This window comes from Leptodactylus fuscus, chromosome 7 (genome assembly GCF_031893055.1).
Source record: "Leptodactylus fuscus isolate aLepFus1 chromosome 7, aLepFus1.hap2, whole genome shotgun sequence".
In the NCBI taxonomy this organism is placed as follows: domain Eukaryota; kingdom Metazoa; phylum Chordata; class Amphibia; order Anura; family Leptodactylidae; genus Leptodactylus; species Leptodactylus fuscus.
The window spans coordinates 152,159,415-152,231,503 of record NC_134271.1 but is presented as its reverse complement, the minus strand read 5'-3'; the positions used below and the strand labels follow the sequence as shown (position 1 = coordinate 152,231,503).

At 44.6% G+C, this 72,089-nt stretch overlaps 3 protein-coding genes across 3 annotated transcripts; 2 read left to right on the top strand and 1 right to left on the bottom strand.

Moving 5' to 3' along the window:
• The first annotated feature begins 24,162 nt into the window (after positions 1–24,162).
• On the top strand, positions 24,163–47,548 carry LOC142214643 (uncharacterized). Its single transcript, XM_075283582.1, has 10 exons — positions 24,163–24,863; positions 25,228–25,260; positions 35,163–35,248; positions 38,161–38,181; positions 41,944–42,204; positions 42,307–42,567; positions 43,850–44,002; positions 45,279–45,353; positions 46,911–46,936; positions 47,462–47,548. The coding sequence occupies exons 1-10, from the start codon at positions 24,163–24,165 to the stop codon at positions 47,546–47,548; spliced, it is 1,704 nt and encodes a 567-aa protein (XP_075139683.1).
• Positions 47,549–50,744: 3,196 nt separating this feature from the next.
• LOC142214642 (SLAM family member 8-like) lies at positions 50,745–57,059 on the bottom strand. Its single transcript, XM_075283580.1, has 6 exons — positions 57,048–57,059; positions 56,289–56,442; positions 53,307–53,633; positions 52,897–53,202; positions 51,625–51,792; positions 50,745–50,884 (listed from the first exon to the last, which is right to left on the bottom strand). The coding sequence occupies exons 1-6, from the start codon at positions 57,057–57,059 to the stop codon at positions 50,745–50,747; spliced, it is 1,107 nt and encodes a 368-aa protein (XP_075139681.1).
• Positions 57,060–60,263: 3,204 nt separating this feature from the next.
• On the top strand, positions 60,264–68,287 carry LOC142214347 (NACHT, LRR and PYD domains-containing protein 12-like). The gene is made up of 9 exons (XM_075283279.1): positions 60,264–60,354; positions 60,786–60,946; positions 62,513–62,690; positions 63,288–63,350; positions 64,652–66,356; positions 67,221–67,307; positions 67,429–67,599; positions 67,750–67,914; positions 68,121–68,287. Exons 1-9 carry the CDS (start codon positions 60,321–60,323, stop codon positions 68,206–68,208), a joined length of 2,652 nt encoding a protein of 883 aa, XP_075139380.1. The 5' UTR covers positions 60,264–60,320; the 3' UTR covers positions 68,209–68,287.
• The last annotated feature ends 3,802 nt before the right edge of the window (positions 68,288–72,089 follow it).

Below are 72,089 nucleotides of genomic sequence, written 5' to 3'. Positions count from 1 at the left end.
AGGACAACCCCGCAGCGCCAGGATGCCACCCCAGACACTGTGCAGCCAAAAACTCCCCAGGTAAGAAAAATAGAAAGTAATGAACCTAAATACTCCTAACAGGATCCTCCCCTCAAGGAGAAGACTCCGGATTCTCTAGGAGCATCCTTCTTCGGGAACTCCTTGTGGAATTTCTCCACGAGTCTGGGGGCTGACATATCTGACTCCAGGACCCAAGAATTATCCTCAGGACCGTATCCCTTCCACGCCACCAGATACCGTAGCTTCCCCGAACATATTTGCTATCCAGAACTCGGGATATCTCATACTCCCCGGACTCAGAAACTGGTGGAACCTTAACTGGAGACGTTCCCTTCTTGGCCTTCTTTAACAAGGAGACATGGAACACCCGGTTTATCTTCCACCTTTTAGGTAGTTGCAGCTGCGCCGCCACTTCATTTACCATCTTGATGATCTTAAAAGGACCCACAAACCTGGGACCCAGCTTCTTGCTAGGAACCTTCAACCTGATATTCTTGGTGGACAACCAAACCATCTCACCAGGGAAGAACTGCAACTCTCCTCTCTTCCGATCCGCCTGGACCTTAGCCTGGTGCGACGCCCGCACCAGATTCTCTCGGATACGGGACCATACCCCTTGCAGCTTTTTAGAAAATAGCTCCTCCTCCGGAACTGGGGAAGAAATGGAAGAAAATACTCCGAAAACAGGATGTCTACCACCGGAGCAAAAAAAAGGTGTGGTACCTGTGGCATTGGAATCATGGTTGTTTAGGGAAAATTCTGCCAGGGGGAGAAAGGCAGCCCAATTATTCTGGTTCTCTCAAACAAAACACCTCAAAAACTGTTCCACATCCTGATTCTTCCTCTCTGTTTGTCCGTTAGACTCTGGGTGAAACCCGGAGGAAAACGACAGTGTAACTCCCAACCTGCTGCAAAAAGCCCGCCAGAATTTAGCCACAAATTGTGGTCCCCTGTCCGAAACGATCTCCTCAGGAAGACCATGCAACCTTACAATTTCTTTAATAAACGCCTCTGATAGTGTCTTGGCACATGGCAGCCTGGAAAACAGGATCAAATGGCACATTTTCGTGAAGCGGTCAACGACTACCCAAATGACCGTGAAACCCTTAGACACCGGAAGGCCCGTGATGAAATCCATAGACAGATGAGTCCAAGGTGCCTTAGGAGGTTCCAATGGATGTAGAAGACCGTGGGGACGGGTATGCGACGCCTTGGCTCTTGCACAGACCGAACAATTTTGAACAAACTGCAAGACATCCTTACTCCACCCTGGCCACCAAAAATTCCTAGACACCAATCTCATGGTCTCTGAAACCCCCGGGTGACCAGCAAGAACCGACTCGTGACACTCCCTCAGGAGACTTTGTCGGAGAGTAGTTGGGACAAAAAGCTTGTTTCTAGGTATCTTGGAAGGTGCAGCGTGTTGCGCTTCGATCAAGGCCTACTCCAATTTCGCGCCCAATACTGCTACCACCACTCCATCCCCAAGAATAGTGGCAGGCGCCTCTCGTTCCTCCTCAGTCGACATATACCGGGATAAAGCATCAGCCTTAACATTCTTTGAACCCGGCACATAAGTCACGGTAAAATGGAACCGCGCAAAAAATAGAGCCCATCTGGCCTGCCGTGCATTTAATCTCTTCGCCGACCCAAGATAAACCAAATTCTTGTGGTCAGTAAATACCTGGACTGGCCTTCTGGCCCCCTCCAGGAAATGACGCCAATGTTCGAACGCTAGTTTTATTGCTAGTAGTTCCCTATCTCCGATGTCATAATTCCGTTCAGAGGCAGAGAATTTCTTAGAAAAGAAGGCACAGGGATGCGTACCCTCCTCGAACTCCTGAGAAAGTACTGCTCCCACCCCCACCGAGGAGGCATCCACCTCCACTCGGAAGGCCAACCTCTCATCCGGCTGTCTCAAAATGGGAGCGGACGAGAATCGCTTCTTCAGTTCTTCAAACGCAGCTAGCGCCTCTGGCGACCACTTAGCACAGTCAGCCCCCTTCTTCGTCAAGTCCGAGATAGGTTTCACAACCTCAGAAAATCCCTTGATAAACTGGCGATAATAGTTGGAGAACCCCAAGAACCGTTGGACCGCCTTTAGGTTCTCGGGTCGCGGCCACTCCAAGACTGCCCTGACCTTCTCAGGGTCCATCTCAAACCCCTTGTCCGATAGGATATAGCCAAGGAAACATAATTTATTGACCGCGAACACACATTTCTCCAGCTTAGCACTTAATTGGTTAACCCTCAGGAGATCTAAAACCTCTCTCACTCTCTCCCAATGAGTCTCCAAATCCGGGGTGTAAATGAGTATATCGTCCAGATAGACCACAACCCCCCTCCCTATGATGGCACTTAGTACATCATTAATAAAATTCTGAAAAAACGCAGGCGCATTGGTTAGACCGAAAGGCATCACAAGATTCTCAAAGTGTCCTAGGGGTGTGTTAAACGCGGTTTTCCACTCATCCCCCTTCTTGATTCTCAGCAAGTTATACGCCCCACGTAAATCTATTTTACTAAACCAGCGGGCTCCCGTAATCTGGCTGAATAGATCCGAGATCAACGGAATGGGATAGGGATTCCGCACCGTGATTTTGTTAATCTCCCTAAAATCCAAACAAGGGCGCAACCCTCCATCTTTCTTCTTTACAAAGAAAAACCCCACTGCTACTGGGGACTTAGATGGGCGAATATGCCCCACCTCTAGACTCCCCTCAATATACTCTTTGAGCGCCTCCCTCTCCGGAATAGTGAGATTGTACAACCTTGTCTTGGGTAGCACAGCATTTGGTATAAATTTAATCGAGCAATCATAGGTGCGATGTGGTGGTAATGTCTTGGCTGCCCTTTCCTCAAAGACCTCCCTGAACTCACATATTTCTTGAGGCAAATTGTCTATAGACAAAGACATAATGGATATGGGCAGACATCGACCATTACACCCCTGCCCCCAAGAAACTACTGACTCGGTCTCCCAGTTGATAATAGGGTTATGCTGCTTCAGCCAGGGCCACCCCAAAACTACTTGTGCTGGTAACTTAGACAACAAGAACAAGTCAATCTCTTCCCTGTGGCCACCCACAATAAACTCCAAACCCTCCACCTGTTTGGAGATGACAGCTTGCTGTAGAGGGGTCTTATCAATAGCCCACACCGGTATCTGAGACTCCAAGACCAAAGGACTCACCCTTAATTGCTCACAAAACTCTGAGTCAATAAGGTTGACTGCCGAACCACAATCAACCAAAATCCGGCACTTCTGCCCATTTACCCATCCTTCAAGGGTCAACCCGGCAGTCTGAGTACAGGAAATATGCACACCTCCCTCCTTAGTAGGTTTTCTCCCTTTACCCTCAATAGACCTGGGGTTATTACTCTCCTTGGCGAACCATTCTCTGGAGGGGCATACCCTTGCTACATGTCCCATCCCTCCACACACAAAACAGCATACTGTGCGGGACCCTTCACTCTTGGGTCTTGCACTTCGCACAGTGGCCCCAATCTGCATAGGTTGGTCCCCCGGGTCCTCTCTAAAAACAGAGAATTGAGGAGGGCTAACCCCCCCAGGACTCTTGTCTCCACGCTCCCGGAGGCGCCGTCCAACTCTAATTGCCAGCTGCATGGCCTCATCTAGATCTCCCGGAACAGGGTGAGAAACTAGATGGTCTTTAACCTGGTCTGAGAGTCCTGTCTCAAACTGACTAAGTAGAGCGGGGTCATTCCAGTGTACTTCTGCTGCCCACCTACGAAACTCTGTGCAATATTTCTCTATAGCGTGATCCCCTTGCACCACACGTCGTAGGTTATACTCAGCCGTGCGTACCCTGTCTGGGTCGTCATACAGTAACCCCATTGTGGAGAAAAACGCCTCTACAGTTAGTAAGCAAGCTGAGTCGGCTGGTAACGAATGTGCCCAGATGAGGGGATCATCTCTCAATAAAGTAATAATAATCCCAACTCTCTGTACCTCAGAACCGGAGGAAAACGGCCGTAGCCGGAAATACAAAAGACAGTCCTTTTGAAATCGGAAAAAATCTGACCTCTTACCTCGGAAGGGTTCAGGTAAGCTGACTTTTGGCTCCAGAGGCCGACCCACAGGGGCGCTACTCACCTGCCTCTGTATGCCCTCCACCTGAGAGGCTGTGTGTTGAGCCAACTGCTGTACTTGAGATACGCCAGAAGCTTGGATGGCATCCATTCGTAGCTTGATCCCCTCCATCTCAGTGGAGATCTGCTGCACCGCCTGGTACAACTGTTTCAGGTCCGTCATAATGCAAACGAACCTTTTTTTTTTTACCGGCTGAGTGTACTGTTATGTCAGTCCAGGTAGCCGCAACGGGGCTAAGGGATAGCAGTAGGGAATCTCGCCCTGCACTACTCCCACTAGCTATCCCGGTCCCTGCCTCACGGGTGTGGGTCGGCTGTACTCAGGCTAAGCCTGACCCCGACAGCTCCTCTCTCACTGATACCGTAGGCCTAGAGGGAATTGGGAGAAGGAGTGCCCTATAAGATCTCTAGGGACTGGAGACTAAAGGGGGTCACCCCTAACGAACAAGTGAAGCTGCTACTGACAGGGACTGACAAGGGTGTGCGCTGACTAACAACACAAGCAGCACACAGGAAACATGTGGGAAAGGATTCCCCCAAACCAATATGGGAAGGAACCTTACACTAGGAAACAAACACAGGGAAGCTGAGTAGAAATCAAAGGATAAGGCAATTCACTCACACAGTCAATTATACACAGAGGGAGGATTGGTGAACACAGAAGGGAAAACACACAAACCAACTAGTTCACCCAAACCTCCCAAAAACCAACCACAGAACTTCCTCTATCCCAGATCACCACCTACTCCTCCTGCTAAGGCCTAGCTCTGTAAAAGCGACACTCAGCACAGAACCATGGGAGGCATGGGTTTAAATACAGAGTAGAGACCACTCCTCCCAGGTGCAAATGGGAGGACAGACTAATCAACCAGGAGATAAAGCTGCCTACCAGCAGTGCGCGCGTGCAAGTCAGAAGGTGTGCACCAATACTCACGACAGGACAACCCCGCAGCGCCAGGATGCCACCCCAGACACTGCGCAGCCAAAAACTCCCCAGGTAAGAAAAATAGAAAGTAATGAACCTAAATACTCCTAACATTCAGTGCCCAATATGTTGTGCCCAACTTATGTCAGCAGAGACACTCCAAAAACTGGTAAGCGGGTATCCCGGGCACAACAGCTTTTAGAGCGTTCATCTCTGATACAAGTCGGGCACAACATATTATGCACAGAAATGACGGGTTCCTGGAAAAATTATCATTTTCGCCTCTCACAATCATCTGCGTATTCATTTATGGACAATAAGTTATAGCAACACTTGGGGGCAAAAAAATGCTCTCTGTACCCCTAGATAAATCCTTCAGGGGTGTAGTTTCCAAAATAAGGTCTCATATCAGGGGATTCCACTTTACTGGCAATTCAGAAGCTCTGGAAAAGTGTCATGGCATCCAAAAACCAAACCGTCTAAATCTGTGGTTCAAAGACCAAAAAATAGCTCCTTCCCTTCTGTGTCCGGCTGTGCCCTAATATCAGTATATACCACATATGACATTACATACGTTATCCTGGGTACACCAGTGTCATACATGTGCCCTAATATCAGTATATACCACATATGACAATACGTACGTTATCCGGGGTACACCAGTGTCATACATGTGCCCTAATATCAGTATATACCACATATGACATTACGTACGTTATTCTGGATACACCAGTGTCATACATGTGCCCTAATATCAGTATATACCACATATGACATTACGTACGTTATCCCAGGTACACCAGTGTCATACATGTGCCCTAATATCAGTATATACCACATATGACATTACGTACGTTATCCCAGGTACACCAGTGTCATACATGTGCCCTAATATCAGTATATACCACATATGACATTACGTACATTATCCTGGGTACACCAGTGTCATACATGTGGCCTAATATCAGTATATACCACATATGACATTATATACGTTATCCCGGTTACACCAGTGTCATACATGTGCCCTAATATCAGTATATACCACATATGACATTACGTACGTTATCCTGGATACACCAGTGTCATACATGTGCCCTGATATCAGTATATACCACATATGACATTACGTATGTTATCCCGGGTACACCAGTGTCATACATGTGCCCTAATATCAGTATATACCACATATGACATTACGTACATTATCCTGGGTACACCAGTGTCATACATGTGCCCTAATATCAGTATATACCACATATGACATTATATACGTTATCCCGGTTACACCAGTGTCATACATGTGCCCTAATATCAGTATATACCACATATGACATTATATACGTTATCCCGGTTACACCAGTGTCATACATGTGCCCTAATATCAGTATATACCACATATGAAATTACGTACGTTATCCTGGGTACACCAGTGTCATACATGTGCTCTAATATCAGTATATACCACATATGACATTACGTACGTTATCCGGGGTACACCAGTGTCATACATGTGCCCTAATATCAGTATATACCACATACGACATTACGTACGTTATCCGGGGTACACCAGTGTCATACATGTGCCCTAATATCAGTATATACCACATATGACATTGCGTACATTATCCTGGGTACACCAGTGTCATACATGTGCCCTAATATCAGTATATACCACATATGACATTATATACGTTATCCCGGTTACACCAGTGTCATACATGTGCCCTAATATCAGTATATACCACATATGAAATTATGTACGTTATCCCGGGTACATCAGTGTCATACATGTGTCCTAATATCAGTATATATCACAAATTACATTACGTACGTTATCCTGGGTACACCAGTGTCATACATGTGCCCTAATATCAGTATATACCACATATGACATTACGTACGTTATCCTGGGTACACCAGTGTCATACATGTGCCCTAATATCAGTATATACCACATATGACATTACGTACGTTATTCTGGATACACCAGTGTCATACATGTGTCCTAATATCAGTATATACCACATATGACATTACGTACGTTATCCTGGGTACACCAGTGTCATACATGTGCCCTAATATCAGTATATACCACATATGACATTACATACGTTATCCTGGGTACACCAGTGTCATACATGTGCCCTAATATCAGTATATACCACATATGACATTACGTACGTTATCCGGGGTACACCAGTGTCATACATGTGCCCTGATATCAGTATATACCACATATGACATTACGTATGTTATCCTGGGTACACCAGTGTCATACATGTGCCCTAATATCAGTATATACCACATATGACATTGCGTACATTATCCTGGGTACACCAGTGTCATACATGTGCCCTAATATCAGTATATACCACATATGACATTATATACGTTATCCCGGTTACACCAGTGTCATACATGTGCCCTAATATCAGTATATACCACATATGAAATTATGTACGTTATCCCGGGTACATCAGTGTCATACATGTGTCCTAATATCAGTATATATCACAAATTACATTACGTACGTTATCCTGGGTACACCAGTGTCATACATGTGCCCTAATATCAGTATATACCACATATGACATTACGTACGTTATCCTGGGTACACCAGTGTCATACATGTGTCCTAATATCAGTATATACCACATATGACATTACGTACGTTATCCTGGGTACACCAGTGTCATACATGTGCCCTAATATCAGTATATACCACATATGACATTACGTACGTTATCCTGGATACACCAGTGTCATACATGTGCCCTGATATCAGTATATACCACATATGACATTACGTATGTTATCCTGGGTACACCAGTGTCATACATGTGCCCTAATATCAGTATATACCAAATATGAAATTATGTACGTTATCCCGGGTACATCAGTGTCATACATGTGTCCTAATATCAGTATATATCACAAATTACATTACGTACGTTATCCTGGGTACACCAGTGTCATACATGTGCCCTAATATCAGTATATACCACATATGACATTACATACGTTATCCCGGGTACACCAGTGTCATACATGTGTCCTAATATCAGTATATACCACATATGGCATTACATACGTTATCCCGGGTACACCAGTGACATACATGTGCCCTGATATCAGTATATACTACATATGACATTACGTCCGTCATCCCGGTTACACCAGTGTCATACATGTGCCCTAATATCAGTATATACCACATATGACATTACTTATGTTATCCTGGGTACACCAGTGTCATACATGTGCCCTAATATCAGTATATACCACATATGACATTACGTACGTTATCCTGGGTACACCAGTGTCATACATGTGCCCTAATATCAGTATATACCACATATGACATTACATACGTTATCCTGGGTACACCAGTGTCATACATGTGCCCTAATATCAGTATATACCACATATGACATTATATACGTTATCTCGGGTACACCAGTGGCATAAACTGCAGTTTGGGCGCACAGCAGGGCGCAGGAGGGAAGGAGCGCTATGTGACTTTTGTAGTGCAGAGTTAGATGTTTGGTATCCGGACGCCATGTCATGTTTGCAGAGTTTTAAGATGACAGAAAAGTGGATTCCCCAAAGGAGTGACCCCATTTTAAAAACTGCACCCCTCAAAGAACTTATCAAGGTGTGAAGTGAACATTTGTATTCAAGACGTGACTGCACAGCGGATGGTGAAGAGGGAACATATAAGCTGTGCGGAGGACATTGCAAACACCAAATTCCCTACTATGTCCCAGTACCTCCTATTATTGGGGTGGGGGTGGGGGTGGGTCACTGCTGGTATATTTCTCCTTGTAAGCTGTAAAACTGGTCTGTACCCTGATATGCACTCTCACCGCTTATATATTCCCCTCCAGCCACAGCCAAATTTGCTCTAATTATTTGGCGATTTTTTTTTTTTTTTTGTCTTCATATTATTCAAGCTATTTTTTTTTATTTTTTTTTTCTGGTGACGTGGCCATATAAGGGCTTGTTGTTTGCGGAATATGATGCATTTTGTAATGACACCATTTTGGGGTGCCTATAGCTTATTGGCTATTTTTTATTAACTCTTTCTTGATGGATGAAAAAAAAAAGTTAAAAATAAAAAATCAATTCTGCCATTGCATTTTACTTTATAAACGTTTTTCCGCACGGCGTACAGTATAAGTAACGTGACCTTTATTCTGCAGGTCGGTACGGTTATGGCGATACCGCATTTAAAATATTTTTTGAGAACAAAAATCCATTTGGGGACATAAGTCAATGATTTTTGCATCGCCATCTTCTGAGAGGCGTAACATTTTTATTTTTCAGTTGACAGTGTTGGTTGAAGGCTTATTTTTTGCAGTACAACCTGTGTTTTTTATTGGTACTGTTTTGGGGTACATGAGACTTTTTGATCACTTTTTATAGCACATTTTATAAGGTGAGATGGCAAAAAAAAATATTACTTCTGGTGTTTTTTTCCCCCAACGTTTACCGTATAGGTGAAATAATGTTTTAGGTGTAATCAAGTTTTTTTTATTGAAAGTTATATAACAGTATAATTAATACAATCAGGAAAAAAATTACACTCACAAGGAGCAGAGAATAAAATACAAAGACAGTACAAATGGACAAATGAGGACCTGCCATATCGCTTCCCACCCAGTTCCCAACACACCCACTATAGTAATTGTACAATAATAGCACAACATACCGGTACAAGGGGGCCATGGACCTTCCCAGCAGATGCTGCGCCTCAGGATGCAAAAGCGTCCAGCGTCGAACATAATGAGGGAGCAGAGTATTGGGTTGCGGGGGAATCACACCACGCTCCCCACACTTTATAACATTTCTGGGGACAACCCCTCCCCTTGTATATAATTTGGTTAAATGGAAGAACTGAATTAATAAACTTCCGCCACTGGGATATCAACGGGGATTTTGGGGCCATCCACCGCAGGGCGATGGCTTTCCTGGCATAAAATAAACCTTCCCAGAGAAAGATCTGAGTACGCTGCTGCCACAATTCCTCCTCCAGCACGCCAAAAAGGCAGACTTTGGGAGAAAACGGGATAGGCTGGGCTAAGACATCTGCTAAGAGGTCCACAACCCAATCCAAAAGTTTTGCACAATTGGACAACTCCACACCATGTGCCAAAAATCTGCATGAAAACAGGGACACCTAAGGCAGTTTGGACCTGGCAAATGACCTATCTTATGCAGACGGGCCGGGGTCAGATAGCAATGATGTAGGTGTAATCAAGTTTTATTAACACTAAAAATTTTACAACAAAAAAGAACAAGACAGACATAATGAGAAAAGGGCTTTATGCCCAAGCTTCCAACAACAGGGCCATGAGACATAGCAAACTCCAGGGGAATCCCCCGGACAAGGAGAACAAATTCAGAAAACCAAATAAAGAAAAGCAGGAGCAGAGCCCCAAACAAGTACAGGAGGAAGCGGACAAAACATAGAACAAACACAAGAAACAGTAGGGGAAAGGGAAACGAAACAAAGCACCAAGGAAAGAGGGATGGGGTCACAGGCGAGTTAGAGAAGAAGAGATCGGACCCTGGGAAATGATGGATGTGCAACCAGCGTAAAAAGGTCACTTGACCAGGGAGGAGAACTCCGATGACTCCTGAAACACAACCCACGGCTGCCACAGGGCTTCAAACTTGACCGGGAGAGTCAATCAGGCCCTCCATCCTTTTAATAAGAAGAAACTCCTGGAGCCATTCCAATAGGGAAGCGGTCGTGGAGCTACGTCAATGACAAGGAATAACCGTCCTGGTGGCCGTGAGGAAGTGATGAAGGAGATCACCCTTTACCCTCCAGAGTTTGCCTGGAATGAGAGTAAGGGAGCATTCACAATAAATGAATAAATGCACGGCCGCAAACTAGTGCGGCGCATACGCTCCCCGCTCCCATTGAAATGAATGGGAGCGTGTACGGCACGCAAAGGGTCACGCGGCGTACACGTGCCAAATCTCGCGGGACGTTACGCCGTGTGAATGCTCCCTAAGAAGGGCCATATGAGAAGACGGGGTCAGAGAGCGGCCACAAACCTTCCCGTACAAGGAGAACACAGGAGATCCAGAAGGACTGGTTCCCCCACAATCCCACCAAACGTGAAAGAAAGTACCCTCCGCAGTACCACAGCGCCAACAAAGGTCAGAAACTGTAGGGTAGAATTTATGTAGGAGGGTTGGACTGAAATAATGGCTTAGTTTTATTGTACAGGTTGTTACGGACGCAGCAATAACAAATATGCATTGTTTTTATTAATTTTAGGTGTTTTTTTTATATAACTCATTTGATATAGGAAAAGGGTATTTTTGGGCTTTAGTCATTTATTTATTTCACACACTTTTTTTCATTTTTTCTTTGTCCCATTAGGACATCTGGACCAGCAATACTCTGATTGTTGGTCCAGTACTATAGCCTGCAATACACATGAATTGCAGTCTATAGGAGGAATCTGGTCTATGCGACTGCATAGACTTTCTGCATCACGGCAGGATCAAGCAGGTCCTAGCAGCCCAAGGTCACTGGCCAGACCCCGGGCTGCATAAAATGCATCAGGGTCCCCCGCTGATCTCGCCGCAGGGGTGCCCAGGGAGTCACCATTATTGCACAAGCCCTTAGATGCTGCGGACATGTTTTTCCGCCGCATTACAAGGGGTTAAAACCAATGATGAGAGCTGAGCTCTGACCAGAGGTTAATGGGGCAGCTTGTCCAGGGTCTCGGCTATGTAACACAGTCTGTGCCCGCGACATTCCAGGTCAGTAATAGTACTGAGCTGAGCGTGAACGATGTTCACGCAGCGACGTATTAATACTGACCAGAGCGTCAAGGGGTCAACATCACGGAGGAGGAGAATTGGGTGGAGGTGGACCTAGTGGAGTAGAGTAACATCATGGAGGAGGAGAATTGGGCGGAGGAAGAGGAGACATTGGAGAAGATTAAAGGGCCCATTTCCACTATGGTACATGCTAGGCCCCATCCTAGGCTTTATCACTTATCCCCATGGTTACCTCTACTGGTTGTATCATCCCTTCTATGGAATATTCCTGTCATGGGACCCTATTGGATAGATTTGTCCATGTAGAGAAGTCATGGTGTACATGGTGACCTATACTGTCTTATTTACTCATAGGATTGAGCAGAGCGAGGAGATTTATAGAGAACATCATGGAGGAGGAAATATGGAAGGAGGTGGACAGGATACTGGAGGAGTGTAATAATATGGAGGAGGAAGACTGGACAGAGGTGGAGGAGATATTGGAAGAGATTAACATCACGGAGGAGGAGATATGGAAGTAGGTGGACAGGATACTGGAGGAGTGTAATAATATGGAGGAGGAAGACTGGACAGAGGTGGAGGAGATATTGGAAGAGATTAACATCACGGAGGAGGAGATATGGAAGTAGGTGGACAGGATACTGGAGGATTTTAACAACATGGAGGAGGAAAATTGGAGAGAGGTAGAAGAAATATTGGAGGAGATTAATATCATGGAGGAGGAGATTTGGATGGAGGTGGACAGGATACTGGAGGACAGTACCATCATGGAGGAGGACAATTATCTACACCTGACGTAGGTATCAATTTAAATTTTATGCAAGACACTGATGTATTTCTCAGGAACCCTGTATACTGTATATGTCATGTTTCTCATTGTGCTCCCCCTACAGGTGGTGGTTAATGTGTTCAGCTCAGACCCAGCAGAACAGTAATTATACTATATACTACCCAGATACAAGGGGTTACATTATAGATATGGATTATTACTGTGGGATAATTATTGGGGGCACCAGCCATGTATAATTTTAGGGGGTATCTGGGGTACATGCTGGGCACGTCCAGTAACTAACGCTGTGTTTTCTGTTATAGGATAACAATACTGACGTTGAGGTTTCCTTTTATAATGGAAACCACGTAAATATATACAGAGCTCAGGAGGTCACAAATTTTATTGGGTCCCAAAAACATTGAAACCAGAACATTATAAAAGGGATTATTGCATGTTTTTCCTATTCTGTTACACAACATAGAAATACTGCCCCACAATCCACCCCAACCAATCTAATCTGTGACCCCAACAGTGGTGAGAATAAAATACAGATTATTAATAAGAGATTTATGTTCTAGGTCAAAAAGCGAGGAGGAGGACCTGGAGAAAAGGAGAATAAGGAAGTAGAGGAACATCTGGAAGAAGAGGAGGAGGAACTGGTGGAACATCTGGAAGAAGAACCTGGAAGAAGAGGAGGAGGAACTGGTGGAACATCTGGAAGAAGAACCTGGAAGAAGAGGAGGAGGAAATAGAGGAACATCTAGAGCAGGGGTCTCAAACTCATGCGGCCCGGCAAACAATTTTGTGCAGCCCGCAGACTAATCCACGCCAAGCCTAGTATGTTCCATTTAGTGGTGACCGCCGCTACGCTACATAAAAATGGCCGGCTGTAGCGCAGCAGCGGGAGAATGTCCCGGACCTTGGGCCCACCCCCTGTAGCCTAGTAACGGATTGGCCAATCCAGCCGCAGCTCTTTTCCTCATGCGTCATTGATGTCCTGACGCTGAGCGCAGCGGCTGGATTTTAGCAGCGGAGGCCAGACCTGCAGTGACAAGGTAAGTTCCAATTTTACAAACCCCAAAAAACTGCTTTTATTGTCCCCTATTTTGCCCCCAAATCTTTCAATTACTACAACTCCCAGCAGCTCCAGATGCCCTGGAGCTGCTGGGAGTTGTAGTGCTCCCACTCTATATAGATAATGTCCCACACTATTGTTATGCTGGTGCCCTTTTCTAGAGCTCCAGCAAGTGTTTGTAGACCTAGTGCGGCCCGCCGACTGGCTGGGATCTTGCTCTGCGGCCCACATGCTGAGTTGAGTTTGAGACCCCTGATCTAGAGGAACTGGATGAAGAGTTGGAGGAGGAAACATTCCTGACAGCACAAGCCGGTGAGTACAAAGTTCAGATGTGATGAGCTGATTATATACAGACATTGTACATAGATGTAGTGATGTCATCACAGTCCATACATTGGTCTCACCCCTAGGACAAGAAGAAGGTGGTGCCTACCAAAATGCCTGAGAAGTCCGAAAGAGAGGAACATGTGAGTGACAGTTTATCTTCATTCTACCTGCAGCCACCACTAGAGGGAGCTCTCTGCATAGGGGTTTGTACAGAGCCTGTTGTAGAGTATAGATCGGTCTAGTCCCCTCTAGTGGTGGTTTAATGAACTACTTCAGGGCTGGGGGTGTTCTGGGTATTAGGTGCACCCTATTCTTGGCCATGCAGTGGATTTATAATGGTTTCTTATCTTTCCACAGTAGAAGTAACAGAGCGCCCGGACAACTGAGCAGGTAAATACAAGACTTTGGATGAGCCCCTTACTCCTGGCCATATAGAGGTAATGGTAGAGGGGCCCCCCATCAGTATGAGGACATCTATTACCTATAGCACACAGACATTTCCAGCATCTGCTCTCACCTTACAGGACATTCTCACCCCTACAGTCAGCACTTCATGTTCCCCAATATTTCCTCAGGTAATACCGGCAGATTCTGGGGGGACCCAGCAGCAGGACACCCCATTACCATCTCATGTCTCTAGGATCTATCCTCCTCCCACCACCAGTCTAGACCCTCCTCACCAGTCACCGGTGTCACCACAAGACCCCTCTCACCTTGGTCTTCTCTCCTGCAGGTTCCTCGGAGTCTTCAGCGGCTGCATCAACACTGAGGAATAAGAATATTGTAAGGTCTGTGATACCATCCTTATGGTGGATTATAGAAGGAAAGTATCACCACCACCATCATGTGGGATGTGGTCTTTTGGCGGACAAGGATAGATGGATATTGGTGAGATCCACATGGTCGACCTTGCCATAAGCCCATCAGCAGAATCCATTCTACATGGACCCATCATGAGCCCTACAATAATGGAACAGAAGTCCCGGAGCACCTGACAAGCTACTACTTTTCCCTTGGCGTACATCAGTAGGAGGACGCCTCTAACTCCCACCATGTCTGTGAGTGCACCACAAGAAGATGTGACTGTGGTCCCCAATGTCTCAAGACGTGGCCGATGAATCTTCTCTGCTCCCCGTTACCTCCAGTCGTGGCTCCTCAGAGGTTACACAGAAGATGTCGCATCAATTTGCTGGACAAGATCAGATAAATATTAATAAAAGTTATTAAATCGTAATATTGTGCTCGTCATCCTGCCTCATAATACCCCCAGTCATAAAGGGTTAATGAAGTATAAGAGACGGCGGGACAGTAAATATGTCATGGGGGGTAATAAGCGTGCAAGAGAAGAAGCGGCTTGTGAATAGTTGTCAACAGTACAGTCCTATATATAACCATATATACAGTCCTATATACAGATGTATACAGAGTCCTATATACATAATTACATAGTAGATGAGGTTGAATAAAGACATCAGTCCATCAAGTCCAACCTATAACCCTACAATGTCGATCCAGGGGAAGGCAAAAAACCCCATGAGGCTCGTGCCAATTGCCCTATTTCAGGGGAAAAAAATTCCTTCCCGACTCCAAATCTGGCAGTCAGTATAAAAACCCTGGATCAACGTGTCCTTAAAATCTAGAGTCCATTGTTATTGTTCTCTTCAAGAAAGACACCCAGGCCCTCTTTGAACTTGTTCAGTGAATCCGCCATCACCACTTCCCGGGGCAGAGACTTCCAGAGCCTCGCTGTTCTGTGAAGAATCCCCTTCTATGTTTCTGGTGACACTTTCTCTCCTCCAGACGTAGAGGATGTCTCTTGTCACTGGCCTAGGAGTAAAAAGATTGTTAGAAAGTTCTTTGTATTGTCCCTTCATGTATTTGTACATTGTTATTAGTTCTCCCCGTAGACATCTTTTCTCTAAATGGAATAACCCCAAATTTGTTAACCTCTCGTTGTCCTCCAGTCCACCCATTCCCCTAATCATTTTGGTTGCCCGTCTTTGCACTTTTTCAAGTTCATTTATGTCTTTCTTGTATATCGGGGCCCAAAATTGTGCACAATATTCTAAGTGTGGCCGTACCAGTGATTTTTTTTGATTTTATGTAGATTGTGAACCCCACATAGAGCTCACAATGTACATTTTCCCCCATCAGTATGTCTTTAGAATATGGGATGGAAAGCCATGCAAACACGGGGAGAACATACAAACTGCTTGCAGATGGTTTTATGCCCTTGGCAGGATTTGAACACCAGGACTCCAGCACTGCAAGCTAACCACTGAGCCACTGTGTGGCCTGTGGTACCAGTGATTTGTATAGAGGAATAACTATGTCCTTATCATGAGACTCTAGACCTCTTTTGATGCATCCCATAATTTTATTTGCCTTGGCAGCAGCTGCCTGACACTGGTCACTAAAGGTAAGCTTACTGTCCACCAAAATCCCTAAGTCTTTCATAGGCAGTCTTATCCAGTAATTTACTATTCAGTCCATAGTCAGACATTTTATTACGTCGCCCAAAGTGCATTACTTTACATTTGTCTACATTAAACTTCATTTGCCAAGTCTCCGCCCCCCATGCTTCCAGTTTCCTTAGATCCCCCTGTAATATTCTACTATCCTCCTCATTATTGATTACCCTACAAAGTTTAGTATCATCTGCAAATATGGACACCCTGCTGTGTAATATGGACGCCTGCTCTGTAATATGGACGCCTGCTCTGTAATATGGACGCCTGCTCTGTAATATGGACACCCTACTCTGTAATATGGACACCCTGCTCTGTAATATGGACGCCTGCTCTGTAATATGGACACCCTACTCTGTAATATGGACACCCTGCTCTGTAATATGGACGCCTGCTCTGTAATATGGACGCCTGCTCTGTAATATGGACGCCTGCTCTGTAATATGGACGCCTGCTCTGTAATATGGACACCCTACTCTGTAATATGGACGCCTGCTTTGTAATATGGATGCCTGCTCTGTAATATGGACGCCCTGCTCTGTAATATGGACGCCTGCTCTGTAATATGGACACCCTGCTCTGTAATATGGACGCCTGCTCTGTAATATGGACGCCTGCTCTGTAATATGGACGCCTGCTCTGTAATATGGACACCCTACTCTGTAATATGGACGCCTGCTCTGTAATATGGACGCCTGCTCTGTAATATGGACGCCTGCTCTGTAATATGGACGCCTGCTCTGTAATATGGACACCCTGCTCTGTAATATGGACGCCCTACTCTGTAATATGGACGCCCTGCTCTGTAATATGGACGCCTGCTCTGTAATATGGACACCCTGCTCTGTAATATGGACGCCTGCTCTGTAATATGGACGCCTGCTCTGTAATATGGACACCCTGCTCTGTAATATGGACGCCTGCTCTGTAATATGGACGCCTGCTCTGTAATATGGACGCCTGCTCTGTAATATGGACACCCTACTCTGTAATATGGACGCCTGCTCTGTAATATGGACGCCTGCTCTGTAATATGGACGCCTGCTCTGTAATATGGACGCCCTGCTCTGTAATATGGACGCCTGCTCTGTAATATGGACGCCTGCTCTGTAATATGGACGCCTGCTGTGTAATATGGACGCCTTCTGTGTAATATGGACGCCTGCTCTGTAATATGGACGCCTGCTGTGTAATATGGACGCCTGCTCTGTAATATGGACACCCTGCTCTGTAATATGGACGCCTGCTCTGTAATATGGACGCCTGCTCTGTAATATGGACGCCTGCTCTGTAATATGGACGCCTGCTCTGTAATATGGACGCCTTCTGTGTAATATGGACGCCTGCTCTGTAATATGGACGCCTGCTGTGTAATATGGACGCCTTCTGTGTAATATGGACGCCTGCTCTGTAATATGGACGCCCTGCTCTGTAATATGGACACCCTGCTCTGTAATATGGACGCCTGCTCTGTAATATGGACGCCCTGCTCTGTAATATGGACGCCTGCTCTGTAATATGGACGCCTGCTGTGTAATATGGACGCCTGCTCTGTAATATGGACGCCTTCTGTGTAATATGGACGCCTGCTCTGTAATATGGACGCCTGCTGTGTAATATGGACGCCTGCTGTGTAATATGGACGCCTGCTCTGTAATATGGACACCCTGCTCTGTAATATGGACGCCTGCTGTGTAATATGGACGCCTGCTCTGTAATATGGACGCCTGCTCTGTAATATGGACGCCTGCTCTGTAATATGGACGCCTGCTCTGTAATATGGACGCCTGCTCTGTAATATGGACGCCTGCTCTGTAATATGGACGCCTGCTCTGTAATATGGACGCCTGCTCTGTAATATGGACGCCTGCTCTGTAATATGGACACCTGCTCTGTAATATGGACCCTGCTCTGTAATACACACAGTATTATGTCCCTTACTGGCCCCTGCACACAGTATTATGTCCCTTAGTGGCCCCTGCACACAGTATTATGTGCCTTGGAGGCCCCTGCACATAGTATTATGCTCCAGTGTGGACACCCATAAACAATTATTATACTCTGGGGTCTGAAAAGACCCCAGGGTATTATAATCGGAGACCCAGAGGGATAAAAACATAAAAAAACACTGTTACTTACCAATCTACCGGTTCCGCTGCAGTCCTCTGCTGAAGTCCATCACCAATGACGTCGGACGTCACATGACCTGGGACGTCAGACAAGTAGGCCTGAAGCCTGCCCGGATCGTGGAGAGGTAAGTAACAGTGTTTTTTATGCTTCTTACATCTCCTGGCCCACCGATCATTATACTCAGGGGTCTGCAAAGACCCCCGAGTATAATAATAGTGCTTGTGGGGCCCGCGGTGTCACTTATCGATACCAGCCCTGCCAGGATCGGTAAGTATATACTGTAGGGCCTGTTACCAGCTGGAGTTACTCCATCCGGTAATGGCCTATTAAGAAAAAAGAAAAAAACGCAGCAGCAGCTGCAGTCACCGGGCCCCCTAATGTCCCGGGCCATGTGGCAGCTGCTACCATGGTAGTTACGCCACTGATTACATTACTTATCCTGTACTGATCCTGAGTTACATCCTGTGTTATACTCCAGAGCTGCCATGAACCTCTCTTCTAATGTTCCCCTTTCCCCCATGGGGTTTCTGGCCAGTCGGGTGCCCTCTCTCTGTTTGCACGTGCCCATTACTGCTCTACAATCTCCCCCATATGGTCCCACACACATAATGGTTAGATAGAACTTCACATCACTCCATAATGGTCCAGTGTGGACATGTGAGGTCTGGGACAATCACAGACTGAATGGGGACCCCTTTATTTTAGTAGGTGCAGGCAGACCCTCATTCCATGGAGAATGCTCTAGTGTGGTCCCTATTGTGGACCATGGAGCCCACGTGTGTGCTGGCCACTCTTCTGGAGCCACAGACATGGAAAAATGTATAAAGTTATTAGAAGAAAGAAAGGTTTATCAAATCCTGACCGCTCCCTGCCCTGATATCAGCAGAATGGGGCAGTGAATATCATGGACCTCACACGTCTGCAGACTGCCGATGTGTGAATGAGGCTCAAGTGTTGCAATCGTTCCAATCACTGGTCATGTGAGCCAAAATCCCTAAATCTCCGGAGAGTAAGTTGCATTTTATTGCCCCCCATTTAGTATTCTGTGCAATGTACTGGGAAGCTGGAGAAACTTACAATGGAGTGGAACTGAAGAAAAATGCAATTGTTCCATTGTATTGGACCCCGGCATCTGAGGGGTCAAGTGCCCACAAGCAGAGACCTGACACCTATGGTGGCCACTCAGCTCCTGGGTGACACTGTGGTAGATGGTATCCGTCCAAACACTTCTGCAAGACAAACGTTTTTGTCTGGTGATTTGTTCAAAAGATGGACGACTGACGGATCCCATTCCTGACCACGTCCATCATTTCAGGGATCTATGGCTGTCTGTTTTTCCTGTGCAGGACTAGAAGAACGGACAGGACGGTGCAGTTGTGAATGTAGAGGGGAGGGGTGATCACTGTGGGTGCGACTGCTGGGACCCCAGTGGTAAGAAGAAGGTGAAACCGAGAAGCTATGATACAAATGAACTTCACATTCTTCACAAAGTCCCCCTTCTCCTGATCACTGGGGTCCCAGCAGTCAGACCCCCTGTATTCTGATGGTTATCATGTGGATACTGGGATAAGCACAATCCCTTTAAGACCTTCTCTGCACCGTACATGTAATCCACAGGCAACAGTGAAGGCTCAGTTTTGGGACCTGAGCTATGTGATACTGATGAGCTATCCTAATAGACTATTACTGACCACTGGTGATCCAGCAGCCGGGCCTAGAAGGACCTGATGTGAGGGACAGCTGCAGAAGGACCTGTTACTGCTCCTTGCAGAATCAGCTGCCACATGGAGGCAGGGACCAGGGGCAGAGCTTTAGTCTGCAGTGAGTCATGTGACACGCTCTGCTCTAATCAGCTACCACATGGTGCAGAAGGAGGGGCCAGGGGCGGAGCTGTAGTCTGCAGTGAGTCATGTGACACGCTCTGCTCTAATCAGCTACCACATGGTGCAGAAGGAGGGGCCAGGGGCGGAGCTGTAGTCTGCAGTGAGTCATGTGACACGCTCTGCTCTAATCAGCTACCACATGGAGCAGAAGGAGGGGCCAGGGGCGGAGCTGTAGTCTGCAGTGAGTCATGTGACACGCTCTGCTCTAATCAGCTACCACATGGAGCAGAAGGAGGGACCAGGGGCGGAGCTGTAGTCTGCAGTGAGTCATGTGACACGCTCTGCTCTAATCAGCTACCACATGGAGCAGAAGGAGGGGCCAGGGGCGGAGCTGTAGTCTGCAGTGAGTCATGTGACACGCTCTGCTCCTATCAGCTGCTGGTACCTTTCCCTGCTCAGCCTCAGTCAGCCATCAATAAGCGAGGCTTAGCAGGGCCAGTGCTGTGACAGTCTGCGATGTGCTGCTGCTCAGGGCTCCATATCCTGGGCTGGTTCCTCACTGGCCTGCTCAGCTAGTAGCAACCAAGTGAGGAACCAGCTCAACATCAGAACGCCGAGCAGCGCATAGTGACGTAACTGATAGGTAGTGAGCTCCACCTTCTCAGTGGGCCCGGGGCCGCCATCCCTCTTGCCCCCCTTCCCCCGCTAGCTCCGCTCCTCCGCTCTGCCCCTCGCCATGCAGTCACGTTTTACGACACAATGGCGGAGACACCTCTGTAATAAGTCACTGAGTGTTCTTATTAGGAAGCGCAGAAATGTACTACACAAAGTGCACAAGCTGTTTATGACAGAATCTGTGACATGGTGTGAACACAGCTTAAAGGGTCTCCATCACTGGGAAAAGTCATTTTTAACTAATCACATCCTTGCATTGGCTTTAGAAAGGCGATTCCACACCTACCTTTAGTATGTAGATTGCCTCAGTGGTTTCTGAATAAGTCCGTTTATTCATATGCTAATTAGACTGGTGCACAATAGATCGTGCAACCCTTTGCTATTGTTTCCTATGAGAGGCTGCTGCTGACTCAGCTTCCTGTTTACTGACACACATAGGAGATAATAGCAGAGACGAGTGCTGCTGGGAACTTCCTGTGCTGGCTGGCAGCTCATTAGCATATGAATAAAAACGGACTTATTTACAAACCACTGAGGGAATCCTATTAATGTTATAAAGTGAGTTTGTGGGTTTGGATGTTTGTTCCTCAATCACGCAAAACCCACTCCACCGATTTGGCTGAAATTTTCCACAAACATAGTTACTACACAAGATTGCGCAATAGGCTACTTTTCGTCACAATAGCACACATATGTTTGTGCCAGGACCCCCACATAACCCAAACTCACATTACCATCTCTGCAATCTCACACACTTTGGACCATAGCAAGCCCCAAAATTCACATTGCCCTCTACAGCCTCGGCCCTAACCCCACACAATCACTTATACATATACTTTACCACTTTGCCCCTCACCTTAACGATACTCCAGGAGGCTCTCTTTAACGCTCCGGAGCAGCCATGTTTGCAGATTCCCACCGCTCTGACAATCCGCGACACCGCCCACCCATGTCAACACCCCTAGGTGGTCTAATAAATGCAAAAACAAAAAAAGGACAAAAATGAAAAATAAAAAGTATTACAAATTTAAATCACCCCCCTTTCCCTAGAACACATATAAAAGTAGTTTGTGAAACACACATACATGTTAGGTATCCCTGTGTCCGAAATCGCCCGCTCTACAAAGCTATTAACCCCGATTAACCCCGTTTCGGCAAACATACTGAAAAGTCCAAAACCCCTGTTTTTTCACTATTTTCATTATCATACAAATATCAATCAAAAGTGATCAAACCAATAGCATTTCCCGAAAATGCAACAACTAAAAACTACACCCGGCCCCGCAAAAAAAGACATCGCCCGACACAGACAAATAACAAAGTGACTGCTGTCAGAATATGGCAACACACTAGTGGCAGAAAATAACAAATCATACAATGTCGTATATCGAGGTATATTCACTTGTAATACTTCTGTCCCAAAGTCACTATGTACAGTTTATACCAACACCATATATATAGCAGCTCAAATACAAATTACATTCATCACAAAAGTCTCACGTATTCTCAGAATTACAGCAACAACAAGATACACAGTTACATGTCACATCCCATACCTTATACACAGTACGAAAACCTTACCCGCGCCTGTATATACCCTCTTCTACAATCACCGCAGATGAAGTCGCAGGTACCAGCTAGTTTACATACTAAAGGTAGGTGTAGAATAGCCTTTCTAAAGCCTATGCAAGGAGGTGATTAGTTAAAAATAACTTTTCCCAATGATAGAGCCCCCCTTTAAGCCATAGGACGATTTCTATCCTCTATATGCAAACAATGGCGATGGATCTCGATGTAGGTGGGCGGTGAAACATCTTACATGGACTCATATTTCACCTGGAATCACATAGGTCGCCATTATTTTATCAGTATGGCAGTTTATGGAAATTTATTAGGTTTTCGGAATACAGTTAATATTTTATTTTTAGGCTTTTGTTTAGTCTCGGAGACTTGTGGGAACTGGAGTCTATGGTGTGACATATTCTCTGGGGTTCAATGTTAGGCGCTGTGGCCTTACCCTGCTCTCGATGCTGGCAGCCGGGGCCCCAAGAGACGCCCATGGGTGGCCCTGGCAGCTGGGGCACCTATGTCCCCCATGACTAGATGCCTATTAGGCCCCCGGACAAAATAATAGAAATTTTATCAAAAATGGTAAAAGACTGAAAATAAAAATAACAAGATACATAAAGTTTATTTAAGAAAAAAAAAAAAGGAATATTCTATATGGAATGTGATTGGCTGCTCGGAATCACCTGATCTCTTACAATGTCATGGAATGCTGAGACTATTGGCTCCTCCCCTCACCTTATGACGTCATCCATGTTATATACGGAGCTGCAGAGCTGACATTCCGTTGAGGGTTTGTAGTTGCGGTTGCGGTAAGTCGTCTGTGTCTTCAGCTCCTGTTCTTCTCTTCTATCTTGTCTCCTCCTCTTCAGTAATGGCCGCCTCTTTACTTTTCTTCTTCTGCAGGTTGGAGAGAGAGAGAGTTAGCGAGTGATATTGAGGTAAATCCAATAAAAAGTGCAAAAAATAAAATAAAAAAATTAAAGTAATATTCGCCTTATTTCCCCTGCAATAATTGTCTGTATTGATTATCCTGTTACATCATTTTCTGAAGCAATTTCTTGTAAAACTGGGCGTGGCCTACATGACGCTGACAAACTTGTCATTGTCTACTCCTACTAAGGAAATGTAAATAGTTAGAGCTCCCCCTAGTGGGAGCCATATCTGAAATCATCCTAAATCCTGCACTACAATGCAAACATTATAGGGCCGATTTCCACTATGGTACATGCTAGGCCCCATCCTAGGCTTTCCTGTCATGGCACACTATTGTATATATGTTTCCATGTAGAGATGTCTATTGTATATATGTTTCCATGTAGAGATGTCTATTGTATATATGTTTCCGTGTAGAGATGTCATGGTGTACATGGTGACCTACACTGTGTTATTTACTCATAGGACTGAGCAGAAAGAGGCGATTGATAGAGTCGGAGGTGGAGGAAATAACTGAGAACATCATGGAGGAGATTTGGATGGCGGTGGAAAAGATTTTGGAGGAAACAAACATCATTGTGGAGGAGGAGGAAGAAGAGGAGGAGAAGATTTGGAATGAGGTGGAAAAGATTTTGGAGGAAACAAACATCATTAAGGAGGAGGAGGAAGAAGAGGAGGAGAAGATTTGGAATAAGGTGGAAAAGATTTTGGCGGAAACAAACATCATTAAGGAGGAGGAGGAAGAAGAGGAGAAGAAGATTTGGATTGAGGTGGAAAAGATTTTGGCGGAAACAAACATCATTAAGGAGGAAGAAGAGGAGGAGAAGATTTGGATTGAGGTGGAAAAGATTTTGGCGGAAACAAACATCATTAAGGAGGAGGAGGAAGAAGAGGAGGAGATTTGGATGGCGGTGGAAAAGATTTTGGAGGAAACAAACATCATTGTGGAGGAGGAGGAAGAAGAGGAGAAGAAGATTTGGATTGAGGTGGAAAAGATTTTGGAGGAAACAAACATCATTGTGGAGGAGGAGGAAGAAGAGGAGGAGATTATGAGGGACGTGGACAATATCTTAGAGTTGAGTACCATCATGGAGGAGGAGGAGGAAGAGGAAGCAGAAAAACATCTGGAGGAAGAGGAGGAAACAGAGAAACATCTGGATGAAGAGAAGGAGGAGGAAGTGTCTGAACAGCTGGAGAAGGCAAACACATCGGAGAGCACAAGCCGGTGAGTACAGAGTCCAGATATCTGATTATATACAGACATTGTACATAGATATAGTGATGTCATCACAGTCCATACATTGGTCTCACCCCTAGGACAAGAAAAAAGTGGTGGCTTCCAAAATTCTTCAGAAGGCCAAAAGCGAGGAACATGTAAGTGACAGTTTATCTTCAGTCTACCTGCAGTCACCACTAGAGGGAGCTCTCTGCATAGGGGTTTGTACAGAGCCTGCTGTATAGTAGATCGGTCTAGTCCCCTCTAGTGGTGGTTTAATGAACTGCTTCAGGGCTGGGGGTGTTCTGGGTATTAGGTGCACCCTATTCTTGGCCATGCAGTGGATTTATAATCGTTTCTTATCTTTCCACAGCAGAAGTAACAGAGCGCCCGGACAACTGAGCAGGTAAATACAAGACTTTGGATGAGCCCCTTACTCCTGGCCATATAGAGGTAATGGTAGAGGGGCCCCCCATCAGTATGAGGACATCTATTACCTATAACACACAGACATTTCCAGCAGCTGCTCTCACCTTACAGGACATTCTCACCCCTACAGTCAGCACTTCATGTTCCCAAATATTTCCTCAGGTAATGCCGGCAGATTCCGGGGGGACCCAGCAGCAGGACACCCCATTACCATCTCATGTCTCTAGGATCTATCCCCCTCCTACCACCAGTCACCGGGGTCACCACAAGACCCCTCTCACCTTGGTCTTCTCTCCTGCAGGTTCCTTGGAGTCTTCTGCTGTAGCATCGACAATGATGAATAAGAATAGTGGAAGGAAAGATGAGATATATTAATAAAATAATAAGAAGAAATAATAATTAATAATAAGAAAATAATAATAAAAGTTATTAAATCGTAATATTGTGCTCTTGTCATCCTGCCCCATAATACCCCCAGTCATAAAGGGTTAATGAAGTACAAGAGACGGCGGGACAGTAAATATGTCATGGGGGTAATAAACGTGCAAGAAAAGAAGCGGCTTGTGAATAGTTGTCAGCAGTACAGTCCTATATACAGAGGTATACACAGTCCTATATACAACCATATATACAGTCCTATATACAATCCTATACACAGTCCTATATACACAGTCCTATATACAGAGGTATACACAGTTCTATATACAATGCTATATACACAGTCCTATATACACAGTCCTATATACAGAGGTATACACAGTCCTATATACAATCCTATACACAGTCCTATATACAGAGGTATACACAGTCCTATATACAATCCTATACACAGTCCTATATACACAGTCCTATATACAATCCTATATACACAGTCCTATATACAGTCCTACATACACAGTCCTATATACACAGTCCTATATACACAGTCCTATATACAGAGGTATACACAGTCCTATATACAATCCTATACACAGTCCTATATACACAGTCCTATATACAATCCTATATACACAGTCCTATATACAGTCCTATATACACAGTCCTATATACAGTCCTATATACACAGTCCTATATACAGTCCTATATACAGAGGTATACACAGTCCTATATACAATCCTATACACAGTCCTATATACAATCCTATACACAGTCCTATATACAACCATATATACAATCCTATGTACAATCCTATACACAGTCCTATATACACAGTCCTATATACAGATGTATACAATCCTATACATACAGTCCTATATACACAGTCACCTGTATGTCCTGTGCGGGGCGCTCTCATCAGCTTCATCTCCCTCCTCAGCACTGCAGCCAGTCAGCTCCTCCTATGACAACTCCTCCTGTCAGAGGACAGCACCGCGGGGAGGCTTTCCTGCTGAGGAGAGAGGGCTCAGCCTCCTCCTCCGGGTGTCCTGCGGCTTCTTTACTACAGGTTCTCATATCCCAGGCACTAGCAGGAGATCTGAGGACAGCAGCCATTTTATGTTCCGGCTGGGAGGAGAGGAAAATGGCCGCGGGGTGTAACCAGCCAATGAGAGGAGAGCGCGGGAAAGAGGAAGGGGCGGGGCTAGTGAGTGTGTGATGTGCGGAGCGCTGAGGAGAAGACTGAGGAGACACGGAGGTGAGATGTGAGGAGAGGACTGAGGAGACATGGAGGGGAGATGTGAGGAGAAGACTGAGGAGACATGGAGGAGAGGACTGAGGAGACATGGAGGGGAGATGTGAGGAGAGGACTGAGGAGACATGGAGGGGAGATGTGAGGAGAAGACTGAGGAGACATGGAGGTGAGATGTGAGGAGAGGACTGAGGAGACATGGAGGTGAGATGTGAGGAGAGGACTGAGGAGACATGGAGGGGAGATGTGAGGAGAGGACTGAGGAGACACGGAGGGGAGATGTGAGGAGAGGACTGAGGAGACATGGAGGGGAGATGTGAGGAGAGGACTGAGGAGACATGGAGGGGAGATGTGAGGAGAGGACTGAGGAGACATGGAGGAGACATGTAGATGAGATGTGAGGAGAGGACTGAGGAGACATGGAGGGGAGATGTGAGGAGAGGACTGAGGAGACACGGAGGGGAGATGTGAGGAGAGGACTGAGGAGACATGGAGGGGAGATGTGAGGAGAGGACTGAGGAGACATGGAGGGGAGATGTGAGGAGAGGACTGAGGAGACATGGAGGGGAGATGTGAGGAGACACGGAGGGGAGATGTGAGGAGAGGACTGAGGAGACATGGAGGTGAGATGTGAGGAGAGGACTGAGGAGACACGGAGGGGAGATGTGAGGAGACACGGAGGTGAGATGTGAGGAGAAGACTGAGGAGACATGGAGGGGACTTGTGAGGAGAGGACTGAGGAGACATGGAGGGGAGATGTGAGGAGAGGACTGAGGAGACATGGAGGAGAGGACTGAGGAGACATGGAGGGGAGATGTGAGGAGACATGGAGGGGAGATGTGAGGAGAGGACTGAGGCGACATGGAGGTGAGATGTGAGGAGAGGACTGAGGAGACATGGAGGGGAGATGTGAGGAGAGATGTGAGGAGACATGGAGGGGAGATGTGAGGAGAGGACTGAGGCGACATGGAGGTGAGATGTGAGGAGAGGACTGAGGAGACATGGAGGGGAGATGTGAGGAGAGGACTGAGGAGACATGGAGGGGAGATGTGAGGAGACATGGAGGTGAGATGTGAGGAGAGTACTGAGGAGACATGGAGGTGAGATGTGAGGAGAGGACTGAGGAGACATGGAGGGGAGATGTGAGGAGAGGACTGAGGAGACATGGAGGAGAGATGTGAGGAGAGGACTGAGGAGACATGGAGGTGAGATGTGAGGAGAGGACTGAGGAGACATGGAGGTGAGGAGACATGGAGGTGAGATGTGAGGAGACATGGAGGGGAGATGTGAGGAGAGGACTGAGGAGACACGGAGGAGAGATGTGAGGAGAGGACTGAGGAGACACGGAGGTGAGATGTGAGGAGAGGACTGAGGAGACATGGAGGGGAGATGTGAGGAGAGGACTGAGGAGACATGGAGGTGAGGAGAGGACTGAGGAGACATGGAGGTGAGATGTGAGGAGAGGACTGAGGAGACATGGAGGAGAGGACTGAGGAGACATGGAGGTGAGATGTGAGGAGAGGACTGAGGAGACATGGAGGGGAGATGTGAGGAGAGGACTGAGGAGACATGGAGGTGAGGAGAGGACTGAGGAGACACGGAGGTGAGATGTGAGGAGAGGAGGAGACATGGAGGTGAGATGTGAGGAGAGGACTGAGGAGACATGGAGGAGAGATGTGAGGAGAGGACTGAGGAGACATGGAGGGGAGATGTGTGGAGAGGACTGAGGAGACACGGAGGGGAGATGTGAGGAGAGGACTGAGGAGACATGGAGGTGAGATGTGTGGAGAGGACTGAGGAGACATGGAGGTGAGATGTGTGGAGAGGACTGAGGAGACATGGAGGAGAGATGTGAGGAGAGGACTGAGGAGACATGGAGGGGAGATGTGTGGAGAGGACTGAGGAGACATGGAGGTGAGGAGAGGACTGAGGAGACACGGAGGTGAGATGTGAGGAGAGGAGGAGACATGGAGGTGAGATGTGAGGAGACATGGAGGGGAGATGTGAGGAGAGGACTGAGGAGACATGGAGGAGAGATGTGAGGAGAGGACTGAGGAGACATGGAGGTGAGATGTGTGGAGAGGACTGAGGAGACATGGAGGTGAGATGTGTGGAGAGGACTGAGGAGACATGGAGGAGAGATGTGAGGAGAGGACTGAGGAGACATGGAGGGGAGATGTGTGGAGAGGACTGAGGAGACATGGAGGTGAGATGTGTGGAGAGGACTGAGGAGACATGGAGGAGAGATGTGAGGAGAGGACTGAGGAGACATGGAGGGGAGATGTGAGGAGAGGACTGAGGAGACATGGAGGTGAGGACTGGGGAGACATGGAAGTGAGATGTGAGGAGAGGACTGAGGAGACATGGAAGAGAGGACTGAGGAGACATGGAGGTGAGATGTGAGGACTGAGGAGACATGGAGGAGAGATGTGAGGAGAGGACAGTGTGAGGAGACATGGAGGTGAGATGTGAGGAGAGGACTGAGGAGACATGGAGGTGAGATGTGAGGAGAGGACTGAGGAGACATGGAGGGGACTTGTGAGGAGAGGACTGAGGAGACATGGAGGCGAGGTGTGAGGAGAGGACTGAGGAGACATGGAGGTGAGATGTGAGGAGAGGACTGAGGAGACATGGAGGAGAGATGTGAGGAGAAGACTGAGGAGACATGGAGGTGAGATGTGAGGAGTGGACTGAGGAGACATGGAGGGGAGATGTGAGGAGAGGACTGAGGCGACATGGAGGTGAGATGTGAGGAGAGGACTGAGGAGACATGGAGGGGAGATGTGAGGAGAGGACTGAGGAGACATGGAGGGGAGATGTGAGGAGACATGGAGGTGAGATGTGAGGAGAGTACTGAGGAGACATGGAGGTGAGATGTGAGGAGAGGACTGAGGAGACATGGAGGGGAGATGTGAGTAGAGGACTGAGGAGACATGGAGGAGAGATGTGAGGAGAGGACTGAGGAGACATGGAGGTGAGATGTGAGGAGAGGACTGAGGAGACATGGAGGTGAGGAGACATGGAGGTGAGATGTGAGGAGACATGGAGGGGAGATGTGAGGAGAGGACTGAGGAGACATGGAGGAGAGATGTGAGGAGAGGACTGAGGAGACACGGAGGTGAGATGTGAGGAGAGGACTGAGGAGACATTGAGGGGAGATGTGAGGAGAGGACTGAGGAGACATGGAGGTGAGGAGAGGACTGAGGAGACATGGAGGTGAGATGTGAGGAGAGGACTGAGGAGACATGGAGGAGAGGACTGAGGAGACATGGAGGTGAGATGTGAGGAGAGGACTGAGGAGACATGGAGGGGAGATGTGAGGAGAGGACTGAGGAGACATGGAGGTGAGGAGAGGACTGAGGAGACACGGAGGTGAGATGTGAGGAGAGGAGGAGACATGGAGGTGAGATGTGAGGAGAGGACTGAGGAGACATGGAGGAGAGATGTGAGGAGGGGACTGAGGAGACATGGAGGGGAGATGTGTGGAGAGGACTGAGGAGACACGGAGGGGAGATGTGAGGAGAGGACTGAGGAGACATGGAGGTGAGATGTGTGGAGAGGACTGAGGAGACATGGAGGTGAGATGTGTGGAGAGGACTGAGGAGACATGGAGGAGAGATGTGAGGAGAGGACTGAGGAGACATGGAGGGGAGATGTGTGGAGAGGACTGAGGAGACATGGAGGTGAGGAGAGGACTGAGGAGACACGGAGGTGAGATGTGAGGAGAGGAGGAGACATGGAGGTGAGATGTGAGGAGACATGGAGGGGAGATGTGAGGAGAGGACTGAGGAGACATGGAGGAGAGATGTGAGGAGAGGACTGAGGAGACATGGAGGTGAGATGTGTGGAGAGGACTGAGGAGACATGGAGGTGAGATGTGTGGAGAGGACTGAGGAGACATGGAGGAGAGATGTGAGGAGAGGACTGAGGAGACATGGAGGGGAGATGTGTGGAGAGGACTGAGGAGACATGGAGGTGAGATGTGTGGAGAGGACTGAGGAGACATGGAGGAGAGATGTGAGGAGAGGACTGAGGAGACATGGAGGGGAGATGTGAGGAGAGGACTGAGGAGACATGGAGGTGAGGACTGGGGAGACATGGAAGTGAGATGTGAGGAGAGGACTGAGGAGACATGGAAGAGAGGACTGAGGAGACATGGAGGTGAGATGTGAGGACTGAGGAGACATGGAGGAGAGATGTGAGGAGAGGACAGTGTGAGGAGACATGGAGGTGAGATGTGAGGAGAGGACTGAGGAGACATGGAGGTGAGATGTGAGGAGAGGACTGAGGAGACATGGAGGGGACTTGTGAGGAGAGGACTGAGGAGACATGGAGGCGAGGTGTGAGGAGAGGACTGAGGAGACATGGAGGTGAGATGTGAGGAGAGGACTGAGGAGACATGGAGGAGAGATGTGAGGAGAAGACTGAGGAGACATGGAGGTGAGATGTGAGGAGTGGACTGAGGAGACATGGAGGGGAGATGTGAGGAGAGGACTGAGGAGACATTGAGGGGAGATGTGAGGAGAGGACTGAGGAGACACGGAGGGGAGATGTGAGGAGAGGACTGAGGAGACATGGAGGAGAGGACTGAGGAGACATGGAGGGGAGTTGTGAGGAGAGGACTGAGGAGACATGGAGGAGAGATGTGAGGAGAAGCCTGAGGAGATAAGGAGGTGAGATGTGAGGAGACATGGAGGGGAGATGTGAGGAGACATGGAGGGGAGATGTAAGGAGAGGACTGAGGAGACACGGAGGGGAGATGTGAGGAGAGGACTGAGGAGACATGGAGGGGAGATGTGAGGAGAGGACTGAGGAGACATGGAGGGGAAATGTGAGGAGAGGACTGAGGAGACATGGAGGTGAGATGTGAGGAGAGGACTGAGGAGACACGGAGGCGAGATGTGAGGAGAGGACTGAGGAGACATGGAGGTGAGACGTGAGGAGAGGACTGAGGAGACATGGAGGGGAGATGTGAGGAGAGGACTGAGGAGACATGGAGGGGAGTTGTGAGGAGACATGGAGGGGTGATGTGAGGAGAGGACTGAGGAGACATGGAGGTGAGGAGAGGACTGAGGAGACATGGTGGTGAGGAGAGGAGGAGACATGGAGGTGAGATGTGAGGAGAGGACTGAGGAGACATGGAGGTGAGGAGAGGACTGAGGAGACACGGAGGTGAGATGTGAGGAGAGGAGGAGACATGGAGGTGAGATGTGAGGAGACATAGAGGGGAGATGTGAGGAGAGGACTGAGGAGACATGGAGGTGAGATGTGAGGAGAGGACTGATTAGACATGGAGGAGAGGACTGAGGAGACATGGAGGAGAGATGTGAGGAGAGGACTGAGGAGACATGGAGGGGAGATGTGAGGAGAGGACTGAGGAGACATGGAGGTGAGATGTGTGGAGAGGACTGAGGAGACATGGAGGGGAGATGTGAGGAGAGGACTGAGGAGACATGGAGGAGAGATGTGAGGAGAGGACTGAGGAGACATGGAGGGGAGATGTGAGGAGAGGACTGAGGAGACATGGAGGTGAGGACTGGGGAGACATGGAAGTGAGATGTGAGGAGAGGACTGAGGAGACATGGAAGAGAGGACTGAGGAGACATGGAGGTGAGATGTGAGGACTGAGGAGACATGGAGGAGAGATGTGAGGAGAGGACAGTGTGAGGAGACATGGAGGTGAGATGTGAGGAGAGGACTGAGGAGACATGGAGGTGAGATGTGAGGAGAGGACTGAGGAGACATGGAGGGGACTTGTGAGGAGAGGACTGAGGAGACATGGAGGCGAGGTGTGAGGAGAGGACTGAGGAGACATGGAGGTGAGATGTGAGGAGAGGACTGAGGAGACATGGAGGAGAGATGTGAGGAGAAGACTGAGGAGACATGGAGGTGAGATGTGAGGAGAGGACTGAGGAGACATGGAGGTGAGATGTGAGGAGAGGACTGAGGAGACATGGAGGGGAGATGTGAGGAGAGGACTGAGGAGACACGGAGGGGAGATGTGAGGAGAGGACTGAGGAGACATGGAGGAGAGGACTGAGGAGACATGGAGGGGAGACGTGAGGAGAGGACTGAGAAGACATGGAGGGGAGATGTGAGGAGAGGACTGAGGAGACATGGAGGAGAGATGTGAGGAGAAGCCTGAGGAGATAAGGAGGTGAGATGTGAGGAGAGGACTGAGGAGACATGGAGGGGAGATGTGAGGAGAGGACTGAGGAGACATGGAGGTGAGGAGAGGACTGAGGAGACATGGAGGGGAGATGTAAGGAGAGGACTGAGGAGACATGGAGGGGAGATGTGAGGAGAGGACTGAGGAGACATGGAGGGGAAATGTGAGGAGAGGACTGAGGAGACATGGAGGTGAGATGTGAGGAGAGGACTGAGGAGACACGGAGGCGAGATGTGAGGAGAGGACTGAGGAGACATGGAGGTGAGACGTGAGGAGAGGACTGAGGAGACATGGCGGGGAGATGTGAGGAGAGGACTGAGGAGACATGGAGGGAAGTTGTGAGGAGACATGGAGGGGTGATGTGAGGAGAGGACTGAGGAGACATGGAGGGGAGTTGTGAAGAGAAGACTGAAGAGACATGGAGGAGAGATGTGAGGAGAGGACTGAGGAGACATGGAGGTGAGAGGTGAGGCGAGGACTGAGGAGACATGGAGGGGAGATGTGAGGAGAGGACTGAGGAGACATGGAGGGGAGATGTGAGGAGAGGACTGAGGAGACATGGAGGGGAGATGTGAGGAGAGGACTGAGGAGACATGGAGGTGAGATGTGAGGAGAGGACTGAGGAGACATGGAGGTGAGATGTGAGGAGAGGACTGAGGAGACATGGAGGTGAGATGTGAGGAGAAGACTGAGGAGACATGGAGGTGAGATGTGAGGAGAGGACTGAGGAGACATGGAGGGGAGATGTGAGGAGAGGACTGAGGAGACATGGAGGTGAGATGTGAGGAGAGGACTGAGGAGACACGGAGGGGAGATGTGAGGAGAGGACAGTGTGAGGAGACATGGAGGGGAGATGTGAGGAGAGGACTGAGGAGACACGGAGGGGAGATGAGAGGACTGAGGAGACATGGAGGGGAGGTGTGAGGAGAGTACTGAGGAGACATGGAGGGGAGATGTGAGGAGAGGACTGAGGAGACACGGAGGGGAGATGTGAGGAGAGGACAGTGTGAGGAGACATGGAGGGGAGATGTGAGGAGAGGACTGAGGAGACACGGAGGGGAGATGAGAGGACTGAGGAGACATGGAGGGGAGGTGTGAGGAGAGGACTGAGGAGACACGGAGGGGAGATGTGAGGAGAGGACTGAGGAGACACGGAGGGGAGATGTGAGGAGAGGACTGAGGAGACACGGAGGGGAGATGTGAGGAGAGGACTGAGGAGACTCAGGAGACTTCAGAAACTCCTGTTTGTGAAGGAGCCCTCACTATCATGTAGAATAGCACACATCTACTTGTAAAAAAAAAAAAAACATAAGAAAAAAACTCCATTTTTAAGGGTCATTTTCCTGTCATCCATGTGGCACAGTTTCATCGATTTTCTGTTTTTTAACTGTAAAATGAAAATGGATGTACTTTATTGATATATCTATTTTTTATTCAACCTGCTGATCCATTTTAATATCTGGGAAATTGATATATTCAGCCAAAAAAAGGACGTAAAAAACAGACTGGTAAATCTGCAACAAAAAAAGCTGTGTTTCCGCAATGCGGAGCCTCAGCCTAAGACGTACTGGACTATAAGACGCACCTCGGTTTTAGAGGAGGAAAATAGGGGGGAAAAAATTTATGAAGCAAAAAATGATAAAATATTTAACATGTGGGAGTTGTAGTTTTGTAACAGCTGCAAGGCCACATGGACAGGTGACCCTGCAGCTGTACGGGGATGCATAGGGCGTTTGTTTGCGGGGTCGGTTTGCGGAGCTGTGACAACCTCTCTGATATAGAGCTGGTTTCTCAGCAGTAATAGATGCATTTCTGTACGGTAGTATAAGGTGTGTGGATCTCAGGTTGGATTATTATTTTGTACTTACATTACTAATGCTACCAGTTCAGTTCCCATGCAGATATGATATCTATGAGTGGTGCGGTGAATGAATAATAAGGGATGTCAGTCATTGCTCCTATATTGACTCTAATGACTGTGACCCTGCACAGGGACAGCCCCAGGTTAGACCTATCCGTAAACTATGGTAATATACTCACCGGAGCGGAGAGACAGGAAACTAGAATGTGCTTAACACTAAAGAAGTGACATTATTTATTGTGCACGTGAAAGTGGGAGCAGACGCATCATGAGAGCGCAGGTCCTCCTCCTCCTCATCATCATCATCTGTGAGTCGTCAGACATTCTGTGTGCTAAGTAGTCAGATCAGAGTTATATACAGTAATATCTAGAAGAGATAGATAATGAGACAAATAATGAGTAAGACAGGGAGATAGATAGGAGATAGATAGATAGATAGATAGATAGATAGATAGATAGATAGATTAGAGAGAGAGAGATGGATAGATAGATAGATAGATTAGAGAGAGAGAGATGGATAGATAGGAGATAGATAGATAGATAAGAGATAGATAGGATGTAGATAGATATGAGATAGATAGATAGATAGATAGGAGAGAGATGGATAGATAAATAGATAAGAGATAGATAGATAGATATGAGATAGATAGATAGGAGATAGATATGAGATAGATAGATAGATAGGAGATAGATAGATAAATTTGAGAAAGATAGATAGATACGAAATAGACAGATAGGAGATAGATAGATAGATAGATAGATAGATAGATAGATAGATAGATAGATAGATGATATAGATAGAGCGATATATAGGAGATAGATAGATAGATAGATAGATAGATAGATAGATAGATAGATAGATAGATAGATAGATAGATAGATAGGAGATATAGATAGAGCGTTAGATAGAGCGGAGATAGATAGATAGGAGATAGATAGGTAGATAGATAAGAGATAGATAGATAGATAGATAGATAGATAGATAGATAGATAGATAGATAGGAGATAGATAGGAGATAGATAGATAGATAGATAGATAGGAGATAGATAGATAGATAGGAGATAGATAGATAAATTGGAGATAGATAGATAGATAGATAGATAGATAGATAGATAGATAGATAGGAGATAGATATGAGGTAGATAGATGATGGTTAGATAGGAGATCGATAAATTGGAGATAGCTCGATAGATAGATAGATACCGTAGATACGAAATAGATAGGAGATAGATAGATAATAGATAGATAGATAGATAGATAGATAGATAGATAGGAGATAGATAGAGCGATAGATAGAGAGATAGGTAGATAGATAAGAGATAGATAGATATGAGATAGATAGATAGATAGATAGATAGATAGATAGATAGGAGATAGATGATAGTTAGATAGGAGATAGAGAGATAGATAGATAGATAGATAGATAGGAGATAGATAGATAGATAGATAGATAGAGCTCATACTCGCCAAGTGTCCTAGAAGAAGGTTTCTGAAAAAGGGCCAGGCAAATCTCCAGGGCTGTCAGTCATTTTATGTATCTTGGGCACTTTATCTGTTGTTCATGTACAAAGAGGATGTTGGCCAGCACATTTAGTGTCCATAGAGAGTGTGGCGATATACAAAAGTGGGCATGCAGGGTCAAAAAATGTTTGTGGTGCAGTGCCGATTTTAGATTAAAAAAAAAAGGCCCCAAATACTGATTTTTTTTTTTTTTTTTTTTTTTTTTATGTAGATTGTAAGCCTCGTATAGGGATCACAATGTATATTTTTTCTCCTTATCAGTATGTCTTTGTAGAATGGGAGGAATTCCACGCAAACACGGGGAGAACATACAAACTCCTTGCAGATGTTGTTCCTGGTGGGATTCATCCCCAGGACTCCAGCGCTGCAAGGCTGCAGTGCCAACGACTGAGCCACCGTGCTGCCTCCCCAACCACTGAAATATTGTACCAATAGAATCTATTCAGACTCGGATGCTAATGAAAATCAGTTATTTTCCGCAGCTGATTTGCACCCGTGTGCTACCTGCTTTCACAGATCCTTCATGGACTTGAGTCTTGTGAGGGATCCATGAAATCGGGCCAAACAAATAGGCGTATCTGTAAAAATAGACCATCAAGGTAACAGTTGTGTGAATAGCCCCACTGAATTTTTCAAAACATTGTTTTTCACCACCGTGCGGAAAAAGGAACCAATTGAAGTTAATGGGAGGCTGTTTTTCCGAGGCTGTGTGAATGGACCCCATCAGCGGTAATTCCACAAGAAGCATTGACTAGGAAAATGTTCTTAGTGGTGCCCCTAAAATGAGTGATTGTAGGATTCAATTTGTTGGTACAGAATTGATGTTTGTGATCACAGAATTCATTTCTACTGAATGCACAGAAATCTACTTGTGATGCTCTTTGTTTTGTGTCTACAGAGAGGATTTTGTGTCACAAAACTTATGTCTGATCGCAGAATGACATTTTGTCAAAATGCAATTTTTGTATCACACAGCATTCATTCTGTAATTCAGAATTCCATTTTGTGACGACAGAATCACATAATAAATGTAAGACTAACAAAACTGGTGTCGTCTGGCGCAGTATGTCACCAGGAGAGCACCAAAACGCTAAGAGAAGGCCAAAAACAGTTGAGGGAAAGGGAGTAGCAATGTATTTGTTTAATTTTTACACCATCCCTGGGCCTCCACCTATTATATACTGGGATCTAAAAAGACCCCAGAGTATAATGTGGCGGTGATTTTAGTCCACCTCAGACAAATCACCAAACCTAACAATTTGTAATATTTGGGTCAAATCCAATTAATTTTTTTCTGTCCTGCTAAGATACAGAGAGATTCATGTTCAGAATAGCTTTAGATTTTCTTGCCAATAGCTCTTGTAGGATCACTTGTGGTCTACAGAGGAAACGTCTTGTGATGTTGGTAAAATAATGACTCAGCCATCAGAGGGTCTTATGGACCATGACGGATTTATTTAAGAATATGAGGATTTCCCAGCAGTTATTTGGGTTGTGCCTAAGAGGGTCTAGGAACCTCTTTTACCCAACATTGACAACAGGAGGGCATCTGTATTGGACAATAATATTTCTAGGGGCATAAGAATATTCTTTTGCTATTTCCTGTACACTATTTCGCTTGTTAGTGCAGCAGTTTGTGCTTCAGAGCTTTCTTCACTCTCCGTTCTCCATGTTGATCTCTCCTTCTATCTTTTACAGCTGCTGCAACAAGTCACTGTGGTGAGTAATGCAAAATGATAGCCCTGTAAAAGGTCAGTGGTCATGTGATGTCATCAATCCAAAAATATTAATGTGATATCATTTACCTGATAATTTGATTAATTATTCAGTGGCCCCCCGATTATCCATAAAATGCTCGAATGAGAAGGGTTGTTCTGAAGATAAGATTTTTAATACTCACTTAAAGGGATTCTACCATTAAAAAACTTTTTCTTCTAGGTAACACGTCGGAATAGCCTTTAGAAAGGCTATTCATGTCCTACCTTTGGAAGTGATCTCCGCCGCGCCGTTCGTTCGAAATACCGGTTTGTACCGGTATGCTAATTAGTTCTCTCACAGCGATGGGGGCGGGCCCCAGCACAGGAGATGCGATGGGGGCGTCCCCATTGCTGCTCGAAAACTGACTCCAGCGCCGCCTCTCTTCTTCTGCATCCGCCCCTTCCTTCTTCGGCTTGACAAGGGACGCCTGCGCAGTACGCTCTGTTCGGCAAACTTCACCGAACAAAGCGTACTGCGCAGGCGTCCGACGTCAAGCCGAAGAAGGAGGGGGCGGATGCAGAAGAAGACAGAGGCGGCGCTGGAGTCGGTTTTGGAGCAGCAATGGGGACATTTTTAATGGTAGAATCCCTTTAAGAAGGTTTGATGAGACCTACAGGAATAATGTATGTTCTAGAATGTTCCCCAAATCAGAAAAACTGTTATGGTTTGGGACCCCCAATTACAGACTGGTGTCAGTAGCGCCATTACAGGGGTTATCAACAGAAGAGCAGTCTTAGATGTGACAGGCCAGAAGACAACACAAAAATTTACTCACGGACACGACCAAGGGTGAAAGAATAAGGTGAGAGTGAGGTCAAGAACAAGGTCATGGTCAAAATTAGGAACCAGCAAGTGCCTGACAGTCCTGACCGTCAGTAGCAACACAAAGGAACAGAAGACAGAAAGGGTGTGTGCAAACCCAGGCTTGATGTCGTCTTCTGGCACTGGTTGCCTTGGCTTGTGGTATGGGCACAAATCAGCAGGGACATGGCAAAGGTCAGAGGCCGGAGAGAAGGAGAAATGCCCACTTGTCTAACTGAATGAGATAGTCTTGAATGGCTATGGTCTCACACTGTGACACGGTGCTGGAACTGTACACGATGAGTAAAGTAAATTTTTGCAAAGTACGCTCCCTGGATCTGCAGACAAACCAGATGTCTATTGGCGCTGCCTGACTGAGACCCCTCAACATGTTCTGATGAAGGAACTACTAGACAGTTGTCAAGCTCTGATCTCCTGCCATGTAAACAAAAAAATTTGATGCTGTTCCCTAGCGATGGAGTTAGGAAAAGAGCTGCTGACTAAACGATGGCTTACTGACAGCCTTGTCCCTCCTCCCTGTCGATGCATATTTCCACATCATTTATGGTTGGCTTTTTGTTGCGTAACCACAGCTCTGAGACCATTGGTGTAGACCCCAAATATTCCAACATTCTTATACCCCCATCAGTATATCATTTACTAAGAGGATCATCAATGATGGCAAATTAGAGAGTAGTCTTTGTTTCGCTCAGTTCATTTTCTTGTACGTCGGTTTAGTGTTTTGGGTCCCAGCCCCCCTCTAGATTAACTCTTGATTGGACTCATGCAGATGCTGACACCGCACCTGTGTAAAGTCTTACTGATTTTTTTGCTAAATGTTCTGGCTTATTTGCATATTGGTGATAATTCTGCAGTGAAAGGAAGTCAAAGAGGCCACAATGTGCAGTGGTGTATATCATTGTCCTCTCACCGCTACATATAACTGCTGCACACTCACACATAAGGATATGGAGGGTCTTGATTGCGCTTGTTTCCTATTTTTAAAATTTTTTAATTTTTCTAATTTGTACTTGATATTTGTCTCATCCGTTTTATAACAGAAACTTCATCAAAGATTCTAAAAAAAAAAATAAAAAAAAAAATATTAAATTAACTAAATGTCCCGTCATAAGGAACATTGTCGGACTGAGGTCCCTGGAGCCCATCCGAAAAAATTATTTTGGGGATCAACCCTTTGACAACCACTAGGAAATAGACCATAGTACCCCATGTGGGACCATTATTGTGTTAGAGCCTGGGCTCACCGGAGGATCCTCTCGTCTTCTGGTGTGCCGGTCCGACACTGATCCAGTATAGATAATATAGGGGAAAACAGAAGACGGATAACAGAGAGGAGAAATGAATTCTAAGAATTATGGTAACAATGGGACTGATTCATCAAAACTGGTATTTTCCATGCAAGTCTTGATAATCTCCACCCTGCCGGAGTTTGTGCCTAATTCATAACGAGGTGCACGCGCTGTAAATTAGGTACCTCCTTCGAGGTCCACACACCAAAACAGAAATCTATGCCACTGGTGTAAATTTCTGGCAAAATTTCCATAAAAACACTGGAGAACAAATCTGACTGGGCCGATGAGGTAAATGGAGTTAGGCAGCCCTTGCGCCAGTGGCCGTAAAGAAAACGTTCAAAGTCTCTGGCGGTAGAATCGACTGGAGTTACCCGTATTTTTCGGACTATAAGACGCACCTAGGTTTTAGAGGAGCAAAATAGGGGGAAAAAATTAGAACCAAAAAATAGTAAAATATTTAATATACTGGAATTGTAGTTTTGCAACTTCTGCAAGGCCATATTGATAGGTGACCCTGCAGCTATACAGAGATGTATAGAGCGTTTTTTGTGGGTTCAGGTGTACCTTTTAGTTCTAACATTTTGGGAAATGTCTATTGCTTAGATCACCTTTTATTTAAATCAGAGACAAAATGGAAAAAAACAAGCGATTTGGCACTTCTGATTTTGTCGTTCGCTGTACAGGAAAAATATTACTAGCATTTTCAGACACAGGGATACCTAATGTGTGTGTGTTTCACAGTAACAATAACTTTTTTTTAACTATTTTATTAGCCCCCCAGGGGGCTTGAACCTAAGAATAGGTTGGCTCGTCGCACAGGAGCCAGCCTGCAACTTCACAGGTATGGGGCCGGTATTTTTAAACTTTGAGGGGGTCTTTGAAGTACTAATGCCTGCGATCAGAGAAGACTCTGACCGCAGGTATTAGCTCCGGTGTCTCCGCTGTATGTTACAGCGGAGACTCGATTGCTATGGCGACCGCTCTGCAATAGAGTGGCCGCCATTATCCTTACAGACCCGGCATCCGCTGTAATATAACAGCAGATACTGGGGAGGGTTTTTATCCGCCAGGTCAATTTTGGGGGGAAAAAGTGCGTCTTATAGTTTGAAAAATATGGTATATCAAGTACAACAGTTGGCACATATGAAAAAAATTGCAACTTCTTCATGGCCGGTGCACAAGTTTTCTGGAGAACAAGTCATGATAAATCAGATCTAATAGGGGGAATTCATCATCTTTTTTTGGCCTCAACAAAGGAAAGGACCCAGGACTTCACATGTGACGTATATGAGGGCTTATGAGGCCTCTAATTGGCCACAGGGGACACCAGAGCCAAGGGGACAGGTGAGTATGTTTTTTGTTTTGTTTTTTCACCTTCCCCGACCTCCATAGAAAAAAATATATATTTCCTGGACAACCCCTTTAAGACTAGTATACAAAATGCCATTCTTAATAAATCAGCCCCATGGTCTGGTCTGAATTGTCCAAATAATCCACCTAGATAGTCTATTATAATCATACGCTGCCCCATGAGGGTCCATTACATTGACGTGTTATATTTTGGTGCTTATGCTATAAGACGTAGACATTTTGTTGTTTATTTTTTTAGCAGCTGAAGTGAAACCTCTGGTGACCCTCACACCCAACTGGGGGACGGTGCTTGCCTATGAAGCTGTGACAATATCCTGTAATGCAGGATCTGAGGCTCAGGAGAATACAAGATACTACTGGTCCAAAAATGGAGAACTACTGTTCGACCATCAACAGATGATGAAGATAGAATTGGCATCTGAGGAGAACAGCGGGAGTTACCAATGCTGGACCAATGAGGGCCTCAAAAGCGATCCAGTCAGACTTGACGTCATTGGCAGTAAGTTGACCTGAGCTATTTCAACCTCACATAAAGGTAACAGGAACAGACTTGTTGAATGTTTGAGCTCCTTATCTCCTCTTATTTTGATCTTCATTCCAGGGTTTCTGGTCCTTCAGGCTCCACCGGTCATCTACATAGGAGATCCCCTGACTCTCAGATGTCACAGTTATTCAGCCTACCAGAAGACGAATACAACCTTCTTCAAGAATAAATCCATCATTCACTTCTCAGTCAGTGAGGACCAGTTACATTTTAGTCATGTAGACCGGAGCATGGCCGGGAGTTATAGCTGCTCCCAACAGATATACAAGCACAAGCAGTATAAGACGTACAGTGCTACGACAATAGTGTCAGTCCAAGGTAATAGAGAGGCAAGATTGAATTGGGTTAAGGGGTTTCCATAGTTTGGTAGATTGACCACCATTGATACTGGTGATGAAATTAGTGCATTTGTTTGCCATGGCCTGATGCTTATCAGGCAGGGCGGGAAAGTTTCAGGTTGTCGCGTGTTCTAGACCATTGAGAAACTTTTCTAAACTTTTGCAGTACTCAAGCAACTGCTGTTAACTTCTTCTGTGGTGAATAAACTAGCCCCAGAGTGGTGGGGTCCTGGATTCACTGACCATGGATACTCCAGCAAGAACAGACCGCACTGATACTGTATGGCCATGTCTACTTGTAGCTAGATCACATTTGGTGATTGACAGCAGAATTCGCCCCCATGACTAGAACAGGATGACCATGTATCAGCAAGTGTCCTACCAGGAATGCAGCCGTATCACCAAGTACAGGCACAGAAGTATGGAAAATGGTGCAACAGGCATGGAGGGTGTTCAAATGGGAGCAGGCAGAGGATGTCTAGGCCCAAGGTCCTCAACTTGGTTTTTGTTATCAATATTTTTGGACTACTTTTGACTCACTTCTCTTTTCGGCATATCTTTGTCTTCCTGTAGATCTAAGTAGATGTATTAATAGCATGCAATGGTAATGGACCTGAAAGGTGATAATAATATGCTGCAGGGCTTCCTATAGGTCTAATTATAATGGCAGCTGAACTCTCGCAGTATCTCCGAGGTGTGAATTAGACATCACAAAGGTACTTCTAGAAGCTATACAGATGGCTTTAATACTAGAGTTTCTTGTAAGTCACAATAATCTTTGTCCCCCATTTTCTGTCATACTGAGTCTCTCGTCTGGAAAATCTCCAGAAACCTGTAGTTATCAAATGTTCCTCTTATGACACTTTAGTGGTTAGTGCTCCTCGAAGACATCGGCCAGAGACAACAAGATGATCCAAGTCCTTATTTAGCAAATATTCCCAATCTTCTGTGAAGCAGATGAGTCTTTGTACATTATGGAGAAGTTTACAGAAGACACTTAGGCCCAAGTAAATAATATTTGGAGAAAGGATCCTATCAGTCCACACCTTCACCTATAGGACCACAGGTCACAGGTGGATTTTGTAGGCTAAGCTCCTGAATAACTTTACTGTATTGGGATTTTCTCAAGATCGTAAAGTGTCTGATTTGCTGGGCTATTTTCATCAATCTTAGGAGAACCCCAAATAAGTGTTGGCCATGACAACAAGAGATGCATATTAGACTATTATAGGTGGTTGTGATAAATCTGGCTCTTTTTGTAGAGCGCCCTCACGCACCAGTCAGTGGAAATCCTTTAGTGCTTCCTTGGATTCTGGTCCTTGCCGTCCTGTTCCTACTTGCTGCTGCTCTCCTCATCTTCTTGTGCAGGCACCAGCTTCGGATTAGAGGACGCCACCAGCAGCATACTATCACAGGTGAGACTATATCAATGTATTAGAAATAATCCAAGATATAGCTCACTGCCTTCTTCCTATGTGTTTTATGAGCATTGCTTAGGCTTCATTACAAGATGTGCCTGCACTAGGAAATCGGTTCTTAAAGGGGTTTACCATCTTAGCAATGTATTCCCTGTCCATATAGGATGGGAGATAACATGCAGATCAGTGGGGGTCCGACCACACACACAAAAAAAACCATACAAAAAGAATCTAGAATGTAGACTACTATATTTCTACTCTGGCCACCTTGGAAGTAAATGTTTGACACCTCAAAGACACCTTTAGGGATCGGACATTGACTTAAGGAATAGAGACCTGTAGGTGGCATTAGAGAAACAGTTCTCTTTCTTCTTGGTGGAGACACGGTTTACAATATGAGCCAATACCTTTGAGGGACTACCAAATATTAACTTACCATGTCACCAGAGATGACCTCCAGCCCCCGATTCTCATGAAATAATTGTCTTTTGTGTATACCACATATTACTGACTATTGTATTTACATTGTATACATTGTACAGCTACTAAATACCGGAATCTTTTCTTCACGGTTTACTTCCTCTTTCCTAATCCTCCATAGATACCATAGAAGATATAATGTGCGGTTATTATTGTGCTCATTGTACATTATATTCTGTTCTACAAGGTAGATACTGACCCAACCAGAGCAATGTTCCCTAGGAAAAAGGATGAAAAATAGCTTTCTAGTGCCACCTATAGGCTGCTACACTATAAGACAATGTCTAGTATGAAAACTGTCTCTCTAGTGCCACCTATAGGTAGCCATGTTTTAAGTCAATGTCCACCCATTCATGGAGAATTGAAAATTCAAGACTCGGCGCTGAAGACTCAAGACTCTAAAAAATTATAAGTCCAGTGGGCAAAAATGACATATTATTAGTAATTCTCCCACCCCTTATGAGGTGAGGAGGTCAGAGCAGATGAGATTTCCGCTTGACTTCTTATAAACACAGGAAGAGGGTCACATGACCTTTCTGTGCTGAATCAAGGGGGAGGGGCCTTAGTAGAACTCTATTTCCTGTTTATTGATTGGCTCTGTGAGAGGTTACTGAGGGGGTACAATGACATCACCCTGTTCAGTGGTATTCGGGAGTTTAGAAGCTAGCAGAGCCTGATGTAATGAGGTATTCCCTGTGAGAACAATGTCATATGACTGTATAATACAATAATTATAGCATCTTGTATTACACCAGGAGATCTATGATCACTCTAATCATTCTCTCATTTTCAGGACCTGAGACCAAACACAACTCAGAAGAAGATGAAGTGTGTTACACGTATATAAATGTGAACCAGTCTCAGAGAGGTATGGAGGGCGAGCCTCAGAAATACAAGTCAAGGTGAAATTCTGTAGTGTACACTGCCATAGGATACTGTCATGGTGGATTCTTTGTGAGCCCGGATCCCTATATTATAGGTTACAGGTTTTAGGCTTTTGGTGAAGACAAGTTGATCCAGGATTTTATACTGATGGCCAGATTTGGAATTGGGAAGGAATTTTTTTTCTTTAACATGGTGCGTTTGGCATCAGCCTCAAGATTTCTTTTCTCATCTTCCTCTGGATCAACACATATAAGGCTAGAAGTTTTATAGTTTGTAGGTTGGACTTGATGAACCTGTATCTACATCCAACTTCATCTACTATGTTACTATATACTATAGAAAAGGCAACCCCCAAATTTTTCCACCCCTCCAACATCTCACATTTTTAGGTTCCTTTCAGAAGGGCCAACTCGGCAGGCCATGATTGAGAATGGACGTTGTTAGGAGTGTTTGTTCATAGTCATTGCCCGCTCCTTCGCTGCGTCGTTCATCCCCATACCGTTTGCATTTGTTGGATGCTGAGGTGAAGTGCTGCCGATTATGCAGAGAAGGACGACCAACAACGGGAAAACACCGCGCTTACTCCAGGAATGGTTGAAAACACACACAACTTTATTTCGGTTCACCTTTATTTATTTCGGCGTGTGTTTTCAAACATTCTTGGAGTAAGCGCAGTACTTTCCTGTTGTTGGTCGTCCTTGTCTGCATTGCCATCCCATGTGGGTGTTGGGGATTCCTGCTGCTCTACCTTCTCCGGTATCCTATTCTACCTGCATTGTCATATATACTCCTAAGGACCGCTAGAGTGGACAACAGACGGTCGCCCGGTGCAATACTCTGGTTTACAAGTGCTACCAATTATATCACCATAATATGAGCCTATGTCACCCAGACGAGATAATGAATGGATATTGGAAACTAATAGGATATGCAAGGTCTTGGATAATAGTCTCCTAGAGTCTATAGAGCCAGTAAGTCATTAGAGAGGAAGCAACAGATGATATCTAATTAGGTCACATGATAAGAAGTCGGAATTTGAGTTCTTTAAGATTCTTTGATATTGGTGATGTATCCATTGTGAGATTGGGAGGAGTCCGCCACCTGACACACCCATGATCAGCTCTTTGTCCACAGGGTTCAGGTGATGGCCTCTTCAACCTAACAGATCACATTCATTGGCCACATAAGTCATCAATATCAGAGTCCTGGAGACTCCTTGGATGGATTGTCACCTACATTCTGTTCCCTAGACAGGAAGTTGTAGGATAAACTGTCCGTACCATAGACATCCTGAGACGTTCGCCATAGAACTCAATAACTTCCCAATCAAGATACCTGCCCCCAAAAATATATAGGCCAAAAACATGGCTTCATGTCCTGGGCATCTTTACTTCATGATGATGTGATGTATGGGATCGATATACAATATAATGTACAGACTGTGACTTGCAGAAATGTTCCTTTAATTTCAGTTGTGTAATTTTTTGAGGGAACCCAACAAGAAGGTCTCCAATTCACCCTGTTTTCTTTTTTATTCCAGCTGTGCCTGCTAAGCGATTGAATAGTGTAAGTATAAGGATCCTCATAAGGTCGCTTTATTGCTTTTTTACCTTATATCTGCCATGGTGAGGGGTCTGATCAGCACCTTCCTCGCTCTTGAACCTTCACTGGCACGGTGAAGTCCTTTTGTTGCCAAAGAATACAGAAAAGTAACGAGTATGGATACAACACATCTTCCAACATTGTAGAAGAAAACCTTAAATTGTTGAAAATTCAGAAAGAGGGACCTGACAGAAGAAGAGAGCGGTCATGTAGCCATTTCCCAGAATTGCTGGGTCAGAAGGAGATGTTACTTCTCATTACATAGAGAAAACTCTCCTACAGACCTCACTGAGTGGGTCCAGGAGAAGCTCAGGCAACATGGCCACCCACATAGTCTTGTACAGAAAAAAGGATTGAAAAAATATAATTAGAAAAAAATGGTTTACCAAATAAATAATATAAAATTGGCGACAAATGGACGCGCCCTGGAATGGCTGGTTACCTTATATATAACACATGTAATGTATGATTCTCTTCTCCAATCTGCAGCATGACTACTGCATTGTATATGCCACGGTGACAGCTCCGTCAGCAGGAGGCGCTGTGGAGGGAACGGGCACCTCATTGACCACATAGGAGAGATAATCTCCACCGAGCTGCCAACATCATGGAGGTGGATGAGTCTGACACCATCGTGACCTGGTTTACGTTGACTACGTAAGATGTGGAAGGAACAGTCCAGATATGGTCTCTGTGCTAATATTGATGTGTTATATATTGGTCTGAACCCAGTCAATGGTGAAAAGCAGAAGAAGGGGCCCTACAACGAAAATCAAAGGGTTGTCCGATCTTGGCAGAGGTCATGTGTCCTCATCACTGGGAAGACCAAGGTTTTGTTTGTTTTCTAACCATTGTAGAAGATGCCTCTAGATACTTTGCCAACCTAGCTTTGCCGTGTTAAGTTGACCATGAAGTGGAGGAAAGGCCACTAGTCTGTCAAGGTGATATCCTTGGACCCTGAAATTCCTATAATGAGATCTTGGAGAATGTTTTAACATTGCAATAATAATACAAAATGACCAAGACCTGGAAGCATCTACAGGAGACCTTCAGGAGATCCCATCGCCTCTAACTACAATGTATTTATGGATGTGTTGGCATTCTATAAGGACTGACCCTCCCCCAATTACCCCCTTATTTGTGACCTCTTCTTTGTGGAGGTCACCATAGACTCTTATATCGAACCCCATGGCAAGAGTTTAGCACTTTTTGCTCTGATACAAATTTACTTCTTTGAAGTTTTCTTTTCTTATGGCATCATCAGTGGTTTTTGCCTAAATTTTTCTAAATATTATAAATTTAATAAATGAATTCCAGAAAACAATGTCAATTCTGTACAATTAAAATGTCCTAATCTTCCACTAGGGGGCAGTGTACCAGCAGATACCGTGTTTCCCGAAAATAAGACAGTGTCTTATATTAAATTCTCTGTCATATTTTTGGGGGACGTCTTATTATATAGCGACTGACAACTGGCATTCATGCCGTCACTACCATAGCGGAGGTTGTAGGTAGTGTAGTGGAGGGGGGGGGGGGGGAGGTATCCTACTTACCTTCCCCATCTTCGTAGCAGCACTGGTGGTGGGCGGGGCTTAGCGAGGCTTCTAGCGGTTTAGTCGGAGAACCTCACTTAATGGGCATTGCATCCGGCTGAACGCCGAGCTCTGTGTGCACAGTAAAGCCGGCTGCTGCCTCTGGGATGAGCTGGGAGAGTGAACTCCCCGCAGCATATGCACAGCGGCATCTCCCAGCTCATCCTACAGCAGCAGGGACAGTGGATACAACAGCGGTGTCAGCGGCCGGCATACCTGTGCACACGGAATATCGTGCACACTGTTCAGCCGGCTGCAATGATTTTTGGGCATGCCTTATTTTCAGTGGCCGCCTTATATTAGGCAACTCAACACCCCCTCCCCCTCATGCCTTACTTCCAGGGGGTGACCTATTTTTGGGTAAATACGGTATCAGTGGTGAACAGTTCTGTCCCTTCTGACAGCTCCATAAAGATAGACATTACTAGTGAATGAACCCGACATAAAGACAATAACAACATATATAGAAAAATAAAGATATACTTGTCACCATATACACATATACAATACAACAGTACAGTATACAGGATATATCAGTATATAGATTGTACAAAGACTAGCTAAAACTATTCAACAGGAGGAATGTAGTGCCATAGGGTTCCCAGAGAGAGTATCACACAGGATAGGATTAGATACACAGCTCAGTATACAGTATCACACAGGATAGGATTAGATACACAGCTCAGTATACAGTATCACACAGGATAGGATTAGATACACAGCTCAGTATACAGTATCACACAGGATAGGATTAGATACACAGCTCAGTATACAGTATCACACATGATAGGATTAGATACACAGCTCAGTATACAGTATCACACAGGATAGGATTAGATACACCACTCAGTATCACACAGGATAGGATTAGATACACAGCTCAGTATACAGTATCACACAGGATAGGATTAGATACACAGATCAGTGTACGGTATCACACAGGACAGGATTAGATACACAGCTCAGTATACAGTATCACAGGATAGGATTAGATACACAGCTCAGCAGACTGCATCACACATGATTCTTGGCTTGGATACACAGGTATCACGCATGGTATCACGTGATTTGGTATCACGCATGGCTTGGATACACTGTCCTGGTAGTGAGTTTCACATGATATGAATAGTTTCTAGAGATTAGCGAACACCATTCGATCAAATAGATATTGGAACGAATATCAGGCCATTCGAGGTATTCGATTCCAATCGAATACCACGAGGCAGACGCACTAAAAATTTGATTCCCCTCCCACCTTCCCTGGCGCTTTTTTTGCACCAATAACTGCGAAGGAGGTGGGACAGGAACTATGACAACGGAGGCATCAAAAAAAAAAATCAGAAAAAGTAATTGGCTGCCGAAAACATGTGACCTCCAATTCATACGAATGGTGGATTTAACATTCAGTTAATTTGAGACTGTGAACTATGTGACTGTGAGACAGGGACAGATGTACAGGCAGGGTTAGCTAGGGATTACCTTTATTTAGGTGGGAATGTTACTCACCCAGCTCTTTGGGGCTCTATCTGGTCGGGATCCCTGTCAGCCTGCTATATGCGGGAACTGACAGACGAGCCAGAGGCTCGTCTGTGAGGAGGCGGAGTCTAAGATCGGACCAGAATGGAGACTGCTGTGGACCGATCTTAGACTCCGCCTCCTCTGGCAGAACCAGCGTTGATTGGCTGAATGCTGTACTCTGTATGGCATTCGGCCAATCAACGCTGGGCAATGCATTCCTATGGGAAAAAGTCAGCTCATGCATATCGCAAGTTGACAGGGATCCCGACGTAATACAGTGACTTGGGCATGTTAGACGCCCCCAGACGTGCTTCCCCTGCTGTCCCAGTTGCATTCCAGGGTGTTGGCATCATTTACTGGGGTGTCATAGTGGACTTGGTGACTCTCCTGAGTCGAAGAGTGGGATCCCCTGAAATGAGCATTTTTTCCCTATAGACTATAATGGGGTTCGATCGAATATTTTCCTGTTCGCTCATCTCTAGTAGTTTCCTCTTCTTCTCTCTCATGGGTTTTGGGCACCATCTAGCAGCAGGTCACATGTGGGTGAGGTCTGTCCCTGTCTTGTGCTGTGGTATACACTCCTTGAGGTCTGACGTGAGGATAACACCTCCATGGCCTGAGGGCAGTATTATATAGAGCACTATGTGGCTTTCTATACTATACTACACGGACGTCTCTCTCTGTAGCAGTCTCTCGATACTATCCTGGGCTCTCAGATTTCCTTCTCCTCCCCCTGCGGCCTCCTCATTGTGTTGTCTCTTTCCATCAGTCTTTTCTTGCCTTGTCTTAATGTTATATTTACCTGTGAGCAGAAAGAAGCAGGGTGTAAGCCGAAAATGTCCTCACGTGTATCAGAAAAGAGAGAGCAGACCTGGTACTGTCTATGAGAGAGCAGGCGTACAAGACTAGACATCCTCAGAAGTCCTCCTACTTCCTGAATACAGTCTCATGACCAGTGGCCCAATGCAACATATATGAGGTTTAGTGCTTTTAAATATAGTATGATTAACTTAGAAAACCCCTTTAACAATAATGGTATCTTCTTATATGGCAGGACTCTCTTAGGCCAGGTTCACATGACAGAATACGGAGAGAAATTTGAGGTAGTCTTCTGAAATTGTCACAAAATCAGCTGCAAATTTCATCATGTGAACCTTCTCTTAGGCACCACGTTTCGACACCTAACTCTGCACCAGATATACTGCGCCCCTGACCAGAATTACCTGTAAATTACATAGATGTATGTGGTGGTGCTAAACGTATGGGATTATTTAACCTCGATACAGGGACCCATTCATCTTTCAGACCCTGACTTACCCTTATGAGCCATACCACCATAGAACTCAACCAAATGGTTTTGCAGTGATAACCCAAAATGGCATCTTCAAAAGCTTTTATGAGGCTAAGCTACAGTAGATGGTGGGTACAAAAGCCACCAAATGGTCCAACCATCTTATATATGAGGACCAGGAGGATGTAATAAATACCCATAGACTGACTGCTTCAAACAAGTCTACAAGGAGGAGAAACGTCAATTGTCACCCCTATAAGGACACTGTATAGAGAGAATTGGTATGGCTCTAGGATAGCTAGGGATTTTCTTACCTGAGACTCTGGTCAACAAGAAGACTGAGAACATCATGACCATGAACGTGATGGCAAGAAAGATCCCAATAACCAAGATGATTTTACCATTGGAGAAACCAGTTCCTGTACAGAATAGTAAAAATAAACATGAAAGTGAATCCCGAGAACCTTATATAGAAGATGGATACAGTCAACTGGTCTATAGGTGAGGTGACCACCAATCTGCTTCAATGTAATAAGAAGAGATTGGCAATCTATCTCATTTTGGGTTAATTTGGCTAGGGTTTAGAAAAGAAACATAAAAATAAAATATTTCTTGAAAGTTTTCCTTTTGTGCATCTCTATAGGCTAGACGTATACACTACAGATGGAGAACATCATAGCCACAATAACATTTAGACCCTTTTTCCCATCATTTGGTCAAATTTTGGGGAAGATTCTCCAATAGGACAGATCAGTTTTTGGCAGACGTCTGAGTCGATCTTCAAGAACGATGTTTGTGTTAGTTTTCCAAATGTTCTGGTATTATGGCCTGTACGGCCAACTTTAAGAGGGATTCTATCATTAAAACGCAATATTTTGTGACTGGCACATAGGAATAGCCTTAAGAAAGGTTATTCTCCTATGTCGGTCTACAAATGAGTTCTCTCACAGCACTGGGGGCGGGCGTCAGCGCTCAAACGCCACTGGGGGCGTCCCCAATGCTGCGAGAGAACTCTCCAGTGACGTCTCCATCTTCTTCAGGAACGGGTCTTCTTCACGTCTTCTTCTGGCTTCAAACTTCTAGGCCTAGGGCAAAGCCAACTGTGCATGCCCACCGGCCACAAGAAAATGGCCGCTTACGCAGTATCGTAAGCGGCCATTTTCTTGTGGCTGCAGGTATGCGCAGTCCTAGAGGCCAGAAGTTTGAAGCCAGCGCCAGAAGAAGACCCGTTCCTGAAGAAGATGGAGACGTCGCTGGAGATTTCTCTCGCAGCATTGGGGACGCCCCCAGTGCTGTTTGAGCGCTGGAGCCCGCCCCCACTGCTGTGAGAGAACTCATTTGCATACCGATGAAAATCGGGATCTATACCAAACGGCGGAGCGGAGAAGACATCTAAAGGTAGGAGAAGAATAGCCTTTCTTAAGGCTATTCCTACGTGTTATTCACAAAAAATTGCGATTTAATGATAAGATCCATTTAACGAACTCTCATTTATTATCTCAAAGAGCACTGTGAAGAAAAGCTTGGCTTACCCTGTTTTACGAAGCAATGAGTCCACGGCACCATGTTAGTTTTCTCTTGGCTGACCAGGTTAGTTACTATACATGTGAAGGAAACCTCTTGATCATCTGGAGTAAGGAGGACCTTCAGCAGGCGGCTGTCATCATGTAACGTGTAGGTTCTGTTTGGCTGATGACTCTCTCCAGTGTCTGTCACTATCCAGTGGTATGTCACATTGCTTCCCATAGATGTATTGCAGGCCAAAAACACAGAACAATCTTCAGTTCCCTTGTAAGTATACACATGGACGTCTGGCTTCACCACCACTTCTAGGACAAGATACATGGATTTTGAGGCTTGAACATGGATATCAAAGTCATTTCAACTACAACATGTATTTGATCAACTGAGATTCACAACTTTGACCACTCACCGTAGACCGTTAGGTGGAACTGATGAAGCCTCATGTGACCTCTGGTGTCCACCATCTGACAAGTGAATATCCCAGTATCCTTCAGTTCTAGATTTCGGATAACCAAAGTAAAATTGTCAAAAAGCTGGACTCTCCCGTAGAAACAAGACTGATACGTTGTATCGAATGATCCTCGGGAAAAGGAAGCCACCAAGTGATCTGTTGGTGACAAGTGTCTCCAAAATACATCTCTGGTAATAAATTCAGGCGGCGCCATGACTGACAGATGTACAGCTCCTCCTCTCTTTCCTATGATCTGGGTAACTTTTTCCATTGTGCAAATGGTTCCTGTACAAAAAACAAAGTTTTAGTTAGAGAATATGACACCTCATATTCGTGAGGTTCACCTGCGAGTTTTGTTTCAATTTGGAAATGCTCTTAAAGGGATTTTCCCATTATAATCGAATATTTTATCCCTAACATGTAGGAATAGCCTATAAAGGATATTCGTCTCCTACCTTTAGTTGTCTTCTCCGCACCGCCGTTCCATACAAATCCGTTTTCGCCAGTATGCAAATGAGTTCCCTTGCAACACTGGGGGCGGGCCCCAGCGCTCAAACAGCACTGGGGGCGTCTCCAATGCTGCCAGAGAACTCTCCTGCACCGCCTCCATCTTCTTCAGGAACGGGTCTTCTTCGCGTCTTCCTCCGGGGGTTGGCTTCAAACTTCTAGGCATCGGGCCTAGGGCAAAGCCGACTTTGCATGCCCGCCAGCCACAAGAAAATGGCTGCTTACACAGTATTGTAAGCAGCCATTTTCTTGTGGCCAACAGGCATGCGCAGTCAGCTGCTCGAGGCCTAGGAGTTTGAAGCCACCGCCGGAAGAAGACCCGTTCCTGAAGAAGATGGAGGCGGCGCAGGAGAGTTCTATCGCAGCATTGGGGACGTCCCCACTGCTGCAAGATAACTCATTTGCATACCGGCGAAAACCGGATTATATACCGAACGGCGGCGCGGAGAAGACATCTAAAGGTAGGAGAAGAATAGCCTTTCTTAAGGCTATTTCTACATGTTAGGGACAAAATATTCGATTTTAATGATAGAATCCCTATAATATACTTTGGCCCTCTGGGTGATGTTAGTAGCCCCAGGAGTCACTATGGCATATAATTAGTCCTCAGTGATCTCATAGGGCCTGCCGATGACATGACACTTGCGTCATGATGTCAGCGCGTCCCCTATACATGCTGTGGCTCAACCATAGGCCTCAGTGGACCATGGGGCCATTGACATCACCCAAAGGCCAGAAAATGCCTGACAAGGAGCGCCAGATGCCGTGGGGAGGCCCAGGAGGGGTGATGGATGGCTAGCATCAATGTTTATTATTATATCACACTTCTTAAGAGATCCCAGAGTAGAATAATGACTTGTGGATGGTGAACCCGAAAAATTTTGGGTCACCCGAACCCACAATTTTAAGAAAATTTGTAATAAATCTGGTTCATTACAAACTAAAAGACTATAAAATAATTGTCGTTATGAAGGAATTATTCCCTTTCATGGATATGCAAATATCTAAAGGTTAATGTTGGTTAGTGTTCTGGGGGCGCTATTCCATTGATGTCTATGGAATTTATGCACATCAAACAGTGGTGAACTGAGGTACTGGAAGTCATCATCTAAAGGAACCTGTCAGGTAAACTACGGTCTAATCGGCAGGCAGTGTGTTATAAAGCAGGAGCTGAGCAGATCAATATACTGTTTATGTTTGTAGGGAAAGATTCAGTATAACTTGCATTTAATTTATGTAGATTCCTGGACCAATCACTGGACTCGCTGTGGAGTCCAGTGGGCGGAACTATTCAGGGATGAAGAGTTATATGATCTCTCTCTCTCTCTCTCTCTCTCTCTATATATATATATATATATGAGAAGTTTGTCGATTATTGAGTTGGAACACCCACTGGACTCTTAAACATAGACTGAGTAGGAGTCCAGTGGGTGGTCCTAACCAATGACTGACAGTCTTCTATGTATCAATCTAGTCAACCCCTCCTGCTCTATAACATACCGCCTGCAGATTAGATAACAAGTTACGCTTTCAGAAATAGAAGGGTTAATAGTTTATTTTTGTCAATTCGCAAAATGAAGTGAATGAAGAAAAGAGAATTGTAAATCCATTCAGTATTTGGTGTGACCTTTGCCCTTTGGAGGAGGAGTCTTGGAAGTGATGATCCGGCCCCCTAAGATATAGCCCTGATCTCAACATCATCCAGCCTGTCTGGGATGACATGAAGAAACTGGAGATGAGTGAAACGCTTCGTAATGAATGGAGTTCATTATTAATTTTCCAAAAATCTTGGGTTGGATCTGTCATTTTTGGGGTTCGCCATCCAAATCATTATTATATTTTAGTAGTGAGATAAAATAATAAACCCTGATACTCGCCATCCCTCACCTCTCCTGGGCCCATTCCTCACCATCCTCAGTCATCTTCCAACCTCTTCCGTGACATCGCGGCCACTGGGGGACCACTGTGATTGAGTCTTAGTAGTCACATGGGTACACCAACGTTATGAGGTTTGCTTTATGATGTTGAAACCCCACTTTGCCCGCGATTTGGGCCTCAATAGTCTACTGGGGACCGTAACGACACAGAAGAAGCTTGAAGAGGACCGAATTCACTGGGGACCAGATGCCGTGGAGGAGCTGAGGACAGTTGAGGGACAGTGAGTATCAGAGTATTATGTCCTGGGCCTCCACTTGCTATAATCTGGAGTCTGAAGCGCCCCTTAGTACAATAATAGCAATTTCTATTTGGACAAAGGTTACGAAACTGGTGGGTGAATGTTGTGAATATTGAAAAAAATCAACTATTAAGCCTTCTGTTTCTGATAGCATACTTTGCAGCAATACTCCACCCCCCCGCCACACCCACCGAAAACTTTCGCACAACACCATATAGTATGACCACTATAGACCAGGGTGACCCCATCTCTCTTACCTGTTTGCAGAACCAAAGTGAGTGTCAGCAGTGAGCGGCCCGTCCACATGGTAACAGATGTGCGGCTTCTGCTGACCGGAACAGATCTGAATCTTTTTGGCTCTTGACTCTCTTCTCGATCATCCAAAACTTCCAATATTCTCACAGAAATCCCCTGAGCTTACACGTCAGGAGTAATGAGTAGGAGAAGTGCCCAAACTCCCCCCAGTTTTTTCTTTCCTTTAACTCGTGACCAGATGATAGGTCAGAGCCGGAGAGGGGAACTCCAGTTGTGGTCATTGGAACCGTTCCAAAAATAAGCAAAAATGTACAGATTTCACTTAAAGACGACCCGTCGTGTCCAGAGGTGATCCCTACTCATTGCACTGTATTACTATACTCCATGCCTGGTACTGATTGAACCTTAGTGGAGACTGGGTCAAGCTGTAATACCAGATACAGCCATGCAGACAAGAGTGGCGCTATGTCTGTTGAAAATACAACAATGTTCTAGGGTATCCTGCTAATATTGAGGATATCGGTGGTTGCCAGGATAGGCCGTAAATGATATTTCCCAGAAGACCTGCCGTAGCAATGGCTGCTACTGGGGGAAGCAAATTAAAGTAACCGTATATTACTGTCACTGACTACAATGGGCCTGTATAAACCTGTCGCTGTGTCAACAACGTACCGATACAGTGCAAGGGTTGTGTAGAGTCTTCTATTGTTCTTGAGGAAATTCCGTCTTAGTGTCGGCTGCAGTTCTGCACAGAGACTTACTGGACGGGCCATATAGCATGTCTGGCGGGGCAGGTATATATGAACAATGAGGAATTCTGAGAGGTGTAATATGAGCGGAGAAACTCAAAATCATTAACCCACGCACCGCCCCATCATGGCAGGAGGGGGAGACCTACAATGAGTTTTACATACTGTACAAGGGTTGACATTGTCTTTACCGGTAGATACAGTCTCCAGGAAGCAGATAGGTAGCCTATAGAAATCACTACTGTCCTGTGTAACATGCGTGTGGAGGTATACTGTGCTGTATGTTCTCATCCAGGGTTACCCCACACACTGGGAAAGGGTCTCTATAGGTAAGGTGAATGTAAAGCTGTGTGTATGTGTATACCCGTCTGACAGTGGGCAGAGATCGGTGCCGTTATAACAGCACCGATATCTCTTCCCCCAAGGCACATGACGGGAAAGCCGACACTGTTGTCTTTCCAGTGGTATATAAAACCGCATGTGCCCGAGGACGTGAAAGGTCCACTATAAGGATGTGTGTGCATGTAAAGTTTTGTGCATGTATGGGCATGAGTGTATGTAAGGTTTGTGTATATATGTGTGTGTGTAAGGCTATGATGTATATATGTACAGTATATATGTATATTCTGTATAGGTTAGATTTTCCATATATATAAGTTTGTGTATGCGTCTATTAGTAGGTTTGTATGTATGTGTACATGTGTGTGTATGTAAGGTTTGTGCATATAAGGGTATGTGTGTGTGTAAGGCTATGAGGTATATATGTACAGTATATATGTATATTCTGTATATGTTAGGTTTTCCGTGTATATAGGTTTGTGTATGTGTCTATTAGTAGGTTTGTATGTATGTGTACATGTGTGTGTATGTAAGGTTTGTGTATATAAGGGTATGTGTGTGTGTAAGGCTATGAGGTATATATGTACAGTATATATGTATATTCTGTATATGTTAGGTTTTCCGTGTATATAGGTTTGTGTATGTGTCTATTAGTAGGTTTGTATGAATGTGTACATGTGTGTGTATGTAAGGTTTGTGTATATAAGGGTATGTGTGTGTGTAAGGCTATGAGGTATATATGTACAGTATATATGTATATTCTGTATATGTTAGGTTTTCCGTGTATATAGGTTTGTGTATGTGTCTATTAGTAGGTTTGTATGTATGTGTACATGTGTGTGTATGTAAGGTTTGTGTATATAAGGGTATGTGTGTGTGTAAGGCTATGAGGTATATATGTACAGTATATATGTATATTCTGTATATGTTAGGTTTTCCGTGTATATAGGTTTGTGTATGTGTCTATTAGTAGGTTTGTATGTATGTGTACATGTGTTTGTATGTAAGGTTTGTGTATATAAGGGTATGTGTGTGTGTAAGGCTATGAGGTATATATGTACAGTATATATGTATATTCTGTATAGGTTAGGTTTTCCATGTATATAAGTTTGTGTATGTGTCTATTAGTAGGTTTGTATGTATGTGTACATGTGTGTGTATGTACATGTTATGTATGTGTGTGTGTATTTATGTGTACATGTGTTATGTATGTGTGAGTGTATCCAGCTCTGAGCACCTAAGGATGTGTATAAAGATCTGTCTGACATTTATGTAAGGCTGAGTGTGAGTGTGTCACTATATGTAGATATTTTAGTGTCTGCACAATGGCAGTAATACTGGTTGCTATAACATACCCCCCTATAGGGCCATCTCTGCTACTATAAACATTACCTAAGTATAAGGAATATTCCACCTTTAGAAGTTCATTACTTTCCTTCCGACAGCCAATAAATAGTTAACCAGAAGCGCTTTCTTCACCCCCCTCCTCTGTTTCTGGGAGTGACTTTGAGTCCATTTATTTTCACTTTCAGATAAAAGAGGAAGATCCAGCACAAGGTAAAGCACAAAACGTCTTATATTCTTATATCTTTCCTAAAATAACTTTGTCCTGAGACGGGCCAAATCTGATCCAATATTTCCCATGTAATCCATGAATGAACAGCCACATGACGGCCCACGCAGAGGAGGCAAAAATCTGGCTTGTTCCAATGTATAGAGGAGAAGACATAGGGACATTCCTGGGCTCTGGATTGGGACTTTTGTGGGAGGATCTGGTTCCTGATTGGGCAATCCTGGATGTATTAGACCCCATGCACATACACGAATCCAGATGGGAAAATCCAGTTTGTACATCATTTCTTGGCCTCAGACTGGAGTGATCTATGATATTGAGAGTCACTGCCTGCCATAGCTTCACTGTCCTGTGTGGACAACAGATGCACGAGAAGGTAGGACTCCCACCATCATAGATCAGGATACAGATTCCTGTTTTTCATCTGCCTATGGCTTTATGGTAACTTACGACTGTTTCAGGAGCTGTTTGATACTAACAAATGCCTAGCCAACTATTATGGGAAGTCTTGATGCCTCCAACCTGTTAAATTTTCTTTTTCCCTAACATCTCTAGGGGTTAAATCCCTTGGTAGCGTCCCATCACCCATGAATATGAGAACACCACCTATAATGGGTCGCTGCGCCTCAGGTTGAGCCATCTCTACTCAAGTCCATTTCTTCTCCTGCCCAACCATGCCTACGATAGAGCTGAGATCTTCGAGTACTTCTATTCTCACTTCTAGGATCTAACAAGGCCCATTTTGACCTATGTTGTTTAGTATTTTAGTAACTTCTTTCACTTCATGACTAAAAATTCTTCTAAATTCCCAGCAAGTGTTGTAAAGAGAAATTCATCATATGCAAGGAGTTCACAAGAAAAGCAACCCTATTTCGCAACTTCCATGACTTGTAAGAAAAGCCCACATTCCTGAGGGCACATTATGAGAATTTGTATGGTTTAGGTGAAAGTCTTCTCCACCATACTGCTTAATCCTCAAAATTAGATAGAAGTAAACCAGTTCGGATTGAAGCAGATTCAACCCCGATTTTCCAAAAGTTCAGGAGATAGCAACCTTCATCTCGCAACTTCCATGACTTGTAAGAAACGTCCACATTGTTGGTGGCACGTTATGGGAATCTTCATGATTCTATATCCATTAAGTAGTCCTGTAAGACTCGTCCTCTGTACATTCAATATACAGTCATTAAATGTGAATTTCTTAATAAATATCATGAGGAAGCCGAGGTGACCTAATCTGCTCTTGTTTTATTACGTCTACAAACATTGGGCAATATTGTATTGTAGGAGACCACTGACATCTATCACTTTGCTTAGACAGGTCTTGTGGATGGAAGTCTGAAGATATATTGAAGCTGAGAAGAAATTAAGCCATGGAGAAAAGATGCTCAAGAGTCGTCAGCGATGGTCAGTAATACACAGAAGACACACTGTGACCAAGATTGTGGAGTCGGATGGCCAAACCACCGATTCCAACTCCTATATTTCCATAGATCAACTCTAACTCTACAGCCCTGACTATGTTCATCCCCCGACTGTACAGCCCTGTGTATGCTCATCATGATAGTCCGGTTGTAGAATAGCCATCATGCTGATCGTATGGGGACAGCTACTGTTAGTAGTAATACACAGTCCCCTCGAACAGCAGAGAGATATAATTATAGCAAACATGAAAAGAACTGGATATAAATCCCCTTTTGGGATTAAAAATGACATAAAATAAAAAAATATAATCTTAAAACTTCAAGATATTCATAGTTTTATTATGTCAAAAATGAGAAAAGTTAAAAAAAAATTCTCAATAAAGAGTCAATTAAATTTCTGATTTTCTCTTCCAGATGACCTTCAGCTGTTCCACCAGACAATATCTCAGTATGAAATGTCCACCTTGAGGATTCTCTATCAATATTTCTGGGATGACCTGAAACACATAGTGGAGATTGTGGACACTCAGAACCTCCTCAGCGAGCTGAAGTCCCGGAATTTTCCAATGCGGACGGTAAAAACAAAGTTTCACACAGTAAAATGAGTTTATAGAAATTTCCGAAGCATTTTGCCAAATTCACATTCGCAAATCTTTCTGAAATTGCAGATGAAAAAGTCTGTCTTTTTTGTATGGCAATGGTTACCGACAGACCCCATTATACTGTAGTCAATGGGTTCCCTTGTTGTCCACCATTAGATGGACCATCTTTATGGTTTATACCGTTGTTTTGGTCCTACGATGGAATAGAAGAATGGACTAAATAATGCTGATGTGAATACATCCTTAGAATGAACTACCACATAACTCGAAGAGTTCATGTCCAAGGGTCTAATTTTCTCCATCTGTATCAAACCCATTAGAGATGAGCGAGTAGTATTCGATCGAGTAGGTATTCGATCGAAAACTACGGTATTCGAAATACTCGTACTCGATCGAATACTACTCACTATTCGAATGGAAAAATTCGATGCAGAACCAGCGTTGATTGGCCGAATGCTATACAGTCGGCCAATCAACGCTGGTTCTTCTCCTACCTTTAGAAGTCTTCTCCTTGCAGTGTCCCCGCGGCGTCTTCCGGCTCTGAATTCACTCTGCCAGGCATCGGGCCTGGGCAGAGCCGACTGCGCATGCCCGCGCTACAAGAAAATGGCTGCTTTGACTGTAAGCGGCCATTTTCTTGTAGTGCGGACATGCGCAGACAGCTCTGCCCAGGCCTGGTGCCTGGCAGAATTAATTCAGAGCCGGAAGACGCTGCGGGGACGCTGCACGGAGAAGACTTCTCGGAGAATCCATCCCGACCCTCACTCGTGGACTTGGTAAGTATAATTTGATCGAATGTTGCCTACCCTGAAACGAGCATTTTTCCCCCATAGAGTATAATAGGATTCGATATTCGATTCGAGTAGTCGAATATTGCGGGGCTACTCGAAACGAATATCGGACATTTTACTGTTCGCTCATCTCTAAAAACCATCATCACTAATCTTGGAGACCAGAAACCTAAATCAATCCCTTCTTTGCCTTTATATAGATTGATAACTAACAAATAGTAAAGTACTACAATGAACCACTAAGAGACAACCACCCAAATTTGCATTAAAAATAGGCTTTGAGAGGGGTGGTCTTCTGAAAGGCCAGTATATATGGCATGAGATGGAACTAGAAATCTGTCTAGGTAAAGAAGTGGTCTTTTGGAAAACATTCAATGTTTGATCATTCAGAGTCACATATGGTGCGTGGAATATAGACAGGACAACCTTCTGATACCAACAATATTGGTAACCTTGCTTGGTTCTTCACAGATAATTCATCTCTGAAGTCCACCCAGGGATGATGTTTGGTGGCCTGTGTCTCCTGGAATAAACATTGACTAGGATCAATGCCAGATCTAGGCTAATGTTCTCCCCATGAGCAAGAAACTTGATGGGAACCACCACTCTACAAACTAGGGGGTGAAGGCCATGGTGGTTTAGGGATCTGGGACAATTGCCCAATTTGTCCCCTTTAACTTCTGCATATGACTTGATGACAATTTTGAGGAATTGTAATATGGTTTAATGTTAAATGATTATTTTACAGGAATACCTCTTAATGGAGAAAAACTTAGGAGCCTCTGTATTTTCTGAATGTCTAATACAAGATGTTATGGACGAGGGAAGAGAAGCTGTCCTGGCATTCTGGGAAAGTCTCTTTGTCCTACAGAATACTTATCAGCATCCCAATCTGATTGGAGTATTGGCAGAATTTAGCCAAACAGGTAACCATATGTCACTAGTGATATGGGCAACGGTGTAGACAATTGTCCCAAATGTCTCTACCACTAGAAGGCACTGCTGAGTATTGGACTACTCATGCTTAACAATATTAGCTAACATACGTCTGTAGAGTGGAGGTCCTCCATGTCTGTGTCATTCTGTTCATTATTCTGGTCAGTCACAGTCTATAGAAGGACAACATATCCCGGGAGACTCCATTAAATATAATGGGTCTGTTATTTTTCCCTGACATTTCAGATGGGCTCTACACCCTATAGACACTCAACACAGATGTGACCGTAGACTAATATTGGAATATTATTTACCATATACAGTGGTATGACCTCAGGCCACAAGAATAATCTACTTGAAATGTTTCAATCCATGTGGGCATCACTTAGTACTGCTTGTGGGCCATGTTCTCCCGAAGACCAACCATGACTTAATTTCTCCTAAGACGTCCTTATGTTGTGCACCCTATCATTTTTATCATTATGATATCCTTCCAACACAGTAAATTTCCAAGATACGTCTCGGGAGGCCATTTTCAATGGTTTAATGGTATCAGATTACTGGTTACCTGTATATCTCCTTCGTAGGTTCTACATTAGTGTCGCTGATCATTCTGGATAAAGAAGGCCACGAGCTACATCGTCTAAAGGGTAAATAACACCTACACTGTAGTAAGGTTGAGGTAATTGATGAACTCTGTAAAATAACTTAAAGGGGTTGTTCGAGACCCAGGCAAAATGGATAATGATGATCTACTCACAGGATAGGTCATCTGTATCAGGATCAGTCAGGGTCTAACACCCGGACTCCTCATTGATCGGATGGTTTGGCCACTGGAAGCCAGATGCAAAGTGTATGCCAAGACAGCTGTACTGCTATTCAAGTGAAGATCCATACACTGTATACAGCGTCTGGTCTGTACACTGTAGCGGTGGCACTGGCGACCCATTCACTTGTATAGGAGCACAGTTAATTCCATCCATAAAGGTTTAAAATAGCTGATTGGTGAGGAGGCCGGGTGTTGGATCTGATGGCCTATCTTGTGGATGGGTCTTAAGTACCAATTTATACCTTAACACCCAACATAGAATGGCCTCTTTATAGGGTCAAGCATGCATGTGTTCAGAATGGGGAAAGGGGAATAACAAAGAAACTTCTGGCAGGGTTTAATACTCTCTCTGATTGCAAGAATTGGGCATGTATAATTCAGCATGCTCAATTCTTCTTTGCCTCAACATTATGTCAATGGAAAATAGACAATCCCCACTAAACATCTTATCACTGCCAAGAGCAGTCTAATATACAAGGTGGTCAAAGGCATGGAGGCACCAGGGTGCTCTAAAGGAATGGAGACACCCAGGGGCGTAACTAGAAAAGACTGAGCCCCAAAGCAAACTTTTGATTTGCCATCTCCACCACCTAGCACCCCCTTTTCTGGCCCCCACACAGTATAACTTCCCTTTTACACATACTACATTGTCCCAAAGTAGCCTCCAGACAACATAATGTCCTATATTGGCCCCTCCGCACAGTATAATTTCAATTCTATCAATTCTTTCAATATAAATTCTCATAGCAGCCACTCCATACAGTATAATGTTACATCGTGGCCCCTCCGCAATTTTTAGACCCAGGAGTATAATGACTGAAGGGCCCGGGGGAGGTGACAATCATAAAAACCAGGGGTACTCACCTCTCCTTGGCTCCGGCGCAAGTCACTGCTGTTTTTGGTCCTCTTTAATTACATCACAGATGTGGGTTACAGTGGCATCATCTGGTTTCCAGATGATGAGGTTGGGTACAAGTTAGGTATGTGTTAACAACTAGAGTAGATGGTGGGCTAAAATTGATCCTCCCTTACATATCATTATAGTCTGTGCTCGTTTGCCGTGAGACTTTATTATATTGTCTGATATTTGTGCTTTTTATCACTTTATTTATTTTTTTGTAGGAATTCATGATCGTCACAAGAAACATTTACTGGAAATGACCAAAAATTTTGAGGAACACAATGCCCCGAGACTTGTGCAACCGAGACAAAGCTGTAGCATTTCTTCTTGCTACTTGGATCTGATTGTTGTCTCTACTCAGCAGCTAAGGAATCGTTCTCAACACGAAATCAAAGAAACAGGGGGAAGACATGAGGAATATTTGAGAAAGGCCCATACTCCTTTGGAACGTGTCTCACCCAATAGGCTTTTTCGCTGGTGCCACAGATCTGGTGGCATACCAAATGCAGTCATGGTAAGCGGTGTGCCAGGAGTTGGGAAGACCACACTAATGCAAAAATTTGTCTATGACTGGGTGAATGAAAAACATTATCAGAGATTTTCTTTTATATTCCTCTTTAAATTCCGGGAACTAAACAGACATGGTGAGGTCAGTTTGGTTGAGATGATCCTTGACCAATATCCTTATCTAGAGAGTGAACTTGATAGCATTTTACAGGATCCCAAAAAATTGCTCTTCATTTTCGATGGTCTGGATGAAAGTATTCACAACATTGATTTTGAATCACGCAAGCTATGCTCTAACCCCAAAGAGCGAGTCAAACTTGGTGCAATTGTGGTTAGCTTGGTGAGACAAAGTCTTCTCACGGGGTCTTCGATACTGTTGACCAGTCGACCAACCAAGTTGGCTTCTGTTGACATTAGTGTTTTCCAAAGGGTTTCTGAGATCATGGGATTCTTCCCCAGAGAAAGGGAGATGTACTTTAAACAATTTTTCCATGATGAGGAATTGTCCACCAAGGCTTTTCACTACGTGAGAGAAAACGACATATTGTACACGTTCTGTTACATCCCATCTTTTTGCTGGATCGTCTGTAAAGTATTGTCCATGTGCTTTAGGGCCTCATCGGTGACCGATGAACAACAGAATGTATTTCGACCCAAAACAGTGACGCAACTCTTTGTGTCTTATGTGGCCAACATTCTCGCTAATCATTGCATGGACTCTGACTGTCCCAAGACGCTCATGACTTCCTTGGGGAAAATGGCGCAGTATGGAATAATGAATCACATTCTTACTTTTGACAATAAAGATTTTGAGACCTTTCATGTGGACATCCAATCAAAAATACTATCCAGTTTTATAATAGATACCAATGACAGTAAGAGTCATACCACAACCTGCTCCTTCCTACATCTCACCATTCAGGAGTTCTTCTCGGCGTTACATCACTATATAAACTTTTCTGAGGCTGAAATGCAATCGTCACTTCAAAGAGCCAGATCCTTCGAGGATGGTCGTGGAGAAATGTTCATCCGATTCCTCTGTGGCCTATCTGATGGTACCACTACGTCCCTTCTGAAGCCTTACCTATGTGGTAAAACCTCCCCCTCCGAGAAGGTCATTCGTTGGCTGTGCCAGGAAATGGCAGCAAAATGGAGGCCAGAAACAGAGACTTATGAGAAAATCAATTTGCTGACATTTCTTTTTGAGTCCCGCAATAAATGTCTCGTTTATGATACAGTAGGGCCTCGAGGACATCTGGACTTTTCTGAATTCCATCTTACACCAGTGGACTGCACCATATTGGCCTTTACCCTTGAATCGTGTAGAGAAACAGACTACCTTAATCTAGATAGGTGTTTTATTCAAGGTGAAGGGTTGGCAAGGCTCGCTTTAGTTTTACACACTGTCCAAGAACTAAGGTAGGACAAATTCTAAAATTATCATACACTAAAATTCTGAATGTATCTGTATTCACAAGGCAAGTCACAATGCTGGATCCACTGTGTCACCAAACTGGTTTGGCTTGGGGCCACTCCTGAGGGAATTGTCTAAGTGGCCAATCTTATCTTTACCCTATAGCCTCCATATGAGGATTTGTACTTTGTTGCAGAGAAATCATCAAGTTGCTACCTCTTGGGGGGTCCCAATGTTGGTGACATCCATCCGACTAGGTCAGGAACTTTGGTCCATCGCACCAAGGGATCAGGCAAAATCAGTGTATGACTATAGGCTGAGGTCAGGACTGGCAACATAGCGTCAAGAGTAAGTAATCTAGCAGGAGAACACAGAATATCAAGCAGTAAGCCTATAGGGGAACTTCACTTTAGGGAGACCATTAGGGTCTATACTTCTTGGAGTGGTCCCAATGTTGGTGACAGCTGGCCAGACAGGTCAGGGGCTGTGGTCCAATGCTCCGATGAATCAGGCAAAAACAGAGAGTAAATACAGGCAAAGGTCAGGACTGGAGGCACAAGTTCAACAGTAATAGCAAACAGGCAGGAGAACAATACGAGGACCGCATAGTCCTGGTATGGCAGGTAGAGGACAGCATGTGGATAAGGCGACTTGACCACCATACCTGCTGGGAGATGTAGTATGTTGTCAACCACAGTCCACTGGTATTACATACTATCATGCAAGTACATAAAGATACTTTCAATAAAATGGGTGTTCTTCACTTTTCTAGACCACCCCAATGGAATACATTACATTTTGAACATGTTTCTTATTGTAAGTTTTATGTATTTACCATCTTCCTTTGATTTTCTATTGTGTTGCTTTAGGCTTTCGAATAATGACCTGAAAGACAGCGACATGCCATTGATTTACAGCTTCCTAACTCACAACACCTCCAGGGTGCAAAAGCTTAGGTAAGAAGCTGAATTCTCTAAAATTTGTCAAGTGTTTACCAATTTTATAGACCGCCTAGTAGATGGATCTATTACCTGGACATCATATAGATGCATAACACGCAACGTATTCTTTTCACAGTTTGAGGAATAATTCCTTAACCGGGGCATCATGTTCTTCCTTGGCGTGTACATTAAGTATAAACCAGAGCCTCACAGAACCGGATCTGTCCAGGAACAATCTGGCCGGTCCAGATTTCCATGACCTGATAACAACTCTTTCTGTTCCAACCTGCAAAATATCACATTTGTCGTAAGTAGTCACATAACATCTATGGGTTTAGCTGTGTCTTAGTTTAATATATCTATATCACATGCTCTACAGATTCTCTATAATGAACATTTTCCTGGAGTCCCAGTAAGGTTTTACTTGACTGTCCTAATTTTTTCCATGTTTCCGCAGTCTCCAACAGATAAAACTGACGGATACACATGCTTCAGTTCTACACTCGCTGAGCCAAAACCCAAACCTCACCCATCTTGATCTGAGCAAGAATTTCCTCACTGATACTAGTGCTAAACATATTCAAGATCTTATACTGAGTTTACCAAATCTGGAAGAAATAAGGTAAGTCCAGCCATGGGCACGAACAAGGCGCAGGTATCTGCAGCTCCAGCTGGCCATAAGAATGCTAAACTGGTCCATTGCATGGGTATGGGCAACTTGGTAGGCAGCAGTCAAAGCACAACTTAGGCTTCAAGCTTTGTCCTGAATGTTTTACCTGAATTTTCTTACGAATTCTGGGACTTACTTTTATTTTTCTTTTGTTGCAGGATTGATGTAAATGGATTTTCCAATGAAAAAGAAGGATTTTTAAAACAACTTGAAAAAATCAAGACTGGTTTATCTATTATTGTTTAGTATATACCAAATAGATGAAGGAGACCGGCAACATGGATGTGGTTACCAAAGAACTTTTCCAAAGGGGACATCTGAGATAAGATTTCAAGTTCATTGAAGCAACATGGTGGATCACTGGTTAGCACTGCAACCTTGCAGCACTGACTTCTTGGGTTTGAATACCACCAGGAACAACATCTGCGAGAAGTTTGTATGTTCTCCTCGTCTTTGTGTGGATTTCCTCCCATTCTACAAAGACATACTGATAGGAAAAAAAAAGTATGTTGTGATCCCTATATGGGGTTCACAATCTACATTAAAATAATATATGTTTTACAACTTCATTTAAATTATCAGGGTTGAGACGTAATACCATATGACCTGTGTACAGGCATCACACTGTTTTTGGAAGAAAACAAAAATAAATTACTGTGAAACATTATTAAAGACTCATACATGCAGTGTTATTGCTGTGAACACCAGGACATAAATATCCATTAAACACAAAAAAGTTTTCCAACCTGTAGTAACACTAAAAATGGGCGAACCTATCAGGATTCATTTAGTTTTGAGATCAGGTAGTTCAGTTCCATTTGTTTCATTTCGAACAAATATGAACCACACCTTAAATTTGCTTAAAACATAGTGTAGAACACTCTTAGGGCTCCTGGGAATCTGTCTATAAAACATAGTGTAGAATACTCTTAGGACTCCTAGGAACTTACCTATAAAACATAGTGTAGAATACTGTCAGGGCTCCTAGGAACCTATCTATAAAACATAGTGTAGAATACTGTCAGGGCTCCTAGGAACCTATCTATAATACATAGTGTAGAATACTGTCAGGGCTCCTAGGAACCTATCTATAAAACATAGTGTAGAATACTCTTAGGACTCCTAGGAACCTATCTATAAAACATAGTGTAGAATACTGTCAGGGCTCCTAGGAACCTATCTATAAAACATAGTGTAAAACACTGTCAGGGCTCCTAGGAACCTATCTATAAAACATAGTGTAGAATACTCTTAGGGCTCCTAGGAACCTATCTATAAAACATAGTGTAGAATACTCTTAGGGCTCCTAGGAACCTATCTATAATACATAGTGTAGAACACTCTTAGGGCTCCTAGGAACCTATCTATAAAACATAGTGTAGGATACTCTTAGGGCTCCTAGGAACCTATCTATAAAACATAGTGTAGGATACTCTTAGGGCTCCTAGGAAGCTATCTATAAAACATAGTGTAGAATACTCTTAGGATTCCTGGGAACCTATCTATATAACGTAGTGTAGAATACTCTTAGGGCTCCTAGGAACCTATCTATAAAACATAGTGTAGGATACTGTCAGGGCTCCTAGGAACCTATCTATAAAACATAGTGTAGAATACTCTTAGGGCTCCTAGGAACCTATCTATAAAACATAGTGTAGAACACTGTCAGGGCTCCTAGGAACCTATCTATAAAACATAGTGTAGAATACTCTTAGGGCTCCTAGGAACCTATCTATAAAACATAGTGTAGAACACTCTTAGGGCTCCTAGGAACCTATCTATAAAACATAGTGTAGAATACTCTTAGGTCTCCTAGGAACCTATCTATAAAACATAGTGTAGAATACTCTTAGGGCTTCTAGGAACCTATCAAATTTCTAGTTCTCTAAGGCTAACACATCCAAAGGTATGTCAAAGTGTCAGACCGCAGAGTATAATAAGTGGAGGCCCGGGGAGGTGTATATATAAAAAAAATGATTCTCACTTTTACATACCTTGTTTGGGCGATCTAGCGGTATCCGTCTCTCTCTCTCTCATCCTCATTGGTGACCACAGTGATTGGGCCTCAGTGGTGACATTGGCATGGGAAGCGCCATAACACTTGGCTTGCTCATGTGACCACTGGTGGCCCAATCAATGGCCCCCAGATGCATAAAATCATCAGGAGCCTTCTGGTAGCCCAAAAGAGGTAACAGAAGCTGAGTATGAATATTTTTTCTATTTTTGTCAAATCTCTTTATTCTCCACCTATTATCCTTTGGGATCAGTGTTGTCCTGCAGATATTGTCACTCCGCTCGATTATTTCCAGTATTGGATCCATCAATGAACGACTGGCCGTGTGGCTGGATTCGGTGTTGCAGCCTTTGGTTTTTAAAACTCCAGCTTACATTAAGGATAGTAGAGAGATTTTGGCTTTCTTTGAAAATTTTTAATGGGAGAAAAACCATAGTTGGATTACTTGCGATGTGGCTTCTCTTTATTCGTGTATTCCTCATAGCCTTGCAATCGATGCCTTAGCCTACCATTTATACAAACATAGCCCATATGTAGCAGAGGTGTGTGAATTTATTCTTTCAGTGACTTTATTTTTGTTGAAACATAATTTTTTCATGTTTAACCAGAAATATTATTTACAGATCTGTGGGGCACCTATGGGTGCCCCTTTTTCACCATCTCTTGCTAACTTGTATGTAGCATTTTGGGAAAATCGGTTTATTTACAGTTTGGCTAATCCTTTTGTTGGTTTTTTGGGCTGGTATGGACGCTACATCGACGACATTTTGATCGTCTGGTCTGGTGATGTAGCGTCCATACCAGCCTTCATGGTTTACTTCAATGACAATCCGTTTTCTTTGAAATTTACTTTTTCACATGCCCTTGACACAATTGATTTCCTAGATATTAGATTGAGTGGGAACATAGAGGAAAGAAAAGTTTTTTCTTCCCTATATAGAAAAGCAGTATCAGGAAATACAGTGCTTAGGGCAGATAGTAACCATCCGACACATACCATTAAGTCAATCCCGATGGGAGAACTCCTTAGAACTAAAAGGGCATGTGCGAGAGAGGAGGACTTTAGGTGTCAGGCTGAGGAGACACTAGGAAGATTAAGAAAAAGAGGATATCCAGAGTGGACTCTGAAGAGAGCCAAAAAACTAATTAAAGATAGACCAAGAGAGTCATTATTGACAGGTCAAAATAGGGTGAGAAAGATTAATAACAACAATCTGACTTTCACCACAGCTTTCAGTTCTCAATATGCCAAAATAGTGAACATTGTGAGAAAAAATTTGCCCATCCTGAGTTCTGACCCCATATCGAGAGAGATACTTGATGGGGGTATACGTTTTGTATCTAAAAAAGGTAGGTCATTGGGTGACATGCTTTCACCAGGATTATATATAAGGGAATTGGAAAAACCTCCACAAAATCCTGCTGTCATTGGTTTTGTGAAATGTGGAATGGCTCGTTGTGCAGTATGCAAATATGCAGAAAGGAGAAATAAAGGAGAAAGTTATAGGTCCAATTGCCAAACTAACATAAGATCCTACATAAACTGTAACTCCCATCATGTTGTATATAATATAAAATGCGCCAGCTGTAGGAAAGATTATATTGGGTGTACCATTAGGCCCTTAAAAAGACGGATATCAGAACATGTGACCGATGCAGGTAAATTCCCAAATGAAAATATGTCGGGTGTTTCCCGACATTTTTCAATGGTACATGGTTCAGACCTGTCCTCCATGCGTTTTTATGGACTAGAAAAGATTGTAAAACCAGCCCGAGGAGGAGACTGGAGACAGATGGTTCTAAAGAGAGAGGCATACTGGATTCTAAAATTCAATAGCCGAACCCCAGAAGGACTAAATATAAAAACCGATTTATCGTATATTTATTAATCCTAATGGGATGTTTCGCCATGGCACTAGTACATGAGTAATAATAGCAATATTTTAAGATGTTAATTGAATTTCATATCACTCGTAGAGTAGAACCAGTAATTATTGATGGTGCAATGTTCATCGAATTGGCATTGGTGTCTGGCCATCTACTAGAATAATAAAGTTGATACTTACCGGTGATGTTTTGGTCCATCGGGTTAAAATTGGTGGTTTCTTTGGGA

What these genes read in the sequence shown, in the direction of transcription:
- LOC142214643 (XM_075283582.1), top strand. Translation starts at nt 24,163, where the DNA reads ATGGAGGAGATTTGGATGGCGGTGGAAAAGATTTTGGAGGAAACAAAC. An exon ending in CCTCCTCATCATCATCATCT is followed by an intron (nt 35,249 to 38,160) that starts GTGAGTCGTCAG and finishes TATCTTTTACAG; the next exon opens with CTGCTGCAACAAGTCACTGT. An exon ending in TGTGAACCAGTCTCAGAGAG is followed by an intron (nt 45,354 to 46,910) that starts GTATGGAGGGCG and finishes TTTTTATTCCAG; the next exon opens with CTGTGCCTGCTAAGCGATTG.
- LOC142214642 (XM_075283580.1), bottom strand. An exon ending in CACTTTGGTTCTGCAAACAG is followed by an intron (nt 53,634 to 56,288) that starts GTAAGAGAGATG and finishes TTTTTTGTACAG; the next exon opens with GAACCATTTGCACAATGGAA. An exon ending in CGTAAAACAGGGTAAGCCAA is followed by an intron (nt 51,793 to 52,896) that starts GCTTTTCTTCAC and finishes TATTCTGTACAG; the next exon opens with GAACTGGTTTCTCCAATGGT.
- LOC142214347 (XM_075283279.1), top strand. Translation starts at nt 60,321, where the DNA reads ATGGAGAAAAGATGCTCAAGAGTCGTCAGCGATG. An exon ending in GGCAGAATTTAGCCAAACAG is followed by an intron (nt 62,691 to 63,287) that starts GTAACCATATGT and finishes TCTCCTTCGTAG; the next exon opens with GTTCTACATTAGTGTCGCTG. An exon ending in TGCAAAATATCACATTTGTC is followed by an intron (nt 67,600 to 67,749) that starts GTAAGTAGTCAC and finishes ATGTTTCCGCAG; the next exon opens with TCTCCAACAGATAAAACTGA.